The sequence below is a fragment of the Oncorhynchus clarkii genome, chromosome 12 (assembly GCF_045791955.1).
Source record: "Oncorhynchus clarkii lewisi isolate Uvic-CL-2024 chromosome 12, UVic_Ocla_1.0, whole genome shotgun sequence".
Lineage (NCBI taxonomy): Eukaryota > Metazoa > Chordata > Actinopteri > Salmoniformes > Salmonidae > Oncorhynchus > Oncorhynchus clarkii.
In genome coordinates, this window is record NC_092158.1 from 25,144,923 (window position 1) to 25,217,011 (window position 72,089).

Here is a 72,089-nt window from a genome sequence, read left to right on the forward strand (position 1 = left end):
TCACACATCGGTTACATGTTGAGCTATATGTTCTCAATTTAAAATGATACCAGTAGACAATATATACGAGACAAACCATATACCAAATTGTTTTGCATGCAATTTAAGTGCTGGCATATAGAATTGTTTAGTGAAAATCCAAACATTGTAATTTAGGTACGGTATGAGAATAAGGAGATGTCAGTTAGGCTTCAGGAGATGAGGGTAACAGGCAACATTTTATGACGTTCATTTTATTTTATTCCTTTAGCAATGTTGTTTGCAGAACTGTTGTTCCCATAGATAGACACGACATGGTTGCTCTATGTATCACTGAACCTGGATAAGCTAGCGACAGGGCTAACACAGCTAATCTTTAAATTACATTTGGTTGGTTTTTAATCATGAGATAATTTAACTAGCTAGTTAGTTATACCTAGGCAGCTTACAAGGTCAGCTGACTTTTCTCAAAACAAACTTCAATCTGGCTAGCTACTAATTGTCCCTCATGCTAACCTTTACAGCCAAATATATATAATATTGATATGGCCAGCATTGTAGATAATTTCTCCCCTCTTGCTGCAGCTTTAGCTCATCTCGAAATAACAGTGCAGTGACATGCAGTGAAAACCAGCATGCTGCAAACGTTTTTAATTGGTGAGCACCTTTGTAGTTCTGCCCCAAGCAAATCATTTGATTGGTTAGACGTGTTGCGAGGCGTTACTGACCGGGTTCCGACAAGTCTTTAGCTGATTTCTGCCATGGAACCTCCCCAGGCTTCCCGTTTTAGGCTACGGCTGGATAGGCTGTGCGACGAGGCTAATATTATAATAATTGATGTAGTGTTTTTGTGGATTGTCTTAAGCTAATGTGTACTGTTAGCTAGCTAGCTAACGTTAGCTGCCTCCCTAGCCAACCTTATTATTTGTATCCCAGAGCCGTTTGCTTTTCTAGTTAGAGCTTAATGTTAGCTAGCTAACATTGAACCTGGTTGATTAGCTCCCAGCACTGTGGCATTGTTGGCACTGTTCATTGTTGTTAAACTAGCTAACGTTAGCTGGCTGGCTCGTTAGCTAACGTTACGTGATGTGTGTTTAACACCCGTTGAAAATGGCCGGTGTCAGTAAACGTCTGCAAAAAAGCTTAATGAAATTGTTGCCATCAGAGCTGGTTTGGCTGTTTTCATGTTATCCATAGGTAAACAAATGCTCAGTTGTGTACTGGGGCCTCCCACTCCTCTTTCTATTCTGGTTAGGGCCAGTTTCTGCTGTTCTGTGAAGTGAGTAGTACACAGCGTTGTACAAGATCTTCAGTTTCTTGGCAATATCTCGCATTTTAATAGCCTTCATTTCTCAGAACAAGAATAGACTAACAAGTTTCAGAAGAAAGGTCTTGGTTTCTGGCCATTTTGAGCCTGTATTCGAACCCACAAATGCTGATGCTCCAGATACTCAACTAGTCTTAAGATGGCCCAGTTTTCAGCTGTGCTAACATAATTGCAAAAGGATTTTCTAATGATCAATTAGCCTTTTAAAACGATAAACTTGGATTAGCTAACACAACGTGCCATTGGAACACAGGAGTGATGGTTGCTGATAATGGGCCTCTCTACGCCTATGTAGACATTCCATAAAAAATCTACGTTTCCAGCTACAATAGTCACTTTAAACATTAACAGTGTCTACACTGTATTTCTGATCAATTTGATGTTATTTTAATGGAATTAAAAATCTTCTTTCAAAAACAAGGACATTTCTAAGTGACCCCAAACTTTTGAACACTGCAAAAAAATAAAGGGAACACTAAAATAACACATCCTAAATCTGAATGAATGAAATATTATTATTAATCTTATTAAATACTTTTTTCTTTACATAGTTGAATGTGCTGACAACAAAATCACACAAAAATTATCAATGGAAATCAAATTTATCAACCCATGGAGGTCTGGATTTGGAGTCACACTCAAAATTCAAGTGGAAAACCACACTACAGGCTGATCCAACTTTGATGTAATGTCCTTAAAACAAGTCAAAATGAGGCTGAGTAGTGTGTGTGGCCTCCACGTGCCAGTATGACCTCCCTACAATGCTTGGGCATGCTCCTGATGAGGTGGCAGATGGTCTCCTGAGGGATCTCCTCCCAGACCTGGACTAAAGCATCCGCCAACTCCTGGACTGTCTGTGGTGCAATTGCCCTCCTACGTTGGTGGATGGAGCGAGACATGATGTCCCAGATGTGCTCAATTGGATTCAGGTCTGGGGAACGGGCGGGCCAGTCCATAGCATCAATGCCTTACTCTTGCAGGAACTGCTGACAAACTCCAGCCACATGAGGTCTAGCATTGTCTTGCATTAGGAGGAACCCAGGGCAAACCGCACCAGCAATGGTCTCACAAGGGGTCTGAGGATCTCATCTCGGTACCTAATGGCAGTCAGGCTACCTCTGGCGAGCACATGGAGGGCTGTGTGGCCCCCAAAAGAAATGCCACCCAAAACCATGACTGACCCATCTCCCAACCGGTCATGCTGGAGGATATTGCAGGCAGTAGAACGTTCTCCACGGCGTCTCTAAGACTCTGTCACGTCTGTCACATGTGCTCAGTGTGAACCTGCTTTCATCTGTGAAGAGCACAGGGCACCAGTGGCGAATTTGCCAATCTTGGTGTTCTCTGGCAAATGCCAAACATCCTGCACGGTGTTGGGCTGTAAGCACAACCCCCACCTGTGGACGTCGGGCCCTCATACCACCCTCGTGGAGTCTGTTTCTGACCGTTTGAGCAGACACATGCACATTTGTGGCCTGCTGGAGGTCATTTTGCAGGGCTCCTCCTGCTCCTCCTGCTCCTCCTTGCACAAAGGCGGAGGTAGCGGTCCTGCTGCTGGGTTGTTGCCCTCCTACGTCCTCCTCCACGTCTCCTGATGTACTGGCCTGTCTCCTGGTAGCGCCTCCATGCTCTGGACACTACGCTGACAGACACAGCAAACCTTCTTGCCACAGCTCGCATTGATGTGCCATCCTGGATGAGCTGCACTATCTGAGCCACTTGTGTGGGTTGTAGATTCCGTCTCATGCTACCACTAGAGTGAAAGCACCGCCAGCATTCAAAAGGGACCAAAACATCAGCCAGGAAGCATAGGAACTGAGAAGTGGTCTGTGGTCACCACCTGCAGAACCACTCCTTTATTGGGGGTGTCTTGCTAATTGCCTATAATTTCCACCTGTTGTCTATTCCATTTGCACAACAGCATGTGAAATGTATTGTCAATCAGTGTTGCTTCCTAAGTGGACAGTTTGATTTCACAGAAGTGTGATTGACTTGGAGTTACATTGTGTTGTTTAAGTGTTCCCTTTATTTTTGTGAGCAGTGTATATACAGTGGAGCAAAAAAGTATTTAGTCAGCCACCAATTGTTAGCCACCAATTGTCAATAACAAAAGTTTATCTCAATACTTTGTTATATACCCTTTGTTGGCAATGACAGAGGTCAAACTTTTTCTGTATGTCTTCACAAGGTTTTCACACACTGTTGCTGGTATTTTGGCCCATTCCTCCATGCAGATCTCCTCTAGAGCAGTGATGTTTTGGGGCTGTTGCTGGGCAACACGGACTTTCAACTCCCTCCAAAGATTTTCTATGGGGTTGAGATCTGGAGACTGGCTAGGCCACTCCAGGACCTTGAAATGCTTCTTACGAAGCCACTCCTTCGTTGCCCGGGTGGCGTGTTTAGGATCAAGCCACTTTTCATCTTCAATGCCCTTGCTGATGGAAGCAGGTTTTCACTCAAAATCTCACGATACATGGCCCCATTCATTCTTTCCTATACACGGATCAGCCGTCCTGGTCCCTTTGCAGAAAAACAGCCCCAAAGCATGATGTTTCCAACCCCATGCTTCACAGTAGGTATGATGTTCTTTGGATGCAACTCAGCATTCTTTGTCCTCCAAACACGACAAGTTGAGTTTTTACCAAAAAGTTATATTTTTGTTTCATCTGACCATATGACATTCTCCCAATCTTCTTCTGGATCATTCAAATGCTCTCCAGCAAACTTCAGACGGGCCTGGACATGTACTGGCTTAAGCAGGGGGACACGTCTGGCACTGCAGGATTTGAGTCCCTGGTGGCATAGGCTTTGTTACTTTGGTCCCAGCTCATTCACTAGGTCCCCCCGTGTGGTTCTGGGATTTTTGCTCACCGTTCTTGTGATCATTTTGACCCCACGGGGTGAGATCTTGCGTGGAGGCCCAAATCGAGGGAGATTATCAGTAGTCTTGTATGTCTTCCATTGCCTAATAATTGCTCCCACAGTTGATTTCTTCAAACCAAGCTGCTTACCTATTGCAGATTCAGTCTTCCCAGCCTGGTGCAGGTCTACAATTTTGTTTCTGGTGTCCTTTGACAGCTCTTTGGTCTTGGCCATAGTGGAGTTTGGAGTGTGACTGTTTGAGGTTGTGGACAGGTGTCTTTTATACTGATAACAAGTTCAAACAGGTGCCATTAATACAGGTAACGAGTGGAGGACAGAGGAGCCACTTAAAGAAGAATTTACAGGTCTGTGCTAGCCAGAAATCTTGCTTGTTTGTAGGTGACCAAATACTTATTTTCCACCATAATTTGCAAATAAATTCATTAAAAATCCTACAATGTGATTTCCTGGATTTTTTTCCTTCTCATTTTGTCTGTCATTGTTGAAGTGTACCTATGATAAAATTACAGGCCTCTCTCATATTTTTAAGTGGGAGAACTTGCACAATTGGTGGCTGACTAAATACTTTTTTGCCCCACTGTATATATATTATATATATATATGTGTGTGTGTGTGTGTGTGTATATATGTGTGTATATATGAATATTATGCTTTTAAAAGTTATTTATGTGTAAGATACTAAAGTTACCATAGATTACCTGTTAATTACCAAAATTACAGACAATTCCGGTAACTTTGGTAAATTACCGGTAGAGTTGCAACCCTAACTTCAGTATTTATACCATATTATACTATAGTATTTTTCTATGTGGATTAGTTACATTGCTTTTTATATTTTGGGTTATTGCTACATTTTCGATAGCAATTGTGATAACCCGTTTTCACCACCACCAACGTGGCCACGGCCATGACTATCTCGGTGTTAGTTTGATGTTCCCACGCTCAAAATTATTAGCTTTTCTCTCTGTAGGCCAACTTCAGCCGCTTATTCACAAAACTGTCGTGGTTCAAGTAGCCTACTAGAAATATGCCTACACATGGGTTACTATCACTATAGAGCCACCAGTTGTTTTACTATAGCCTACAGTTAGCCTACAGCAGCGTTTCCCATACTCGACCCTGGCGACCCCAAAGAATGCACTTTGGTTTTTGCCCTAGCACTACATGGCTGATATAAATAATCGAAGCTTGATGATCAGTTGATTATTTGAATCAGCTGTACCACAAGGGAGCTTTTTTTTTCACCACTTGGGGTTCCCAGGACCGAGTTTGGGAAACGCTGGCCTACAGTGTGTGCGTGTGCCTAAATGTGTGTTTGTGTGTCTTTGATGAATTAGCTCAGCAGAGCTCCATACTCAGTTGTTGCAGTGGGATGGTAAAATTGATCACTCATGACAGTGGTTTCCCCCCTCTGGGCTTAGTGGGGTCACAGGGGTCAATATGTCTGCCAGTTAATCGGCACAGGAGCCAATCTCCAGCCACTGACTAACTTGGCTGCCACTTAAGACCCGTAATAGGTTTAGATGAACACACTTATTTTAATGGCTTCTGCCCTAATTGTCCCCAGGACACAATACATTGTCTGTCTTGCCCAAACTTGGTGTAATACTGTATCTGTCTGGTTGACCCAAGAGGATCACTGTCTCTGTGTGATGTGTATCTCTATCCTTACTCTTTCTCTTTTGGTCCAGTTGTGCCTGCATGGTGGTGGCGGGGGTCTATGATGATGGTCCATCCCCGGATGCTGCCCAGCCTTCGTGTCTGAATGGATTGGGGGGGGGGGAAATTACGGCCACACAAAGGGGATGCCGCCGGGAAATTTGAGGCATTATCAAGTGCTTGTCAAATTGTGAATGGGAGACTGATGAAGTGTGTGCAGCCTGCGCAAAAAACAAAGCAGAGTTCATTCCTCTCATACAACTTTTTTCAAATCTTCATTAGTCGTATCATGCAGCCTTAGAATAAAAAATCTAAACATATATCCCAACGTTTGTATTACAACTAAAGTTGCATAAATAACTCTAAATTAAGCATATAGGAGGACCTGCTAATTTGTTAACCGCTCAAAACTCCCTCATTGTTTTGGAGAAAATATTCTTTCTATTTTATTCAGCTATGTTCAATTGCATTCTTCATACTATAAAATAATATAAAACAATGCCATGGAATTCTAAGCAAATCTTGCCTGCTAAATGAACTAGTGTAGCCCACAGCCATATGGCATAGCCAGGTCAGGGCCTAACATAAGGACTCAGAGTATGCTATTCTGTTCTTCTGAAATAGACTACATTTTCTTTGTGTCATGTTTCTCTAGACCTGTCTAAAATAAATAATAGCTGTACGCTATATTACATGGATTTATTATTCTTTTTTAAATGTAGATGTTCCAAAGGTCTGCATCAGTGGCTTGTAGGCTATTGGTGGAAACCAGGAGATGCTAAATGTGTTTATGTTAATTAACGGTCAATTACCTTGAGACCGGTTATTTGCTTGTCAATCACCGGCTGACAAAATTTCATGACCGCCACAGCCCTAGTCACAACTTAGCTTTTTCACCATTGAGTAGTGGTTCTTTTCTCCTCCCTACAGATCAGATACTCTCGCAGATATTGATATCCAGATATTAGAGTACAGGAGGCCTTTAGCCTACTCTTAAGATCTATATGGGTAGAATGTCAGGCTACCTGACCTTTAATATCTAACTCTTCAGGAGGGTCAGGAACAGCGGTGTCCTGTAACTTAACATGTCTTACTGTACAACACTTTATTCTTCTGTGTGTGGATGAATCAGCATCACTGTGCTTCCCATATGGTTCCAGTCTTCTCTCAGCCTCTCAAGCATTATCAATGATTTATTAAGGCTATGTCTATATCCCCCTGCCACTCCATGGCCCCCTAATGAGCTCCCAACAGCTTGTGCGAGGCAGGGGCCATTAGCCTTAATGGTGGCCCAGATCAAAGAGGCCTCGTGGAGATGGAGGTGAACGGAGAAAACAAAGTTAGAGGGACTAAGCGTGCAGACTGCCCGTCTGCAGCACAGCGCAGTAATTCATAATGATGCCCCCGAGGTGAGCCTCAGCCTCAGCCTCCCCCTCCTAACTCACACTCTCTCTTGCTCTCTCTTGCTCTCTCTTGCTCTCTCGTGCTCTCTCGGCTCTCTCTTGCTCTCTCTTGCTCTCTCGTGCTCTCTTGCGCTCTCTCGCGCTCTCTCGTGCTCTCTCGTGCTCTCTCTTGCTCTCTCTTGCTCTCTCTTGCTCTCTCGTGCTCTCTCTTGCTCTCTCGTGCTCTCTCTTGCTCTCTTGTGCTCTCTCCTGCTCTCTCTTTCTCTTTCCAACTGTAGGAGACCAACACAGTTATAATCAGACTACTCAAAATAATTGGAAATCTGTACTTTTACATTGCAATTGCTTTTAACCAATGTAAGTTATCCTATATAGATTAGTGATTTATCCATCTTGATACTTTACTGATGCAGTTCAGGATAAATACTGAATCAGGGGGACTCTTGGCAGTATATTTGACAAAGTGGTCAATATGGCATGGCGCCTGTGTTTGGCCGGCCTTGGCAGGGCTCTCTGTCTGTGAAGCCTCTAACCACACTGACTGTTTGTAAATCGTCCGTCATCAATTATTCAGAGCAGCATTAACCCCTGGATTGATCAACTGTAGTGTGTTTTCTAATCACTGCACCTACAAGTGTTTAGTGCTAATCAGAGTAGTCAGTAGTATTGATGAGCGGTCTGGAGCCAGACTAGGGCCTAGGCTTGGAGCTGCCTAGCTCTCTCATCATCCATCACTCCCATCATGTCACTGTCTCACTGCTGCCCAGTCGGCGCCAGGGTGACTGACAGCAAGTCACTCACTGTCTTATGTGGTACCTCTTCACCTCATCTAACTATTGGTAGAAGATAGGCTCTAACCTGGGTCATCATATGCTGTCAATGTGACCAAATACAGTCCCGTATAAATAGATGATTGGAATTTTACATTTGAAGATATGGTGTCTTTGGCAATGTGGCATGCATTTATAACATTGTCAGGTTACATACTGTAGTATACTGTCTATTCTAATCCTTACTTCAGTGATCTTTTGGTTTGAATTCGTATTTGGTATTGAGGCATCTCTCTTTACTTTCTGCTTGAAAACAGTATTTTTTATATAAATTTCTCAAAAAATAAAGAGAACACTAAAATAACACATCCTAGATCTGAATGAATGAAATATTCTTATTAAATACTTGTTTCTTTACATAGTTGAATGTGCTGACAACAAAATTTATCAATGGAAATCAAATTTATCAACCCATGGAGGTCTGGATTTGGAGTCACACTCAAAATTCAAGTGGAAAACCACACTACAGGCTGATCCAACTTTGATGTAATGTCCTTAAAACAAGTCAAAATGAGGCTCAGTAGTGTGTGTGGCCTCCACGTGCCTGTATGACCTCCCTACAACGCCTGGGCATGCTCCTGATGAGGTGGCGGATGGTCTCCTGAGGGATCTTCTCCCAGACCTGGACTAAAGCATCCGCCAACTCCTGGACAGTCTGTGGTGTGGTGTGGTGGATGGGGCGAGACATGATGTCCCAGATGTGCTCAATTGGATTCAGGTCTGGGGAACGGGCGGGCCAGTCCATAGCATCAATGCCTTCCTCTTGCAGGAACTGCTGTCACACTCCAGCCACATGAGGTCTAGCATTGTCTTGCATTAGGAGGAACCCAGGGCCAACCGCACCAGCATATGGTCTCACAAGGGGTCTGAGGATCTCATCTCGGTACCTAATGGCAGTCAGGCTACCTCTGGCGAGCACATGGAGGGCTGTGCGGCCCCCCAAATAAATGCCACCTCACACCATGACTGACCCACCGCCAAACCGGTCATGCTGGAGGATGTTGCAGGCAGCAGAACGTTCTCCACGGCGTCTCCAGACTCTGTCACGTCTGTCACATGTGCTCAGTGTGAACCTGCTTTCATCTGTGAAGAGCACACGGCGCCAGTGGCGAATTTGCCAATCTTGGTGTTCTCTGACAAATGCCAAACGTCCTGCACGGTGTTGGGCTGTAAGCACAACCCCCACATGTGGACGTCGGGCCCTCATACCACCCTCATGGAGTCTGTCTCTGACCGTTTGAGCAGACACATGCACATTTGAGGCCTGCTGGAGGTCATTTTGCAGGGCTCTGGCAGTGCTCCTCCTGCTCCTCCTTGCACAAAGGCGGAGGTAGCGGTCCTGCTGCTGGGTTGTTGCCCTCCTACGTCCTCCTCCACATCTCCTGATGTACTGGCCTGTCTCCTGGTAGCGTCTCCATGCTCTGGACACTACGCTGACAGACACAGCAAACCTTCTTGCCACAGCTCGCATTGATGTGCCATCCTGGATAAGCTGCACTACTTGAGCCACTTGTGTGGGTTGTAGACTCCGTCTCATGCTACCACTAGAGTGAAAGCACCGCCAGCATTCAAAAGTGACCAAAACCAGAAGTGGTCTGTGGTCACCACCTGCAGAACCACACCTTTATTGGGGGTGTCTTGCTAATTGTCTATAATTTCCACCTGTTGTCTATTCCATTTGCACAACAGCATGTGAAATTTATTGTCAATCAGTGTTGCTTCCTAAGTGGACAGTTTGATTTCACAGAAGTGTGATTGACTTGGAGTTATATTGTGTTGTTTAAGTGTTCCCTTTATTTTTTTGAGCAGTGTTTATACTTCAATGGTGGTGAGTCAGGTGATATTGTGACAATTTGTAGAGACTTTCCATGTTCAGTCCACTTAGTTTGCACCTTGTATTAAATCAGACTGTGCGTCTGTCCTGTTCAGTGGAGATTACATCTCTGCGTTCTCTCTGTGCGGCAAGGACTGTCATCACCTTGTCATGAGGAGACTCTCTCTACCAATCCCCCAGATAAACACACACTGTACTGTACATGCTCGTTAGTCATCTCAGCACAGGCTGACAATCTCCTCCAGGTATGGTCACGCATGTCATCTTTCACTATGCTGAATGAAGGCTGGCAGTGAGTCATCAGAAGATTAAAAATATGTTATTTTCAGAGAGGTTTGTCCTGCTGTTTGGACTGGAAACTGTAAAAAAAATGTCTTGCAATGTTTGTAACTTGTGCAAAAAAATTACAGACCACAAAATATCCCACCACCACCACCACCACCTGAAACACCCTACACCACACCCTACGAAAATGAACTCTAACATAGAGCTCCTTTGACTGTGTGCTGTTTAAATGTTTGCTGCGCTCACACACGGCTAATTGAGTAAGAACAGAGCCTTTCTCCCTTCTCCAGTGGTGAAGCTACATGACCCCAGGAACACAGACCTCTGGTCCGAGGGTTGTTAAAAGCTGGTGTGAGCTGAGCTTTTTATTTGCTCGGGAGAATTGAGTTATACCCCTAATGCAAACACCACCAGACCACACACACCTTTTCGCCAGTAGAAAAGCCTCTTTTAAAATGTTTCATATATAGACTGTGATGCATGCTTAGTGAAAATAAAACTGAATTCAGAATCAAGAATGTTATATTTCAAAATGGAGTGTTATGTCCTGGTAGTGACTTAATTTTCCTCCCCTTTAAAACGTAGTTTTGTGTGGCCAATGCCCATGTTAGAGGTTAGAGCAGGAATAGTCTTTTTGGCTCCCCTGTAGGTTTGGCAGCTGGGGCGGATGTCTGTGTTGTCTCTACCTACATCATGGTGGACCACTGCCATTCAAACACCCAGTTCAGCCTCAGCCCTGCCAGTGGTGCCAGCACTCACAGACTTGCTCAGTCAAGGTGCAGGCCTGGGTTCTGTCAGGATCAACAGCCTTCTGCTGCTGTGAAAGGAGAGATGGGAGGGGGCCTTCAGCATCAGCCGTTTAGGTCACATCAGCAGTGCCTTCTCCCAGGCCTCTTAGCGCCATTCCTCATCCCTTTGTCCCCACAGGGGCGGCATCTGCAGAGGAGAGTACTGACCCTCTGATTGAGCGCAGTGAGCCCCCTGTCTCCTGTGTAATTGGATTACCCCACAGACTTGGGCCGCCGCTAATTCTCTTTCAAAGGGAACGACAGGATTCCCGACAGAACAACATAGTCTTACCATCTGTAATAAAGGGATCTGTTTTCATCTGGAATAAACCTCTGTGTTTTAGCATCTGGTGGTGCTTTTGCTGTTATTTTGAGTGGATCCTGTTATAAGACGCTTGGACCGTAATTGCAGTGTGGCCACAAATGTATTACCTGTTCACCTCAAATTGTAGATGTTTGAATTTAGTTGCTTTGGATCAACTTTTCAAAGAATACCTTGGACTTTTGTTATTGAAAACTGTAGTGTAACTTACCATAGGTTAATTTATTCATACACAGGCTAAATTGCCTAGTTAAGACACAAAGATTATAGGAGCCATATCTACTCACTGTTGTATAGATGGATATAGGGCATGGCACCCCAGTCTTTTTAGAGGTATTCAACAGAGAACACTTTGAGAACACCAGAGCTGGGAGTCGATTCATTTAAAATGGAAAGACAAAAGCTTTTACACAAACACACTTGTACCAACGACAGGCAGACTGTAGTCCTAGTCATTTAATCTCATCCACACCTCTTCTCCCTGGTCTTTCTGTCTTCAAGAGGCTGCTCTTTGGTGCACTTAAGGCTAAGTATGCCTCTCCCACACATCTCTGTGGGTTTCTTAAGTGGATCGGTGCCTGCTCTGAGCCGTTAGCCCATAGACCGGGTGTCCATTAGGAGCAGACAGAGCTGGCTCCTCACTACTGTCAGAGGGGGGTTATCTCTCCCCCAGCGCACCGCACCATGTCCCTCTCCTCTCCACTGGGTCTGGAAGGCAGGGGGAGGCAGGGGCAGCCATGCTCCGATGAGTCTTGTCTGTGGGCAGACACACAGACAGACACAGAACGAGAGAGGTGTGGGGCTTGTAGGCGCACAGCTGAGACAGTGATCTGATTGGTAATGGGTGAGAAGATGGCCGAGTGCCGTTTGACGTGGTGGACAGGCCTCTGCAGGTGTGAGGCTGTGTGCTGAGTGTTTGTTGGGATGTTGTCACGAACAGAGGAGAGGAGGATGAAGGGGGAGAGGAAAAGAGAGGAGGTGAGAAGAGAGGCTGGGGTCACCTGCTGCAGCTTTTGCTGTAGAGAAATAAAGTTATGTTTTTCATTTTATTTTTTTATTTCACCTTTATTTAACCAGGTAGGCTAGTTGAGAACAAGTTCTCATTTACAACTGCGACCTGGCCAAGATAAAGCATAGCAGTGTGAACAGACAACACATTCGTTCCAGTCACAGGTAGCAGAGAACTGGAACGAAAGGCGGCCAAATGAGGTGTTGGCTTTAGGGATGATCAGTGAGATATACCTGCTGGAGCGCGTGCTATGGGTGGGTGTTGCCAACGTGACCAGTGAACTGAGATAAGGCGGAGCTTTACCTAGCATGGACTTGTAGATGACCTGGAGCCAGTGGGTCTGGCGACGAAAATGTAGCGAGGGCCAGCCGACTAGAGCATACAGGTCGCAGTGGTGGGTGGTATAAGGTGCTTTAGTAACAAAACGGATGGCACTGTGATAAACTGCATCCAGTTTGCTGAGTAGAGTATTAGAAGCTATTTTGTAGATGACATCGCCGAAGTCGAGGATCGGTAGGATAGTCAGTTTTACTAGGGTAAGTTTGGCGGCGTGAGTGAAGGAGGCTTTGTTGCGGAATAGAACGCCGACTCTAGATTTGATTGTTATGTAACATTGGTAAGGCAACCACTTGCCGCTTAACATTCAACAGACTTTATGGTGCAATTATATTTCCAACGGAAATGTATTGCAAAGTGAATGAATCTATTATTTACAGTATTAGGGTCGGGACGATACCAGTATCGCGATACTCACAAGGAAACAAAACACAAAGTGGATTTAACTTCTTTGTTGAAAACAAACATTTTTATGTTTTTTATTTTTTATTGAACCTTCATTTAACAAGGCACCGTCATTATGTTGTCATCCAGTGTCAAATGTATTTATTTTCCAAGCTACTGTATAGCACACAATATTTTACATACTGAAGGTTTTTAAAGGAACCAAGATTGAGGTTTGCCTTGTGTTTTCATATTTGCCACGGAAAAATATCGCAATTCTGGTATTGTCACAGATCTATTATGTATAAAAATTATTTTATTGATTATATTGTGGTTTGCTGTTGGGTTTGTTTGGATGGGTTTGTTGCTACGAACCCAGATATTAACTGGCTCTGTCATCCTTATTAGGGCATATTAATATTACAGTAATTCATCTCTTGTGGACAGATTCTCGAGGACATGAAACAGCGAGAACCTGTCAAGGCTCACATACAATTATGTGATAACGAGCAGCTGTAGTTCCTGGTTTTGGGTTTTCGACATAGATTTTTTGAACAAATAAGGATGGGGCGAAGGCAATGCTTAAACTGGTGCAGTAATTTTCAAGCGGAGTGCACTGCAAGATGGCGTAGCAGTGCAGACGTGTTTTGTTCGTCCTCTTGTGTACTTTTGTATTTTTCGTCTTTTTTTGTACATATTTCAATTTTATTTTCAATCTCTTTTCCATTTTAATTCAATTATACCTTCCGGTAACCTGTCTCACCCAATGTGAAACGGAACCGCTATTATTTTAAATTTTTAGAACCACCTAGCCATCAGAAGCTAGCCAGATAATTAGCTACAAGCTATTTAGTCATTGTTATTTAGTCATTGTTAGCCACTGCTTGCGGCCTTTACCTTCTGCACAGATACCAGTCCTTTTTTTTAGCCTGGATAATACTCGGCAGCCTACCAGTATCGGACTGTCTCTCCACTACAACGGCGGATTCCTATCGTAATCCCTGGACCATTACTCCTGATATTCACAGCTAGCTAACACCCACCGAGTTACCCTGTACCGAAGCTATCCCTGAGGCCCACCTCCCGGCCTACTCAATTGTTCACCCGGACTCCACCCAAATACGGCTGGAACCCACTACTCCACCGGATCCTTGCCGTAAGCTCTGGACCTTGGAACCGGATCCCCGCTGCTACCGAGTGGCTATAGTGGCTAATGCCCCTGCCCCGAAGCTAGCACCAGTTAGCCGTGAGCCAGGCACATCTCCTGGCTAGCAAGCTAAATTACTACAACTACAGTACCTCTTTCGCCATCTGGCTTGGATCCTTTGTCGACATGGCGCCCCGCAGCACCACCACGACTGGTCTGCCGACGGATACTCCATCCGCTGTGCCTTCAACCGCCTTCAACCGCCTTCAACCGGTTGTTAACCGACCCTCTCTGCCCATTCATCGCCATTTTACCTGTTGTTGTCGTTTTAGCTGATTAGCTGTTGTTGTCTTTGCTAGCTCTCCCAATCAACACCTGTGATTACTTTATGCCTCACTGTATGTCTCTCTCAAATGTCAATATGCCTTGTATACTGTTGTTTAGGTTAGTTATCATTGTTTTAGTTTACAATGGAGCCCCTAGTTCCACTCATCATACCTCTGATACCTCCTTTGTCCCACCTCCCGCACATGCGGTGACCTCACCCATTATAACCAGCATGTCCAGAGATACAACCTCTCTTATCATCACTCAGTGCCTGGGCTTACCTCCGCTGTACCTGTACCTGCACCCCACCATACCCCTGTCTGCACTTTATGCCCTGAATCTATTCTACCACGCCCAGAAATATGCTCCTTTTATTCTTTGTCCCCAACGCTCTAGGCGACCAGTTTTGATAGCCTTTAGCCATACCCTCATCCTACTCCTCCTCTTTTCCTCGGGTGATGTGACTAAGGTGGGCATTCTATGTTCATTTTCTATGTTTTGGATTTCTGTGTTTGGCCTAGGTGTGGTTCTCAATCAGAGGCAGCTGTATATCATTGTCTCTGATTGAGAACCATACTTAGGTATCCTTTTCCCACCTGTGTGGTGTGGGTAGTTATTTTCTGTTTTGTGTGTTTCGCACCTGACGGAGCTGTTTCGGTTGTTCCATTGTTGTTTTGGTTATTCAGTGTTCAGTTAAATAAAAATTATGAATACGTACCACGCTGTGCTTTGGTCCTCACCTTCTTCCACCAACGGCCGTTACAATGTGGAGGTAAACACAGGCCCTGCGTGTCCCCAGGCACCCTCATTTGTTGACTTCTGTGATTGAAAAAGCCTTGGTTTCATGCACGTTAACATCAGAAGCCTTCTCCCTAAGTTTGATTTACTCACTGCTTTAGCACACTCCACCAACCCTGATGTCCTTGCCGTGTCTGCATCCTGGCTTAGGAAGGCCACCAAAAATTCTGAGATTTCCATACCCAACTACAACATTTTCCGTCAAGATAGAACTGCCAAAGGGGAGGAGTTGCAATCTACTGCAGAGATAGCCTGCAAAGTTCTGTCATACTTTCAAGGTCTATACCCAAACAGTTCGAACTTCTAATTTTAAAAATGAATCTCTCCAGAAATAAGTCTCTCACTGTTGCCGCCTGCTATCAACCCCCCTCCGCTCCCAGCTGTGCCCTGGACACCATTTGTGAATTGATCGCCCCCCATCTAGCTTCAGAGTTGGTTCTGTAAGGTGACCTAAACTGGGATATGCTTAACACCCCGGCAGTCCTACAATCTAAGCTAGATGCCCTCAATCTCACACAAATCATCAAGAAACCCACCAGGTGCAACCCTAAATCTGTAAACATGGGCACCCTTATAGACATTATCCTGACCAACTTGCCCTCCAAATACACCTCCGCTGTTTTCAATCAGGATCTCAGCGATCACTGCCTCATCCTGTGGCGGACTGCTATACCATCGAATAGTCCACGCGATATGCAACTGTTCAGGGAAGTCAAGAACCAATACACACAGTCAGTCAGGAAAGCAAAGGCTAGCTTTTTCAAGCAGAAATTTGCATCCTGTAGCACTAACTGCAAAAAGTTTTGGGACACTGTAAAGTCCATAGAGAACAAGAACACCTCCTCACAGCTACCCACTGCACTGATGCTAGGTAATACGGTCACCACCGATAAATCCATGATAATCGAACATTTCAATAAGCATTTCTCAACGGCTGGCCATGCCTTCCTCCTGGCTACTCCAACCCCGGCCATCAGCTCCGTCCCCCCGGAAGCTACTCGTCCAAGCCTCCCCAGCTTCTCCTTCACCCAAATCCAGATAGCAGATGTTCTGAAAGAGCTGCAAAACCTGGACCCGTACAAATCAGCTGGGCTAGACAATCCCTATTACCAGCCTGTTCAACCTCTCTTTCGTATCATCTGAGATCTCTAAAGATTGGAAAGCCCCTCTTCAAAGGGGGATGACCAAACTGTTACATACCTATATCCATCCTGCCCTGCCTATCTAAAGTCTTCGAAAGCCAAGTTAATAAACAGATCACTGACCATTTCGAATCCCACCGTACCTTCTCCGCTGTGCAATCCGGTTTCCGAGCCGGTCATGGGTGCACCTCAGCCACGCTCAAGGTACTAAACGATATCATAACCGCCATCGATTAAAGACAGTACTGTGCAGCCGTCTTCATCGACCTGGCCAAGGCTTTCGACTCTGTCAGTCACCGTATTCTTATCAGCAGACTCAATAGCCTTGGTTTTTCTAATGACTGCCTCGCCTGGTTCACCAACTACTTTGCAGACAGAGTTCAGTGTGTCAAATCGGAGGGCATGTTGTCCGGACCTCTGGCAGTCTCTATGGGGGTACCACAGGGTTCAATTCTCGGGCTGACTCTTTTCTCTGTATATATCAATGATGTCGCTCTTGCTGCGGGCAATTCACTGATCCACCTCTACGCAGATGACACCATTCTGTATACTTCTGGCCCTCCTTGGATACTGTGCTAACTAACCTCCAAACGAGCTTCAATGCCATACAACACTCCTTCCGTGGCCTCCTGCTCTTAAACGCTAGTAAAACCAAATGCATGCATTTCAACCGATCACTGCCTGCACCCGCCCCCCTGACTAGCATCACGACCCTGGACGGTTCCGACCTAGAATATGTGAACAACTATAAATACCTATGTGTCTGGTTAGACTGAAAACTATCCTTCCAGACTCATATGACACATCTCCAATCCAAAATAAAATCTAGATTCGGCTTTCTATTTCGCAACAAAGCCTCCTTCACTCACGCCGCCAAACTTACCCTAGTAAAACTGACTATCCTACCGATCCTTGACTTCGGCGATGTCATCTACAAAATAGCTTCCATTACTATACTCAGCAAACTGGATGCAGTCTATCACAGTGCCATCCGTTTTGTTACCAAATCACCTTATACCACCCACCACTGCGACCTGTATGCTCTAGTCGGCTGGCCCTCGCTACATATTCGTCGCCAGACCCACTGGCTCCAGGTCATCTATAAGTCTATGCTAGGTAAAGGTCTGCCTTATCTCAGTTCACTGATCACGATAACAACACCCACCCGTAGCACACGTTCCAGCAGGTATATCTCACTGATCATCCCCAAAGCCAACACCTCATTTGGCCGCCTTTCCTTCCAATTCTCTGCTGCCAGGATTTTGTTTGGAATGAATTGCAAAAATTGCTGAAGTTGTAGACTTTTATCTCCCTCACCAACCTTAAACATCTATCTGAGCAGCTAAACGATCGCTGCAGCTGTACATAGTCCATCTGTAAATAGCCCACCCAATCTACCTACCTCATCCCCATACTGTTTTTTACTTTTCTGCTCTTTTGCACACCAGTATCTCTACTTGCACATCATCATCTGCTCATTTACCACTCCAGGGTTAATCTGCTACATTGTAATTGTTCGCTCCTATGGCCTATTTATTGCCTAACTCCTCATGCCTTTTGCACACACTGTATATAGACTTTTTTTCCTACTGTGTCATTGACTTGTTTATTGTGTTATTTGCTTGTTTCTTGTTTATTCCATGTGTAACTGTGTTGTTGTCTGTGTCACACTGCTTTGCTTTATCTTGGCCAGGTCGCAGTTGTAAATGAGAACTTGTTCTCAACTGGCTTACCTGGTTAAATAAAGGTGAAATAAAAAATAAAAAATAATAAATGGTTTCCACAAAATTCCACAGCCACAAAATCAAAATTGTCTATATCTTAAGAAATTAGCTTTTTGGCCATGATACACATAGGTGCAATTAGCGTAAGGGAGCGGTTTGGCCAAGAGTTTCCATTTGCGAGGGAGGAGACTTTGCTTCCTTCCTTTGCAAAAAGGTAACCGCAATTGTTAACGGTATCAGAGATCTGTATATAATGACGTGATGCTCATGTCTCCGCCCAAAAACTGGGAGTCATCCCAAAGGCGGGAAGGCAGGCGACAAGTTTAGGTTGCATATTAACCCATAGAAACACATTGGGCTCATTCTGGACCGATTTTACCGAGATTGAGCCCTCATGCTTTGGGACAGAATTTTATTTCTTGGTAACCAAGATTAATATTACCTCCAGGAAAAGATAGGCCTGGAAACATTGTGCATTGTGAGCACAAAGCCCTTTGAGACTTCCGAGAGTTTATTCCACTGCAAGGCACACTTTATAACACAATACAAAATGCTTCAAATCATTAAACACGTTCTAGTCTGTTGCTACTGTATAAAGTGATTCATCTCAGTTGATTCTTGATATGTTATCAGTCATTTATTTGCTAAATAATGTAGTATATGTGTTTTGATTCGAACTAGTCCCACATCCTTTGTGATGTTGTATCATCACATCTGTTGTCAGTGCAGCATGTTAATCCAGGTTAATGAGGTGAGAGCAGACCTTCTACTTTAAACCTGCTGCCTTGCTTTCTCTAAGCACTCATGTCATGTTGGAAATTAATGTTGTTCTGAAAAAAGAAAGCATCGCTTTCATTCTTTGATCTTGGTCTTCATTGATGTTCTCTATACAGACAGACAGGAAGTCTTATAGAGGGATATTAAGAATTTGAATGGGAGAAGCAAAACTGCACAGATAAACTGTGGCTCTCAGCCATTGTTGCGTGATAATGATGTTGTTGAAGCTAAAGGTCACATATTTAATGCAGCTCTGCTGACAAGGAATTTGATTTGAAACATTTAGCCTAGCGGTTAATTAGTCCGATTGTTCCTTTAAGATATCCCCTTTTATCATGTGAGCATTGAAGAATATCAATATTAATATTATTATTATTATATCAGCTTACAAATCAGCATCACAACTAGGGCTATTGTTTCTGGATCAAAGCATTGTTTATACACCATATATACAAAAGTATGTGGACACCTCTTCAAATGAGTGGATTCGGATATTTCAGGCACACCTGTTGCTGACAGGTGTATAAAATTGGGCACACAGCCATGCAATCTCAATAGACAAACATTGGTAGTAGAATGGCCCATACTGAAGCGCTCAGTGACTTTCAACGTGTATACAATGACGACATTCTAGATGATTCTGTGCTCCAACTTTGTGGCAACAGTTTGGGGAAGGCCCTTTCCAGTTTCAGTATGACAATGCCCCCGTGCACAAAGCGAGGTCCATATAGAAGTGGTTTGTCGAGATCGGTGTGGAAGAACTTGACTGGCCTGCACAGAGCCCTGACCTCAACTCCATCAAACACCTTTGGGATGAATTAGAAACGCTGACTGCGAGCCAGGCCTAATCGCCCAACATCAGTGCCCGACCTCACTAGCGTCTCAGTGCTAGAGGTGTCACTACAGACCCTGGTTCAATACCAGGCTGTATCACGACCGGCCATGATTGGGAGTCCCATAGGGCGGCACACAATTGGCCCAGCGTCGTCCTGGTTAGGGTTTTGCCGGGGTAGGCCATCATTGTAAATAACTGACTTGCCTAGTTAAATAAAGATAATTTAAAAGAATGGGATTATATAGAGAGACTCAGCCTAAGACATTGTTGCATTATCTCCAGGGAGCGCTATTGGTCAATCTTTGGTCCTTCCACAAGCAGCCCCTGGGCCAAAATCGTCCAGAAAGTTAAAAATATATATATATTCCTACATTTTATTTATTTATTTATTTTGTGAAAAAAGACTGAAAAATCACGAGGAATTCAGCAAAAAATGTGCTTAATTTTCTAAATCTGTTCCCAAGAATTCACACGAATAAAAAAGAGACTTAATGTCTCTTAATAGTGTCTTAATTTAACCAGGGTATGAAATTATCATTTTCACGTACAATCTCTTATTTGGCTTAGTTGTGGTCAATTTGCAGCCAATCAGTTGTGTTGTGACAAGGTAAAGGGGGGGGAGGATATACAGAAGATAGCCCTATTTGGTAAAATACCAAGTCCATATTATAACAAGAACAGCTCAAATAAGCAAAGAGAAACAACAGTCCATCATTACTTTATGACATGAAGGTCAGTCAATACGGAACATTTAAAGTTTCTTCAAGTGCAGTCGCACAAACCATCAAGCGCTATAATGAAACTGGCTCTCATGAGGACCGCCACAGGAAAGGAAGACCCAGAGTTACCTCTGCTGCAGAGGATAAGTTCATTATAGTTACCAGCCTCAGAAATTGCAGCCGCAGTAAATGTTTCACAGAGTTCAAGTAACAGACACATCTCAACATCAACTGTTCAGAGGAGACTGTGTGAATCAGGCCTTCCTGGTAGAATTGCTGCAAAGAAACCACTACTAAAGGACACCAATAATAATAAGAGACTTGCTTGGGCCAAGAAACACGAACAATGGACATTAGACCGGTGGAAATTTGTCCTTTGGTCTGGAATCCAAATTGGAGATTTTCGGTACTTGTGCTGCAATTAGTTGTCACCTTTTTAATAGTCAAAATGAAGCATTTGAGCTATTTATTTTTTGACTATGCAATTATAACACATGGCTATATTTTTTTAGGCTATAGTTTCTGGCACCAATTTTATTTACAGTGGCGAGCACTTTCTATGACTTACCTTTCTTAACTGCGTTAATCTCTGTGAAAGGCCTGAAAAACAGTGGGGTAAGCTCAGTGCCGCCAACACAGATGCCCCATGGTGAGAGGTCTGCAGGCGGCTAGTTTCAGATAACAGCAGGACGAGGAGGACTTCAAACGCTCCCAGCCTCCACTGTCAGCTCTGATTAGAAATAATGAGACGTGTCTGTTATCACCTCATTTGCTTCAGCATAAATCTAAAAACCTTCCCAATAATTGTTTTGAGTTATGAAATAGTTTGGCACCAAAAGAACAAAGAAAAAGAGGAGGCCAGACATGAGTTATACCTGTGCTTGTGAGCCTAACAAGGCTATGGAGGATGCAAATTGACTTGCATGCCATGCATGGTGTGGTTTAGCCTCCCTCATTCTTAATACTTATACTATGATCAAAAAGGTCTCGTAGGAGGAGTGGTCAGAGGGTTAGAGATGATAGGGAAAAGCCTGAACTGAATTAGTTGTAAATCCATGGAGCCTGGTGGTGGTGGAGGGGGTGGTGGCGGTGTGGACAGATCCTTGCTGCCCAGGAGACTCTGACACTCTAATTCCCCTCAATTACCTCTCCGATAAGAATCATGGAATTTTCTCCTCCACAGAAGAGCAATCAGACAGAAACTGGCTTGCTTTTGGACTGTTTGGCCATGGTCTCTTAAAAAGAAATAGGTGCTTTTCCTGTGGCCTAGATGGTAATGTCCCTTGACAATGTTTAAGTTCCAAGCCCCTTTTCTTTTCTGGTGTCTCCATTAAAGATCGTAAAAGTGTTGTCTTTGGATGTCACTTTGTCACTCAACCCAGCACGGTTTGATGCAACATACACACCACATCTGGCTCAGTAAAAATACATTTTCATCAAGTTAACTTCCTCACAAACTGCTGAGTGTGTTTGGTTGTTTGGAGTTGTTTATACATGAGGTGTGGACTATTTTATCTGTGATTGCATCTTTGGCGACAGTTTCTCTCTACAACAGGATTTGGCTCTGCCACTTGCCTTGTCACTTGTGTTTGCCAGAATTGTGGCATACATTTGCATATGTCATCAAAACGAATGAAGTTCTATGGAAACTATGCAGTGTTAAACAGGAGAATGGTAAGGACTGTGAAATTGTCCCTGTGTTTTGAGCATGCTTGGGAGTATGAATTAGTTAACGGAACACGCTGATACATAAAGGAGAGTTTAGATGTGAAGAGATTACCACACCCTGCCTGATTGTCAACTGGATTTCTATGTTCAGATATTTAATATAATCTGGGATATAGAGGGTTGGTGATATGCTAGGGATCTGTGGGAAGTAAAAAGTTACACACTCTCTAAAGCCTTTTGAAATTGTGTTATTTTTACTAGAAATGCAGAAAACATCTGTGAGAATCTTAAGATGACCCACTTTGGTTTTAGACACATTTGGGTGGCCTTGTTGAGTGATGTTTATTTAACAGTGGAAAATATGCTGGTGGTCTTCAGTGTGCCTCAAGGAAACTATAAGTGCTATTTTTCTATTCTCTCTCTCTGTTTGTCCTCAAAGGGAACTTGGGTGTGGTTTTCATAAATCGCTGTAGCTGGTGTCATGGTGTTGAGGATGTATCATGGCCCTCAATTACCACTGAACCATGCTTAACAATGCTCCACTTCGCCATGACTTGGGCCTATCTGGCATGCTGCGGCCCGGCCCGACTAGTCACTGTGAGAGCCCCGAGGTGGTGTGTGTGCCACCCTGCTGTGGATCATCCAGACTTGTCCCCTGGTTCTCACTCATGATGGTTCTCACTACTGGGATTAATTTAGGCTCCAGCCGCCCACAGTAGCATGTGCAGGTCCAGTCATCATCACTGTTCTACTGTGTTCCCTGTGAGTCACTGTGGAGTCACTGAGAGAGAATGGGTGTTTAGGCATCTGTCAGTTAATGCGTGGAAACCATTTGTTAAGACTAACAAATAAACAAACAAACAGTAGAATAGCATGCAACTCCTTGTTTAGAAAATTATGTGAAGTGACGGAACTGTGAGTCAGGTTTGTCGGTAAACCATTAACAACTAACAGTCCCTGCTCTATGATAAGTCTGTCTGGGGTCCCAGACTAGGGTGACCAAGGGATAGATTGGTTGTAATAAGGTGTGGGTGAGTCAGTATCAACACTGGTTGTGGTACCTCTCTGGTGTCCTGCATGGTCTCTCTCCTGGTCTCTAACTACATTCCTGGGCCCGTATCAACAAAGCCACTTGGAGTAGGAGTTCTGATCTGGGATCATTTTAGCTTTTTAGATCATAATGAATATGATTATATAGACAGATCCTAGATCAGCACTCCTACTCAGAGACGCTTTGTGGATACGGGCCCAGGTCGTTGTATCTCCACATTGTGTGTTTACAGCACACTCCACAGTGTGACATAGAGTGGAGACAATTGGCCTGAATGACAAAACTGGGTGAATCCAGCAAAGTGCTCCGACCTCTGAGAGACTACTTTTTTTCCTAGACTCCTTTTTTCTCTTCAAAATGTCTGTCAACAGTCAACACTTCAATGTAAAATGCTGTCACTGCTGCCTATAAGACATAGGTTATTCTTTCAGCTGCTGTTTCTAATCGGTTTAGTCTAGCAGAGAGAGAGAGAGAGAGAGAGAGGCTGTGGAAACATTTCTTTATCTGAAACATCCTGCAACTATTTATTAGATTCATCAAATGTTTTAGAATATTGGAACCATGTGACTATAAGAAATCATGATAATGAAAGTTGTTCCTCACCCCAGGACTTTATACTTGGAAATGTATAACATCAAAGGAGCTATATGTAATATGTTTGCGTTGTAATTTTAGAAAATGTCCTTAATATATTTACGGTAATAGTGGAACGATATCGTTTCACAATATTGTTTCCCAATTTTTTTTATTGTGCCCACACACAATTGCATTCTAATGGTGCAGCCTTCTTATTGGTCAACAAAGGACGGATGGTCTCTTGTTGTCAAATTGACTGGGGCCAGCAAATCTCTTGTTGTCAATTCAACAACGCCCCAGTCAATTTGAAAACAAGAGATTTGCGGGGCCCCAGTTAATTTGACAACAAGAGACAGTTAATTGTTGAATTGTTACATGTAGTACCTTTTAATGAGGTTGTCACTACCCACAAAGTCATAAACCCCGGCCATTACTTCAATTTATCTTCTTAAAATGTGATTTAACCCTAACCTTAACCCTAACCTTAATCAAACTGTTAACCTTGTGCGTTACCCTAACCTCCATTTAAGACCATAAAGCACATTTTTGGGCTGTGGAATCTGACTTTGTGGCTATAAAAGCAGGGCTGGCTCCAGGTATAAGCTACATGAGACATCGCTTAGCGCCCCAGGCCGCTAGGGGGCCCCCAACCCCAAAATTATTATTATTATTGACTCAGCCGGGATCTCAATTTACTGTTGAGAGTTAGAATAGTAGAATACACAAGATGAAAATTAGAAATTTGTTTGTGCATCAGTCATTTTTATTTTGTTATGTCAGTCACTGACAGTTAGCCATGTCAGCTAAGAATTTTTTTGATTGGTAAGTTAGTCTGGCGAGCTATCTAAACGTGTAGTAATCATGGCTGAATACCAACCAGGCACATAGGGCATGTGCCCAGGGGCCCTGACCTCCAGGAGGCCCCCATTGATTTTGTTAGTCACTCTTACTAAGATATCCTTAACATGGGCATAAGCCGTGTCAACATTTTTAGAATAGCAGGAGATTCACTTTAAAACTTAAATATTTCTCTCTGTTATCAAGGGGGAGGGCCACTAAATGTTTGGGCCCCTAAAAGTCTGTATAGAAACTAGTGGAAACCCTTGAATGGCTCACATCCCCACAGACACACTGGTATATTGACTTCCTGTAGTCTGCATGGTAGCTCAGTCTTATAAATACACAATATCAATAACACCTAAGTCTATTTTAGACGTTGTTTTTCCAAAACCCCACTCAAATCTTGAAGTCACTTTGGTTGACCAACCATTGCAAGGAATCCTACTTGCACCACCAAAGTACAACATATTTTTCAGTGGAGGTCATTCCCATCACATTTTCTTTAATTTCTCTGAAATAGAAACAAACACAGAGTAATGCATTTGAGATGGGTCTGTGTGTAGGAGGTACAGAAGATCTTGGAACAATGTTAAGAAACCCTACTCTCAGGTTTTGTAACAGTGCTTGGGTACAGGAGAAATGTTCTATTGCAGGGTTTCTCTGTGAGTTTAGGTTATGGTAGGGCCACCCAGCAGTGCAGTGTTTACGGCATTTCTGTGTCTCAACGATAACTGAAAATCACTGTTCACACAATGCCTTTCATCCTCCACTGTATCTCCCTGTGTTTTTTAAATACTGCCAAGAGACATGACTCCAAGACACACTTGAGAATCACCGTATCTGTACTAGAGCAGAATAAACATCAAATACACACACATACACACTTGTGCATCACACGCTCACATGTACACGTACATGAAATACGTACAGTAGACACACAGACACACAGACACACACACACACACACACACACACACACACACACACACACACACACACACACACACACACACACACACACACACACACACACACACACACACACAGGCTCATTGCCCAGATGGCGGGCGGTGTTGTTTAACATTCTCTCGCTGGACTGCCATGAAGATATCCATAGAGATGAAAATAATCCCAGAGCTTTTTCTCCAAAGAAAGAGTTGGATTGATTTGTAGGAGTCATAATTTAGACCTAGAGACGGCTTTTTACATAGAATTTTGTGTGAGACCAAATGTCTTGCAGCTGTGGAGCATTGTACCGAATCAAGTCATTGCCAACCAAAGCAAACTTATTTCAAAGCCGAAACAATTAGTGTGATGACTAGAAATTGGTGATGAGTGGCTGATTGTGTGTCAGTTCATTCAGAAGACGCCACCCGAGTTTCTCCTCTTTATGTTCTCTCTCTATTGTGCTTTCAGAGCTTCAACAAGGAACATGAAATACTGAGCAATACTCTCTGTCCCATAGTGCCTGAGACCAGAACTCGAGACAGCCCAGTACTTTGGGTTATTCCTGAGTCTCTCCCTAGGACATACTTAAGCCATTGTCAGTGCTGACCAGGTAAAGTGTCTAGGGACCTGATGTGCCATCTGTAATGCTCCCATATAAACTGAATAAAGCATAGGTAAACCAGGTCCCACTCAGGCCACTGGACAGTGAGGTGACAGTAGGAGGCAGGTCGGCGGACAGTTGAGATTCCCCAGGTGATTGTGTGAGGGAGATAAGAGGACCTGGGGCTGCACTGTGGCAGAAGCAAAGTTAGAGATAAGGACATGGTCCTGACTGTAATTGTATCAATATTCATACTATTAATGACCTATTTATTTGTTTCTTGTTTTTAAAATTTAATTGCAGCCCTCCCATATCGGCAAACTCAATGATGGTGTTGGAGTCGTGGGGGGCCAAAAAGTAATGGGTGAACAGGGAGTACAGGAGGGAAATAAGCACACACCTCTGAGGGGCTCCCGTGTTGAGGGTCAGCGTGGAGGATGTTTTGCCTACACTCTCAGAAAAAAGGATTCCAAAAGTGTTCTTTGCAGAGTGATAGGGTTCTACCAACAACTGATTTGATCAGAATAACACTTTTTAGAACTGGGTTCTTTGAATGGCAAAGGGTTCTACCTAGAACCTTTAACATCCTAAGAAATTATTTTTGATGAAGGCTAGAATAATTATTTGGAAGACAAGAAGGGTTCTACATAGAACCGTTTATAATATTACCTAGCATGCTTTATTGCAGGGAGATTTTCAGATTGGTTTGTTTTATTGTAATATGTGTGTTTTGGCATGTACATTGATGGTTGATTCATTTTATGTTACACAAACATAAATAACATGCAGTTTTCTAAATTAATCCAATCTGTTAGTAATTGGGTTTATAGCACCCATTACTGAGATGGTTGTTCCAGTTTAGATGATTGAGGTAGTCTAAGTATTCAAACAGCTAGATTTATATTATCCATGTCCTTGTTCAGCCACGACTCTGTGAAGCATAGATATTGGAGTTCTTCAGGTCCCATTGATAGGATACTCTCGAACGGATCTCGTCCAGTTTGTTTTCCAGTGATTGTACATTCACCAATAGAACAGAGAGTAGAGGCGGTTTATTTACTCGCCTCCAAGGTTTAATTAGCTATTTATTGTATTGAAATACATGGATTTGTTCTGCATGTACTCACTCACCCCAAGTGGTACTTTGTCCTGCTTTAATTGATATGGCATGGCAGCAGTGAGACATATTTAGTATATCTGGCCTCTATTAAGCATGGTTTACAATGACAGTAAATAGTTGACTGTCTCTCTGTAGGAAATGAATGGTAAATAGGAAGTAGATGGTGAATAGGACATGGTAAGTAAGAAGTCTTGGTCATTGTCCCAGAAACAATTGACCTGAAAAATGTTTGCTTGGTGAGACGATCTTGGAGACTATGTTTAGATTTAGTTTAGATAGAGTCGCTATTTCAAACAAGTAACAATAAGTCTTATTGTTATGTTGCAGAAATGTAGACTATTGGTCGCTTCACAATCACGCACTCTGTAACCTGTATTTTGTGACTTCACTAACCTATGAGTTTATGTTTGTCTCAGCAGAACAAATATTTACTCCCAAAGGGCCATGGATGTTTGTATGGTAGTCTTATATTATACACACACACGTGCATACACTCATGCTCACACAGAAAAACAAGCTCTGTAGCTGGCACAGGCAGATGTTCCGGTGGAGATACTGCCGTTTACAGTTCATTGACTTGATCAGCATTATTTAGTTGTATAAAATCTGCATCTGAGAGGTGACTGAGTGGGAAGCTGTTGTATTTTCCCTGACCAGAGATGTTTTGTGCTAGACCTATAGAGCAAGGTACAGAGCACAGGGAGAGTGTGTGGGTGGGCTGTCCACATAGCTGCAGGCTTATGCCACAATGCTCACACCTCTGCTGTTTGCATCAACTTTACGACCCTCCTGTAGTTTACAACCTGGTGTAGTGTGGGCTGTCATTAGCCAAGAGTAATTACTGTGTAAAACACCTCAATGCCCCGTCAGGGAGCTGGACTGCTTGTGTACAAAGCCCTTGGAGAGGATAGAATGGAAGGGGCCGACCAGGGGAGGGCAGATCTCAGTCCAGATGAGTGCTGGTTAATTTGTCAGTGACGAAACAGCAGAGGTTTGCAGGCTGCTCATGCGTCAGGCTTTGATCCTGGGCCCAGTAAATAGTAGAAACAGCGAGAAGATAGAAAGTGTCCTGAAAGCTGCGTTATCTATCCTACAGCAAACTGATAATGGTGGCCGGCAGATGGCTGGGACCGTGCCTTATCTTTCTGGAAACCGTGCCTTATCTTTCTTGTTTTGTTTCAGAGAGGGTACTCTCTGGAGGGAAATGGCCTGGGCCCTGCTGACAACCATGGGAGCGGGGGTGGGGGTAATGTAGAGCTAGGGTGGTAACTCTGTGTAAACCTTTTTAAAATGCTGTAAACTTACTTACCAAGTGGGTCAGGCTAGTGGTTGCCATTATATGCTGTACTCTCTGTTCTAGACCCTGGAATGACTTCATGTCCTTGAGTTGGAATAGTCCCAGTCCTTTGAAGATAGGGATTGGAAGATGCTGGAGTCTATGAACTGATTGATAGTAGCTTTATTATGCAAAGGATGCCTCTGGCCATAATGTACAGTACATTCGGAAAGTATTCAGACCCCTTGACTTTTTCCACATTTTGTTACATTACAGCCTTGTTCTAATTGATTAAATAATGTTTTCCCTCATCAATCTACACATAATACTCCATTATGACAAAGCAAAAACAGTTTTGTATACATTTTTGCTAATGTATTGTAAATAAAAAACTTAAATATCACATTTACATAAATATTCAGACCCTTTACTCAGTATTTTGTTGACGCACATTTGGCAGCGATTACAGCATCAAGTCTTCTTGGGTATGACCCTACAAGCTTGGCACACCTGTATTTGGGGAGTTTCGCCCATTCTTCTCTGCAGATCATCTCAAGCTCTCTTAGGTTGGATGGGGAGCATTGCTGAACAGCTATTTTCAGGTCTCTCAAGAGATGTTAGATCGGGTTCAAGTCTGGGCTCTGGCAGGGCCACTCAAGGACATTCAGAGACTGACTTGTCCCGAAGCCACTCCTGCATTGTCTTGGCTGTGTGCTTAGGGTCATTGTCCTGTTGGCAGGTGAACCTTAGCCCCAGTCTGAGGTCCTGAGCGCTCTGGAGCAGGTTCTGATCAAGGATCTTTCTGTACTTTGCTCTGTTTATCTTCCCCTCATACCTGACTAGTCTCCCAGTCCCTGCCGCTTAAAACATCCCCAAAGCATGATGCTGCCACCACCATATTTTACCATAGGGATAGTGGCAGGTTCCCTCCAGATCTGACGCTTGGCATTCAGGTCTAAGAGTTCAATCTTGGTCAGAGAATCTTGTTTCTCATGGTCTGAGTCCTTTTGGTGCCTTTTGGCAAACTCCAAGCGGGCTGTCATGTGCCTTTTACTTAGGAGTGGCTTCGGTCTGGCAACTTTACGATAAAGGCTTGATTGGTGGAGTGCTGCAGAGATAGTTGTCCTTCTGGAAGGTTCTCCCATCTCCACAGAGGAACTCTGGAGCTCTGTCAAAGTGACCATTGGGTTCTTGGTCACCTTTCTGACCAAGGCCCTATTCCCCGGATTGCTCAGTTTGGCCGGGCAGCCAGCTTTAGGAAGAGTCTTGGTGGTTCCAAACTTCTTCCATTTAAGAATGATAGAGGCCACCGTATTTTTGGAGACCTTCAATAATGCAGAAATTGTTTGGTACCCTTCCCCAGATCTGTGCCTCGACATAATCCTGTCTCTGAGCACTACGGACAATTTCTTCGACCTCATGGCTTGGTTTTTGCTCTGACATGCACTGTCAACTGTGGGACCTTATATAGACAGGTGTGTGCCATTCCAAATCATGTCCAATCAATTGAATTTACCACATGTGGACCCCAATCAAGTTGTAGAAACATCTAAAGCATGACTTCTAGTCTGAATATTTATGTAAATAAGGTATTTCTGTTTTTATTTTTAATACATTGGCAAACATTTCTATAAACCTGTTTTCGCTTTGTCATTATGGGGTATTGTGTGTAGGTTGATGAGGAAATGTTTTTATTTAAGAAATTGTATAATAAGGCTGTAATTGTATAATTAGGCTGTAATTGTATAATAAGGCTGTAACGTAACAATGTATGCGGGTCCGAATACATTACGAATGCACTGTATATCAAAATGTCCCACTTATATGAAACAGCATCCCTTAATACTCACATAGTAATTGTACATGTAGAGTATCGTGTATCACTCTGTTCAGGAGTATCAACTCTATGATGGGGACGTTTGGGGAGAAACTAGGGGCCACACTATTAAGACTGCTCAGCGTATTCAAACCTGTCCAATGTAACAGCTACCTTTTTAAAAGGGAGAAAGCCAATCCTTGTGGAATGTGATTGTAGGGATAGAGCCATTATTTGTCACTGCCCAGGCAATTATTTCCTCATCGTCTGAGGCCGGCCCACATGAAAAGCACAGGTTCACATCTGACTTTGTCTCGCCAGGGCCAGGGATTGGCCGGGTTGACTGAAGCCACTCATTTTTCTGCAAAAAGAAATGCTCTGTCTGAGATGGTCTGGTCACCCCCACCCTTTCTCACCTTTGTGTCTGCTGCATGTCTGGAATATTTGGAGAGATTTTATCTGCTGTGTTTTGTTAGTTGAGAAGTCCGGCTGTCCTGGTAGACAGTCTAAAGACTGTTGAGTGGCAGCCTCGGCAGCCATTACAAACACAGGATTATGGAGGTCAAAGACAACCTTACACCATGGACACAGTATGTCTTACTATATAATACTATTCATGTCTCAACATCTGTTTTTTTGAGAAACTTGTAGAAGAGAGATATATTAGATACGGGGATGGACATTTATTGTGGTGGATATTAGTGTTGTGTTTTCCTGACCTGCTAGTTTTAGTTTTGTCCTCATCTTTTCTTGCCCCTGTGTCAGTCTGAATGGGCAACTATTGGGTTTGCTATATCACAGCAATGAGGCCATAACATTACAACTAGGCAATATTAGTGTCATTTTCCAATCAAAGCTTCATATATGCCATTAATTTGAACCCCCAAAGAAGTGATGTGCTTCATTATCAATGTCTGTCCTCTACATCTCATTTCCTGACGCGCACACTTTTTCCTGCAGGTAAAGTATTTTTAATAGATCTGTGAACATTATTTTTATTGATAGATGATATGTGATTACTATGACGCTCACTATCAACGACGAGGCAGCAATGTATCATTTTGAGAGTGGAGAACCTGAACAGGCAGAGGTTTAGGATTTGTCAATGTCCAGTATACAGAGCAGGTGAATAGACAGATAAATGTCCCCATAATTCCCAGAAACAGCATCTTCTATCTCTCCTCTGTTTTCCTTAGCTAAATGAATGACCAGAGTGGACGTAACATGTGGAATGGGCCTGAGTGTCATCATGGCAGTGGAACGCTGTGTGTCTCCTAGCAACGTTTTGTGTCCCTGTGTGTTGTAAATCAGATTCTGTTTCAAAGAGATGCCGGAAGGTTCACCTGTCAACAACGGAAAAATGGAAAAGCCTCTGTGTTGACAATCACTTCTCCCCTATGCCACACTGAAACGGAGTGGAGGAATGCTTTGTAACCATTAGAAATTATCAATATCATAATTTCACGTAATATTTGGAGCTTTGTCTTTTGTTATAGAATATATTCACAATCATAATTTTTTATAAAATATTAATTTAAATACAATAATAACTTAGTTATAACTTAATTCCCAAAGTACTTATTTGATAGATCATTATTGTCACGCCCTGATCTGTTTCACCTGTCCCTGTGATTGTCTCCACCCCCTCCAGGTTTCGCTTATTTCCCCTGTGTATTTATTCCTGTGTTTCCTGTCTCTCTGTGCCAGTTCATCTTGTATGTTTAGTCAAGTCAACCAGCGTGTTTTTCCCCGTACTCCTTTTCTATTCTCTTTTGCTAGTCCTCACGGTTTTGACCACTGCCTGACTCTGGACTACTTTCCTGCCTGCCTGATCATCCTGCCTGGTTTTGACCTTTTGCCTGTACATGACAATTCTCTTGCCTACCCCTTTTTGGATTAATAAACATTGTAAGACTCCAACCATCTGCCTCCTGTGTCTGAATCTGCGTCTCGCCTTGATAGTACAAACTGGCCATGACAGACCCAGCAGACTTGGACCAGCTCCACCACGCTGTCTCCCTGCAGGGAGCCACCATTAGGAGACATGAGGAGTTGCTCCAGGGCCTTTTGGAAGGGCTCAGTTTTTTGACGGAACGCCACAACCATGGAATAAAGGCTATTATGGAGAAAATCAGGGAGTTAGCTCAGAGGCTGCCTGCCACCTCTGAAAAACCCAAATCACCCAGTAATTTTTTCCATATCTGTGGTGAGTTTGTACATCCTATCCCGGGTCCCCGAGAACCCTGCTTACCTCGCCCGGAGCAATATTCTGTGTTTTCTTTCTCAGTGCTCGCTTATATTTGAGCTACGGCCATCTTTTGTTTCCTTCAGATCGATCGAAGATAGCGTATATTATTACGCTAATGTCGGGAAGGGCGCTCTCCTGGGCTACGGCAGTTTGGGAGCAACAATCGGCCATTTGTAGTCATCTTGAAGAATTTATGGCAGAGGTGAGAAAGGTATTTGAGTCTCCGGTATCCGGGAGAAAGGCGGCCAGTAAACTGCTTGACTTACGTCAAAACTCCCATAGTGTGGCAGACTACGCAGTTGATTTTTGCACGTTGGGCACCGAGAGTGCCTGGAATCCGGAGTCTCTTTTCGATACTTTTCTGCACGGATTATCTGTGGAGGTAAAGGGTGAGCTAGCTTCTCGGGAATTTCCGGTGGAGCTCAACTCCCTTATCGCCCTAACCATTAAAATCGATGGACGCCTAAGGGAACGCAGGAGTGAGAGGAGGTCTGGTCTCGGGCACACTCGTGCACCCGATATGGCTCGTTCACCTTCGAGGGAATCCGCAAGTTTCCAAAGGATTCGAAGAGGAGAGGATTTGAAGCCACCCAGCCCTCTCATGAATCTACGAAGGGTGAGTTGGATACTCCTGAGCCTATGCAGATTGGAAGAGCTAGGTTATCAGTTGGGGAATGCTAATGGAGGATGAATAGTAACTGTTGTCTGTACTGTGGAGGGGCAGGACATTTTATAGCTACCTGCCCTATTAGGAAAGCCTTGTCTCTAGTGGGTACCAGTACTATGGTGAGTCAGACTGGGAGGTCCCTAATTCCCATCACCCGCACACCTGCACACCCTTTTCTGTGCTTGTGCTGTGGGGAGACCAATCTAAGTCTCTCTGAGTGCTCATTGACTCTGGGGCTGATGAAAGTTTTATGGATGCTACTATTGCTTCAGAGCTTGGTATTCCCACTCAGCCTCTCTCTGTTCCCATAGATTCTAGGGCACTGGATGGCCGCTCTATAGCAGAAGTCACCCATAGTACTGTGCCCGTTCAATTACGGGTTTCTGGTATCCACAGCGAGTCCATACAGTTCCTCTTCATTGCATCTCCCCATGTTCTGGTTGTTTTGGGATTTTCCTGGCTTCAAAAGCACAATCTTGTGATTGACTGGACCACAAGCTCCATCCTGGGTTGGAGCCCATTTTGCCATTCCCACTGCCTTCAAGCAGCACAGCCTTCCCCAAGTTGTCTTCCTCAGGATGTTAGCAAGACTGTGGATGTCATTGCTATTCCCACTGAATACCATGACCTCCTGGAAGTGTTCATCCTTATGATTGTGCCATTGATCTTCTCCCAGGCACTACACCACCTCCGGGTCAGTTGTATTTTCTGTCCGGATAAGAGACCAAAGCTATGGAGGAGTACATAGAGGAGTCTCTGGCCACTGGGGCCATCCATCCATCTGCATCTCCTGCTGGCGCAGGGTTTTTCTTTGTGGAGAAGAAGGACAAGACCCTGCGTCCATGCATTGACTACCAGGGACTTAACGACATTGCTGTTAAAAATATTCACCCCCTACCTCTCCTCTCCTCAGCGTTTGAACCTCTCCAGGGGGCCACCATGTTTTCCAAGTTGGACCTTCGGAATGCCTACCACCTGGTTCGGATACACGAGGGGGATGAGTGGAAGACAGCCTTCAACACAGCCAGTGGACATTATGAGAAGCGGGTCATGCCATTTGGACTCACCCCGCTGTTTTCCAGGCTTTGGTCAACGATGTGCTCCGGAATATGCTAAACCGTTTTGTGTTCGTTTACCTTGATGACATCCTGTTTTTCTCCCGATCTACCCAATAACATGTACTTCATGTCAGACAGGTCCTTCAACGCCTCCTGGAGAAGCAATTGTTTGTGAAAGCAGAGAAGTGTGAGTTCCACCGCTCTACAATCACCTTTCTGTGATATGTCATCGCTGAGGGCAATGTTCAGATATATCCTGGAAAGGTGAAAGCAGTGGTGGATTGGCCTCATCCAAAGTCCAGGGTGCAGTTGCAACGGTTTCTTGGTTTTGCTAACTTCTACCGCCGTTTCATTCGGGATTACAGCACCCTGGCGCCCAACCTCTCGGCACTCACCTCTCCCAAGGTACCATACAAATGGTCTCCAGCTGTCGAGAAAGCCATTGTGGACCTGAAACATCGGTCCACAACAGCACCCATCCTCATCCATCCAGACCCCTCACATCAATTTCTGGTGGAAGTTGGTGCTTCTGATGTTGGAGTGAGGGCCATCCTGTCCCAGCGATCTTCCCAGGACCAAAAGCTTCATCCCCGTGCCTTCCTGTCCCATCGTCTCAATCCTGCAGAGAGGAACTACGATGTAGGCAACCAAGAACTCCTGGCAGTTAAGATGGCGTTGGAAGAGTGAAGGCACTGGCTGGAAGGAGCAGAACAGCCATTTGTGGTCTGGACCGACCATAAAAAAGTGGAATATCTCCGTACAGCCAAGCGCCTCAACTCCAGGCAGGGCCGGTGGGCCCTCTTGTTTACTAGATTGAAATTCAACATTTCCTTCCGCCCAGCGTAAAACATGTGAGGCCTGATGCTCTCTCCAGCATATACAGTTCCTCTGCCTCACCCTCAACCTGCGAAACCATTCTGCCTAACTCATGCCTTGCTGCCACTGTGGATTGGGGTATTGAGAACCTGGTAGGCGAGGCGTATTGCTCCCAGCCTAGACCTGAAGGGGGTCCGGCTAACCGGCTGTTTGTCCCTAACCCAGTCCGGCCCCGGGTCCTGGAATGGGCTCATTCCTCCAGGCTGACCTGTCATCCAGGGTCCCGTCGTACCCTAGCCTTCCTCCGACAATGTTTCTGGTGGCCCACAATGGTTCCTGACGTTTCTGCCTTTGTCGCCGCATGCACAGTGTGTGCTCAGAACAAGACTCAACGGCAAGCTACTTCTGGCCTCCTTCAGCCACTACCGGTCCCTCATCGTCCCTGATATCATATATCTCTCGACTTTGTCACTGGGCTTTCTCCGTTTGATGGCAACACTGTCATTCTGATGGTAGTCAATCGGTTCTCCAAGGACACACATTTCATCCCTCTCCCCAAACTACCTTCTGCCAAGGAGACGGCCCAGCCTATGGTGTAGCATGTCTTCCGTATCCTTGGATTCCCGATAGACATGGTCTCCGATCGGGGTCCTCAGTTCTCGTCTCAGTTCTGGAAGGCATTCTGCACCCTTATTGGGTCGTCGGCCAGCCTGCCATCTGGATTCCATCCCCAAACCAGTCGGAGCGAGTCAACCCAGACCTGGAAACCACCTTGAGATGCCTGGTCTCAACCAACTCCACTACCTGGAGCTGTCAACTGGTCTGGGTGGAGTATGCTTGGAACACCCTTCCCTGTTCTGCCAAGGACTCTCCCCTTTCGAGTGCTCCATGGGGTATAAGCCTCCCCTCTTCCTGGAACAAGAGCAGGAGGTCAGCGTACCCTTGGTCCAGATGTTTGTCCGCCACTGTCGACGTACCTGGAGAAGAGCCAGGGCGGCCAATTCCAGGTATCGTTGACAAGCGGACCGCCGCGTAACCCCGGCTCCCCGCTACCGCATTGGGCAGAGGGTATGGCTTTCCACTCGGGACCTGCAAACTGTCTCTCAGTTTCATTGGTCCTTTTCCCATTGCTAAAGTCCTTAGTTCCACTGCTGTCCATCTTGTGTTACCCCGTACCCTCCGTATCCACCCTACTTTCCATGTGTCCAGAATTAAGCCCGTGTTTCACTGTCCTTTGTCTTCTGTTTCCAGGCCCATCTCTACCCCGGGTAATCGATGGCCAGCCAGCGTACACGGTGAGACACCTCCTGAGGGTTCGACCATGGGGCACGGGTTTCCTGTACTTGGTTGACTGGGAGGGTTATGGCCCAGAGGAGAGGTGCTGGGTTCCTGCTAAAGACGTCTTGGACCCGGCCCTCATCGCCGAATTCCACCGCTGACACCCCGGTCAGCCAGGTATGTACCCAGGTAGGATGCCAGGTGGCGACTCTATGCAGGGGTGGGGGGTACTGTCACGCCCTGATCTGTTTCACCTGTCCCTGTGATTGTCTCCACCCCCTCCAGGTGTCGCTAACTTTCCCCTGTGTATTTATCCCTGTTTCCTGTCTTTCTGTGCCAGTTCGTCTTGTATGTTTAGTCAAGTCAACCAGCGTGTTTTTCCCCGTACTCCTTTTCTATTCTCTTTTGCTAGTCCTCCCGGTTTTGACCACTGCCTGACTCTGGACTACTTTCCTGCCTGCCTGATCATCCTGCCTGCCCTTCAGTACCTATTGGACTCTGAACTGGTTTTGACCTTTTGCCTGTACGCGACCATTCTCTTGCCTACCCCTTTTTGGATTAATAAGCATTGTAAGACTCCAACCATCTGCCTCCTGTGTCTGCCTCTGCGTCTCACCTTGTGCCTTGATAATTATAGCTGTTATCCTCCTAAATGTGTCTGTCTAAAATATTTCTAAAATACATATTCCTGCGAAAATGGCATTTGTGCTGCATGCACTTCTATAAACACCACATGAATAGAAGTACATTTTTTGGTTTGAAAAATACCTCCCTATCCACCAGCCGCTAGGAGAGGATGTGATGGTTAGATAATTCAAACATTGTGTGTACTTGTTTATTATTAATTACTTTCCAAAATAAAACCTGACGCTTCTCACAAATCATCAGCCAAAATGTGAGGTTTGTGTGAGCATCAGCTTTGATGCTAAAAATGAAGAAAAAAAGAGGACAGTTAAAGTTTCATGTGACGAACACACAATCTGTGAACCTATTTTGGAGTTAAAGCCCTAGATTATTCCATAAATCACTAAACGTTCACAGTTTTTACATGGTCACAAACTCCAGAAAACAACATCAGAATTTACATCTACATTTTGCCTGTGTGCTGTTTTGTTGATGTAAATTGGGTGGCAGAATGGAAATAGCATGTGTGTACGGGGCAGAATATTTCTGGACTTTGCCAGGTAAGTTGTCCCAAATGCAACATTATTGTTCTAGCTGAGTCCACGCTCAAAATTTAAAAACTTTCCTATTAAAAGCTGCCTTTTTTTTACCAGATATGTATGATTAAATGAACAATTTAGTTGTGCTTATGAAGAATGTATTAACTATTCCATTATACAGGAAATCTGACTAAATACTCAATGAGAAACCAGCTCTACTGAATATTACACATGCAGTACAAGTCAAAAGGTTGGACACACCTACTCATTCCAGGGTTTTTCTTTCTTTATTTTTTACTATTTTCTACATTGCAGAATAATAGTGAAGACATCACAACTATGAACACATATGGAATCTTGTGGTAAACAAAAAAGTGTTAAAATAATCTAAATATATTTGAGATTCTTTAAAGAAGCCACCCTTTGCCTTGATGACAGCTTCATACACTTATGGCATTCTCTCCACCAGCTTCATGCGGTATTCACCTGGAATGCAGGTGTATATTTTTTCATCCTTTATTCAACTAGGCAAGTCAGTTAAGAACAAATACTTATTTACAGTATTGTCCGAATCCAGCGACGCTGGGCCAATTGTGTGCTGCCCTATGGGACTCCCAATCACTGCCAGATGTGATATAGCCTGGATTTGAACCAGGTACGATAGGGACACTTCATGCAGTGCCTTAGACCACTGCACCACAGGTGTACCTTGTTAAAAGTTCATTTGTGGAATTTCTTTCCTTCTTAATGCTTTTGAGCCAATCAGTTGTGGTGTGATGAGGTAGGGGTGGTATACAGAAGATATCCCTATTTAGTAAAATAACAACTCCATATTATGTCAAAAACAGCTCATATAAGCAAAGAGAAAAGACAGTCCATCATTACTTTAAGACATGAAGGTCAGTCAATCTGCACTATGATGAAACTGGCTCTCATGAGGACCGCCACAAGAAAGGAACACCCAGAGTTACCTCTGCTGCAGAGGATAAGTTCATTAGAGTTAACTGCACCTTAGATTGCAGCCTAAATACATTTTTCACAGAGTTCAGGTAACAGACACATCTTAACATCAACTGTTCAGAGGAGACTGCGTGAATCAGGCCTTCATAGTCGAATTACTGCAGAAAAAACACTACTAAAGTACAAGAAGAAGAAGAGACTTGCTTGGGCTAAGAAACACGAGCAATGGACATTAGACCAATGGAAATTTTGAGATTTTAATTCCAACCGCCGTGTCATTGTGAGATGCAGAGTAGGTGAAAGGACACCAATATATCAGCCATGCTGGTTAAGTGTGCCTTAAATTCTAAATAAATCACAGACAGTGTCACCAGCGAAGCACCCCACACAATCGCATGATCTCTTCATGTGTGGTTCCCACCGTGAAGCATGGAGGAGGAGGTGTGATTGTGTGGGGGTGCCTTGCTGGTGACACTGTCTGTGATTTATTTAGAATTTAAGGCACACTTAACCAGCATGGCTACCACAGCATTCTGCAGCGACACACCAGCTCATCTGGTTTGCGCTTAGTGGGACTATCATTTGTTTTTCTACAGGACAATGACGCAACACACCTCCAGGCTGTGTACGGGCTATTTGACCAAGAAGGAGAGTAATGGAGTGCTGCATCAGATGACCTGGCCTCCACCCAATTGAGATGGTTTGGGATGAGTTGGACCGTAGAGTGAAGGAATAGCATCCAACAAGTGCTCAGAATTTGTGGAAATTCCTTCAAGACTGTTGGAAAAGCATTCCAGGTGAAGCTGGTTGAGAGAATTACAAGAGTGTGCAATGCTGTCATCTTGGCAAAGGTTGTCTACTTTGAAGAATCTAAAATATATGTCAAACACTTTTTTGGTTACTACATGATTCCATATGTGTTCTTTCATAGTTTTGATGTCTTCCCTTTTATTCTACAATCTAGAAAATAGTAAAAATAAAGAATAAACATTAGGTGTGTCCATACTTTTGACTGGTACTGTATATGTGCATACATATTATAGGCTGTACTTCTAAAATAATATATAGGTAATTATAATATTGACCACTTCTCAATGTCAATAACATACACTGAGTGTACAAAACATTAGGAACACCTTCCTAATATTGAATTGTACCCCCTTTTGCCCTCAGAAGAGCCTCAATTTGTCAGGTCATGGACTACAAGGTGTTGAAAGTGTTCCACAGGGATGCTGTTGACTAATGCTTACCACAGTTGTGTCAAGTTGGCTGGATGGCCTTTGGGTAGTGGACCATTCTTGATACACTATTGAAACTGCTGAGCATGTAGAACCCAGCAGAATTGCAGTTCTTGACACACTCAAACTGGTGTACCTGGCACTTACTACCATAACCCGTTTAAAGACACTTAAATATGTTGTCTTGCCCATTCAAGACAAAATCCATGTGTCAAGTCTATCTTTTTTTAACCGTTATTTACCTAGGCAAGTCAGTCAGTTAAGAACAAATTCTTATTTTCAATAACAGCAGGTTAACTGCCTTGTTCAGGGGCAGAATGACAGATTGTTACCTTGTCAGCTCAGGGATTTGATCTTGCAACCTTTCGATTACGAGTCCAACACACTAACCACTAGGCTTCCTGCCACCCCCAGGGCATAAAAGTCCTTCTTTAACCTGTCTTCTCCCCTTTATCTACGGCAGGAAGCCTAGTGGTTAGAGTGCTGGGCCAGTAACGGAAAGATTGCTGGATTGAATCCCTGAGCTGACAAGATACAAATCTGCCGTTCTGCCTCTGAACAAGGCAGTTAACACACTGTTCCCCGGTAGGCCGTCATTGTAAATAAGAATTTGTTATTAACTGACTTGCCTAGTTAAATAAAAAAATATATATATATATCTACACTGATTGTGGATTTAACAGGTGACATCCAATAAGGCATCATAGCTTACACCTGGTCAGTGTATCTCATAGAAAGAGCACTTCCTGATTGTTAAGAACCTTATTTTTTTTCACAAGGTTTCTGTTTGGAAGAGCCATAATCTTTGTCCAAACTGACAATCTAATTGGTTTGAATTCCATTTATCACTTTCAACATTTAGAAATAGAGATTTTTCTCTTTAATGTATACTACTTATCTAATCAATATGTCAAATCATTCTCTTCACACAGTTTCAGATCAAAACTTTAGCCTCCGGCTTGCATTACTTGTGAAGTCCTCTGTGTGGCGCTGTAGATTTACCCAGCAGAGAGAGAGATAATGTTGTCAGCAATGGCTGGTACTGCCTCCACCTTCTTTGAAGGTAGCAGCATAGGTTTGCGAGGTTTTAACAGTGCTATTAACTTTCCCTTGAAACAAATCTAATTCAGAAACTCTGATAACCTTCACAATAATTTAAAGTGGGGTTTATAGACAGCATTTGTCTTGCCTGAAGTATTCTGTGGTTTTTAGAGGCTCTCATGGACTTTTTTAATAAAAATTTTGACACAAATTTATACCGTACCAGTCAAGAGAATGGACGCACCTACTCATTCAAGAGTTTTTCTTTATTTTGACTATTTTCTAGATTGTAGAATAATAGTGAAGACATCAAAACTATGAAATACCACATATTGTAGTGGTGTAGTAAACATGTAGTAAACAAAAAGGTGTTAAACAAATCAAAACATATTTTATGTTTGAGATTCTTCAAAGTAGCCACCCTTTACCTTGATGACAGCTTTGTACACTCTTGGCATTCTCTCAACCAGCTTTACCTGGAATGATTTTCCAATAGTCTTGAAGTTCCCACATATATTTCCCGAGCACTTGTTGGCATCTTTTCCTTCGCTCTGCAGTCCAACTATATTCAAACCATCTCAATTTGGTTGAGGTTGGGTGATTGTTGTAGTCAGGTCATCTGAGGCAGCACTTCATCACTCCTTCTTGGTCAAATAGCCCTTACAAAGCCTGGAGGTGTGTTGGGTCATTGTCCTATTGAATAACAAATGATTGTCCCACTAAGCGCAAATCAGACGGGATGGCGCTTTGCTGCAGAACGCTGTGGTAGCCATGCTGGTGAAGTGTGCATTGAATTCTAAATAAATCACTGAAAGTGTCACCAGCAAGGCACCCCCACAACATCACACCTTCTCCTCCATGCTTCACGGTGGAAACTACACATGAGGAGATCATCCGTTTACCTACTCTGAGTCTCGCAAAGACATGGCGGTTGGAACCAAAAATCTCAAATTTGGACTCATCAGACCAAAGGACAGGAAGGATGGAAATTCTGCAAATTAACTTTTAACATGGCACGTCTGTTAATTGAAATTAATTCAGGTGACTGCCTCATGAAGCTGGTTGAGAGAATGCCAAGAGTGATCAAAGCTCTCATCAAGGGAAATTATGGCTTGTTTGAAGAATCTGAAATGTAAAATTGATTTGGATTTGTTTAACACTTTTTTTGGTTACTACATTATTCCATACCTGTTATTTCATAGTTTTGATGTCTTCACTATTACTCTACAATGTAGAAAATAGTAAAAATAAAGAAAAACCCCTTAAATGAGTAGGTGTTCCACAACTTCTGACTGGTACTGTATATATATATATATATATACTGTATATTTTTATATTAATTCCTATATCATCATTACAAGTGTTATACATGTATGAACATTATGTTCTGAAATGATTAACTATTGAATACTGCACTGTTGGGGAGGACTTATAAATGAAGGATTTCACTGTACTTTTGAATATGACAAATAAAACTTCACTATTCAGATATAATTCAAAATACGAAAAAATGTAAATGCGTTGTGTGATAAAACTAATTTAGTTCATGTAAATTGTGTGTGTGTGCATCTGTGTGTGTGTGCGTATGTCTGTGTCTGTGTCTGTGTGTATACGTGTATTTGTCTGTGCGGGCATCTAGAGTGTGTGGGTTGTATAGATTATAATATTGTCCTTTTCCACCGCAAGGAAGTGCATTTTTGACAGTTGTTATGACCTGAGTCACTAACACATCATGTACTCTCATCATTGTTACAGCATGACGGATTCCGTCAGCATTCTCACTGAAATATTTGCAGTATATTCTCTTTTTACGTGAAAACTAAAGCTATCCGTTTACAGATTAATTACTAGTTAATGACTCTGTGGATACTGTAGAAATGTACATTATTTCCACCCTACTGACAAGTAATTATAAACCTTTGAATGTTCCAGAAAGGAAGTTGTGATTATTTACTAAGGGCTTTCCTTCAGTTCTAATGGAGCCGGTTCCTTCCATGAAGTAAAGGTCAAATTTATGGTTTGTAGAAACCTGTCTTTTTTTTCTTTGCGCAGACACAAATGTAAGTAAATGTGGCCTGCCAGGCACTTTACTATACCAGTTGTGGTTAAGTGAAGTAGTCCTCACTATCAGCAGACTCTCATTAGATAAAACTGGAGGATATGGAATTGGCTTCCTTTTATTGTTCTTCATTAATGGGGGCCATGTCTTCTGAGTGGAGAAACTTTATTCTGTGAGTTATGTAAATACTGTCTGCTCATTCTGGCTGTTTGTAGCCAATTTCACTATCATAGAACTGTTTTAACAGCTGCTTGTCTTTGTAAGGGACGTCCTGGAGTTTTCCTCTGTTTTTGTCTCTTTGAATACCTTTCTGGGAATCATTAAAGTAGATTACAGGTCTGTGTTGGATCCACAGTCAGGAACTCACTGTGCACATTGGTCCAGTATTATTTGTTTCCTTTCATCTTCCATTACTGAGAGATCATAAATGTGCCATTTGAACAACAGAGATTGTTTGAACCCAGCCAGCTGGTTATTTCTCTCCAGTTATCTATTTGTTGTCAGTGGGAATGATTTTTACAGGTCGTGTTGACTTTCCTCTCCCTCTGGTTTTGGCACATGGTGTGTGCTTATGTTCATGTTGTCTTTATGACTGTATTATTAACATGTTTGTACCAGTGTCTGCCCCCTCTTTCCCAGAGGGACAGGTCCTCTATCAGTGCTGGTCATCTGTGTGCTTGTGCCGATCCCTCAGCAGGACCCAGTGGCTTTCTCCTTCGGACTACGCTGTGGGACTACAATGCAACCACAGGAGGATGCCCCCGATGAAATTCTTCATGCCTTTAGTATTGTTACCACTTTTGCCTAAGTAAGTTGACATGATCAGATTACTGTCTGTTAATCAGAGCCACATGCTGAGCCCACTGATTATGTCTATGCTTTGCATTTATGCCTCTAGGCTCTGGGCGTGCTCGGTGGAGCTCGGACTGGAGCCCTGGTCTACGGTGTGATGAGTCTAATGCGCTAGGCCTGTATTCTCATCTCTGTCGCCTTTTTATTTATTTGTATGAATTAAAGTGTTTCTTTTCTGTACATGTGTGTCTGGCATACTTATGCTATCTCGGTATCTGGAAACAATTGATGATAACTCACTGTACAAGTGCCATCTAATATTATCTAGCCTAAATAAAACAAATGATATAAAACAAGGAGTATTGCTGTGGTGCCTGTCTGTATCAATCCCTGGTGATTACAAGACTGGCTGCTTGCCACTTTCACATAATCTGGCTTGACCCCAGTCAGAGTTTGAAAAAGAAAGGGAACTGACACAAAACAAAGCTGTGACGGAGCTAAGCAGAGGCCTTGGTCTGGTATTATCTGTTGTTGCTAATGTCTTTAGCACAGATAGCTTAGGTCTTTAGAAACACAGTAAATCTTGTGAAGCTTATTTTCTTTGCTGCATCTGAGTTTTATAATGGCCCTTTTAATTTGTTTTAACTGTGTCCAAAGGGAGCGCTCTTTTTTTTTCCAGCACAATGTTGCCTCCTTTTTAGCTGTGGAACTGAGTCATTTTGTAATGGTGCTTGTGGGAATTCACACGGGTCAGTATGACACGATAGTGATTTCCCCATGGCAACCCAGCGGTCCCACTGCTCTTCCACCCCCACATATTGAGAGTCTCTCAAACATAAACCCCACCACACTGCATTTTGTTTCTCTCCATTCTGTGGTATTTGGAGAAGAAAATGAATGCAAGAAATGCCAAGTTTGTAATTGCTGTCAGAACAACTTGAGTGAAACTATGCTTGCAATTGAAATCTTCTTTTCATGTGCCTTCATTCACTGCAGAAACAAAATAGTTAGTCATGTGTTGTAATGTGTTGTATGTTTCTACAGTGCATGTGAATCATGTAACTTATGGAAACTGTAAAAAGAGCCTGAGGAGTAGAGGAGTAGAGTGATCTGCAGACAGACAGACGTGGCAGTGCATATAATGCCACAAAGGGTGTGCTTGGCCTGCCGGGGCTCTGGCTGGACGGTCAGGTGACAAAAGTGTGAACCTGCCTGCCAGAGTTCCTGGTGACAGAGCCAGCTACAAACTCATATGTCACCCACAGCATTTATTACAATGGCCGGCCGCCCTAGAAGTTCTCTTTTACATGGTCTGAGACCGTATTTCACCGCTGAGTGCGTTTCTCTCTCGTGATTTGTTTTGCATGGTTTACACAGCTATTAAAAGTGTTTTATGAAGGGCACATCAGCCTGTTATTTCAGTTGGAATGACATAGAGCTTTTGGTGTTTCATTCCCAGATGAAGGTGATGAGCCAGTGAGATGCTGTGTAACAGACCTGTGTTGAGTTGGCTGGCAGACTGCAGTGTGTGTACTGTGTACTGGCCTGGGACCAGTCTGGGTGACATAGGGTTAAGGCCTTGCACTGAGGGGAGGAGGGTGAAGTGTCTCTTCAGAGGGGATGCTATATTCATTAAGATTGTTCCTTCCTCCCCTCTTACTTTCTGTCCATCTGAGGCACCATTATGGCTTTTCAGTCTGCTTCCTGCTCGGATTCCTTTCTCTGTTCCTCTTCCATACAAAAGGTGGCTCCGCTGAGGAATGGCTGGGGCTTGGATGGAGGGCTAGTTTGACGTAAAGGACCCTCTGAGGCCAAGGCCGCTGTGTGTGTGTGTGTGTGTGTGCGTGTCTGTCTGTGTGTGTGTGCATCCCCTTTAGTTTTTGAAGGCTAGGGTTTCTTAATAGGCACTCTCTGATTAATGACAACGCTGGCATTTCACTGTAATAATGGAGGCCAGTACAGCGAGTTAGCGATCTAAACCCTCAAGACGGCCAGGGCCTGTGAGCTCTCACTGCTTTCATTGCCGCATAAACAGAGCAGTCACTTTTGTTATTAGTTTCCTTCTTATTTGTTGTTTCTTTCTTTCAGTCTCTGTTTTCTCCTCTACAGTTTTTGGCCTTCATAATCTTTTCCAGCAACAAAAGGGAACAAAATGTGTCCTTCTACTAGTAATTGTGTCTGTGTGGAGGATATTCTGCCCAGTATGTTCTGATGTTGAGTGAAATGGGTAAGTGGTATTGATTGTCTGTCATACAGTAGTTAATAGACAGCCTTGTTTAGTAGAGCTAGCTGTCTGTCTGTTTGTCTCATAGGCTCAGGGTCTTCCATCCACAGAGAAGATGCCCTGAAACGCTGTGTTGCCCTAGCAACAACAGACACCTATTCCCTTCCTGTCCTCATATTTTACAGCTTAGGATGTTTTTCTTGGAGAGATGCATGGTAATTGGCCTTGACAGGCATCTCCCAGAGGATTATTCTAATGGTTTAAGTAAGAACACAATGATATGGAGGGGAAGAGCACAAAGAGCCTTGTTGTAAGGCCATGTAGCGGATCATGAGTGGAGCTTTTCCCATGATGCTCCTACCCACCGTCCCTCTGCTATGAGACACTGTTTTCCTCCAATGCTGTTGCCTTCCTCCATTCACATCAATTAGGTTCTGTCTGGGCGCCAGCAAGGTCGAGATGCACACAGGTGTCCACACAAATACTGTCTGTTTTCTCGCCAGACATGTTGTGCTGGTCAACATGGCCTGTAAATTGTGCAACGGGAATGGGAATATTCAGTTTGTCAACATTTTGCTCTTTATATTTCACCCTCCCGCCCCGTGGAATGGAGGCTATAGTCGGTATAAAGTCTGCCTTCTTTTCAGCAGTGCTACCTGTTAAGAATGATTTAGCCTTCCGCTATTCACTGCTGTAGTCTCTCACTAAGCTTTTAGTATTGTGAGAGAGAGTACCAGGTTGGGGGCTGCAAAGGACACTTTTTTTTCTAGTTTCCCCTCCAGTTAACACTAACAGCCAGGGGTCTGGCTTCTCCAAACCACAGAGGAAACCTGAACTTTATTTCTTTACTCTTTGGCGTAGTTTAGTGCCATGGTTGGCACACATCCACTAGCTCCAAACCAAATACCTGGAACAGGGTGGGCAGTGGGCACCGTGCCCTGTGCCCCCAGCCTTACGCACACACGCACACACCAACACACAACGCACACACGCACACACGCACGCACGCACGCACACACGCACACACACACACACACGCACACACACACACACACACACACACACACACACACACACACACACACACACACACACACACACACACACACACACACACACACACACACACACACACACACACACACACACAGGCCAGGGCAAACCCTAATCACATTATCACTGAGCCGTCCAAAACCTGGGTGAAATCTAGACCTGTAACTAATGAATAATGCTCATTCCATATTTCTAACCATCTGGAGACCCCCTGCATCTAATGTTAAGTGTTCTGCTTTTTCCTGCGTTCTGCTGATCTATATGGCATAGTGCAGAACAGACAGTTTGTGAGCAGTCCCTACCTCTGCTCATCACACTTTTGTGTCATTCTGCTTTCACCATTCCTGTTGCCTTGCCCTATCAATCTGGCAGTGGTAGTGGATCAGCTGGTCTTTTTGTCAGTACATGCATTTCTATGCATTTTGGGACAGGTGCACTGTGAACAATTATATATTATGCCCTATGTATCGCCAATAGTCATCAGATGGTGTGTGACTGGCAACAGTTTTCACAGTGACCTCTGCAACATTCAGGCCCTGGTGTGGTTTTGACCCTGTGTTGAGGGACATTTCAACAGAACACAAGACAACACACCATCCAGCTGCCACGTCCTCTGTAGAAACATCCTGGTCCTTTGTGGCTCCACGTTGTTCTGGTCTCTGTGGAGACAGTAGAGTGCTTTTCCCCTCCTACTCTGCTCTGTTCTGTGCTCCTATTCTGTGCTGATAGCTCTGTTCCGGATGATCCAGGCCATTCGGATGTTTAATAATCAGGGTTTTGACATGCTTACTTCCTGCTCACACATCAGGGCTTGTGTAACACTTCCAGAAGCCTTCCCCTCGGCGGCCCAAGAAGAACCAGAGCTGATGGAATGTGTATACCCCCCCCCCCCCCCCCCGTAGCCCCAGCCCCGTAGCCCCCCAGCCGTGCTCTGGCTCATCCCGAAGGTTAAAGCCTCACACTCTTCCTCCCCCACAATCCCCCCACTACTGCGGGACTGAGTCCAGCACATCTGGAACCGGGCTCAGGCCATGGCTGAGCTGGGCAGGGCTGGGGTAGGCCAGAGTGGAGAGGAAAAGAGAGGAGAGCCGCTGCTGTGTTAAGCCATCTGCTCCTCTGGATGTGCCTCAGCTCATCTCATCAACAGCCGACTGACAGTGTGCTCACAGCACTTAGAGTAGAGCAACACTGCACTTTTCATTTACTCCAGTACCACTAAACCCAGAACTGTGAAAGATGCAAGTCTGGAGGGGACCTGTGTCAAAAGCAAACATCCAGCATACTGACTGGCTGCCTCAGCTAATCTGTGTCCATTGGGAAAGATGGCAGTGTTGGATACACTGAGAAAATTGAGGGATGGAGAGTTGCTTTAACTCTCAGTACATGATATCATGTGGGTTTTCACTGTAGTGTGTGTGTGTGTGTGTGTGTGTGTGTGTGTGTGTGTGTGTGTGTGTGTGTGTGTGTGTGTGTGTGTGTGTGTGTGTGTGTGTGTGTGTGTGTGTGTGTGTGTGTGTGTGTGTGTGCGTGTGTGTGTGTGTGTGTGTGTGTGTGTGTGAGTGTGTGTGTGTGTGTGCACGTCCAACTGGAGCAAACGTGCTGGGCGCTAGACACATAGACAACTGTTTCTACCTGTTTAAGTAGATTCAGGCAGGCAGGAGAGCAGCTGCCACACACCATTTAGCCTGTTTATGTGTGTGTGTTTATGTTTGTGTCTTTGTGTTTGCATACACGCTGCCAAGGTCCAACAGAATAAAACACTATGCACCTTTCTGATAATGGACATATTTAAAATGAAGAAAAACAGAAAGAACCAGTCCAAAGGCATATTTAGGACACATCTGAGATCCGTAGAGCAGGGCTGGCAGCATCAGGCAATCGCTCTGGCCTCACAGATGTGCCCAGATTATTATAATACAGGAAGCAATCAGCTTTTAAGCCATGACTATTGTATCATGATAGGATAATAAGTGGTTTAAAAATCCAGGGCAGTAAGAGGGAGCGGGGTTAGGGCTTGTATGTGTATTGCATGTGCCTGTTTGTTTGTGTGCGTGTGTCTCTGCCTAGAGATTGAAATTGTCAAAGCCTAATGGATTCATAAGAGCAAATGAGTTTGCGCCCATGCTTTGCAGAATTGGATCATTTGACGTAAATATTGCTATATTTACTTAAAAGAATGAAAGCATCTCATAATCATTGTGCAAGGACAGCGACACTTATTAAAGGGATCAGATTGCAGTAGATATATGTATTGCCCTAACCCTGGGATCCCCGCTAAGGCGCTCTAACGTTATACCTTATTTTCCTGAGCACATGAAAATTCATCATGGAGGACTGATCCCTACCTAAAGGATCCTCTTTCATGACTTGTGTTGGCCATGCTGTCTTTTCAAATGGATGTATATAGCTTTTAGAAGTAATGCCCATGATGACTGTATCACTTATGTATAAATGATAGATCACCTTTCTCTGTTAGATAAACTTTCCCCCATCTCTTCTCTCACATTGCCACATAAAAAAATGAATCACATGATGTCCCTGTTGACGGAGGAAATCCAAGTCTCGAGTCTCTTTTGGATGAAGGATCGAAGCTCTCTTTTTGACACGTGGTGGCCTTAGTAGCTCAATAATTAAGTCTGTGCAAAGGTCAGTTATGCTATTGCCAAATCACACGGTGTCATAACATTAACACTGTTTTGATTGGTCTTGAAGAACATCTCCCAACCTTTGTCTATGCTGGTGTTAAGGATATTGTTATATGAGGTGTATGAGGTTTAGGTTAGTGTGTGGCTAGCTATGCTAGCTGATGGTCAAGATCCCAGAGAGGACCACCAGAGGCTGTTGACTACTGCTGAGAGGAGGCTGGCTGGTTCTGCTCTACTATGCTCTGTTCTAAGCTTCAGCGGTCCTTTCCTCTCATAGTTTTTTAATAGGTCTTGTTATACTCTAAGTGGTTGGGAATACTAGTTTGTAGTTGTACTTACTTTATGTATTCCAATAAAACATAATATTTAAACTATATTGTTTTTGGATTTATTTCTTAGAGGGCTCAATCCAAAAACAACAAATGACTTGGAGGAAAACCTATTTTTACACTGCTCGGATTGCTGCCTAGTGCCTAGGGTTCCATGTCACTGCAAGACAGTATTGACACTAATGCTGACCCATTCTGCTATAATAATTTCTCCCTATTATTGAAAACAGCCCACCACAAACTTTTGTGGGTAAATATGATAAAGCTGGTTTCCATCAGTAATTTGAAGATTGAATCAAACCCCTGAAAATGTCCCACATTTGACCCACCCTGAGTAGAGCTGGTAATCTCATTCAATTTCCCTGAAGCCTCAGTCTTGCACAGGGAGCAGTGCAGAGGGAAGTTTTATAGTCCATCTTGAATCCCGATACTTTCTATTTTTTTTATCCTGCGGGCTAGTGGGGGAGTTTATTATTCAAAGAGTGATTTCCTCACATCAAGGATACTCAAGACCCCCTATCTGCTCTATGTCTACAGCGCTTTGATATGAGAATGTCATTTTAGGAAATTGGAAGAGAGGAGGAAGCAGTGTGCTGCACTTTGTGAACCCTCCACATCCTGTCATAGGGCCGAGTGTTTGATTAGTATCTCCAGCTGGAGGAGAGGCTGGAAACAGCTAACAGCTAGCACTAAATGCTAACAGTTGAGAGTCTAGGACTGGCCTCATTCTCCACTCTCACCCCGCTCATCATCATCACCACCGTGTTACCGAGATGCAGTCAGTCTGTTCTCTTTCACTCCAATGCTAATGAATGCATTGGCCTCTAATTTTGCTCTCTGGCTTTTCACTTAAGCCAGTCTGGCTGAATGAGTGTGTGGCGAGGGTCATTTGTGACTTGCTGACAGGTTGAAGGGACATAGCACAGCGATTGTTCTTAGCAGTGGCAGGTCAGGCAGAATGTGCACAAATGTGTAGAAAGCTCAGATACTGGACTAGTACAACACACTGGCTTGGTTGAATCATGTATGGATTTGGCAGTATGCAACATTATTTTACTCTCGTGTGGCCAGTGGGCAAAACGTGAGGCTGCCTTGATAAGTGATAAGTAGAGTTGCAAATGTGGGTATATGACTTTATACTTTCAAAGTTTACCAGTAAACTACCAGGTTTTTTTTCTTTTATGGTTTTGTGCCTGACAAATATATTGGCACACTTGTACTTTTCTTCAATTATTCCCTATTTCTTCTAAAATAATTGTACATAAAAAAATATATAATATTGGTCACCATACCTTATTTGATTTTCAGTATTGCAGAACCAATTTTATTTGAATAAACGTAAGTTTACAATTCTTATTGAGAAAACAAAGACAAATCGCATAGACAAAATTATTGTCATCCTGGAGCTAGTACATGGTTGCACAGCCTTTAGCCAAGATAACTGCAGACAACCGCTTCTTGTAGCCACTAGTGAGCTTGCTGCACCTTTCTACTGGAAGGTTGGCCCACTTTTCAGCAGCAAACTACTCTAATTCTTCAATGTTTGAAGGGTTCCCTCCACCAACTACTGTTTTCAGCTCTCGCCATAGGTTTTTGAATGTGATTCAAATCTGGACCCTTCGCTGGCCATTCTAGAACAGTCCAGCATCTCTTCCTGAACCATTCCTGGGTGCTTTTTGATGTGTTTTTGGGGTAGTTGTCCTGCTGGACGACCCACAACCTTCAATGGAGACCCAGTTTTTGGACACTGGGTTGAACATTGGTCTCCAAAACACCTGATAATCAGTTTATTTCATGATGCCTTGCATATATATGTCTGTTATATCTGGTGTAATTATCCTGTCTTATCTGGTGTCCTGTATGAATTTAAGTATGCTCCCTCTAATTCTCTCACTCTCCCTCCCCTCCCAGAGGATCTGAGCCCTAGGACCATGCCTTAGGACTACCTGGCCTGATGACTCCTGGGTGTCCCCAGTCCACCTGGTTGTGCTGCAGCTCCAGTGTCATCTGTCCTGCCTGTGGCTATGGAACCCTGACCTGTTCACCGGACGTGCTACCTTGTCCCGGACCTGCTGTTTTTGTTTCTGTCTCTCTCTCACTCTCTCTCACACTCTCTCACTCTCTCTCACTCTCTCTCACTCTCTCTCACTCACTCTCACTCTCACTCTCACTCACCTGCTGTCTCAAACTCTGAATGACCCTGCTGGTCATCTATGAACATCTTGAAGAACAATCTGGCCTTAATGGCCATGTACTGTACTATCTCTACCCGGCACAGCCAGAAGAGGACTGGCCACCCCTCAGTGCCTGGTTCCTCTCTAGGTTACTTCCTAGGTTCCCGCCTTTCTAGGGAGTTTTTCCTTGCCACTGTGCTTCTACATCTGCATTGCTTGCTGTTTGGGGTTTTAGGCTGGGTTTCTGTACAGAACTTTATAACGTCTACTGATGTAAAAAGAGCTTTATAAATACATTGGATTGATTGATTGATACGTTCAAGGCACCCAGTATCAGAGGCAGCAAAGCAACCCCACAGCATTATCAAACCTTCCCCATCTTTAATACATGACATAAGACCACACTGCTTCAGCATGAAATATCCTTTAATTATATTTTTTACAAAATGTTATTATTTTACAATGTCAGTATGTTCTTATAGTCAATGTTTTGACACCAAACTGGTGAAAGTTGCAGAGTTTATTGATTAAACACCTTTTCCTCGAGTTGGTCCACATAAATGGTCTCTCAGCTCCCTTCATCTTAGCAGCCGACTTGATGTCGGACCACTTCTTTTTACGGCATCACTGTCCCTTGCCATACTCTGATGGCAGAGACAGGCTTGGCCACTCTCGCCCATCCTTTCTTTTTGGTCTCAGCAATGACCCCGCAGTTATCAAGTCTCCACTGTCACTTCAAGGGCTTGTTTGCTGAAGTTTTTATTGTGCTTTCCTTGGTTATCCATTTTTCATTTTGATATAGCTAGTCTGATGGTTATAATGTGTGAAAAATAATGGATTAACCAATTGCTATCATCCCTGTCATGTAAGCTTATTTATTGGTTTCAAGCACGTCACTAATGTCAATGACACATAAGAAGATATCTACGAAGTTCGTAAGAAAACTATGAATTCCTAAGAACATTTTGAGGAATTCCAGGTGATTACCTCATGGAGCTGGTTGAGAGAATGCCAAGAGTGTGCAAAGCTGTCATTAAGGCAAAGGGTGGCTACTTTGAAGATTATCAACTATAAAACATATGTTTACATTTGTTTAACACTTTTTTGGTTACTACATGATTCCATGTGTTATTTCATGGTTTTGATGTCTTCACTATAATTTAAAATGTAGAAAATAGTAAAATGAAAGAAAAACCCTTGAATGAGTAGGTGTGTCCAAACCTTTTACTGGTACTGTATATTTTTAATGTATAAATTATCAACGTTACCATAGTTGCCATACATTACCTGTTAATTACCAAAATTACCGAAGATTCCCAGGAACTTGGGTAAGTTACCGGTAGCTTAGCAAACCCTACTCATAATACATTTGGAAAAGTTACATTTATGGCAGTAATGGGATGGGTTTTTTTCAGGGCGTTGAACATGAACTCCATACCGCTACTGTTCTCTGATCAGTTCCATATGGTGCCCTATCACAGCATAGAATCTTTCCCATATCTGGTTTCACAAGGAAGGATTCTGGCATGCGTAATAACACAACATCATGTAGTACATTTTCAGGAGCAGAAAAATGGCAGTAGGCCTGCATGAGGGACCAACTTGTTGAACATCCAGGGAACTTTTTAGATTGCTAAAACATAACATTTCCATCACAGATAGGCTAACTAGTTCTGACAGTGTAATTGAGAGAAAGGCAGTCCAAGCTCTTGCTTTGGAGTGTTAATGTTTTGATCTAAGCTCTTCAGAAAGTATCATACCCTTTCACTTATTCCCTAAAAATGTGTCTTACAGCCTGAATTCAATTTTTTTTCTCCCACACATCTACACACAATACCCCATAATGACGACAGTGTACATTTTTTGTTGTTCAAATGTTTGCTAATTTATTGAAAATTAAATAAGAAATATCACATTTACATAAGTATTCACATCCCTGAGCCAATACTTTGTAGAATCACATTAGGCAGTAATTAGAGCTGTGAGTCTTTCTTTTACACAACTAAATTGTACAGTATTTTCACTTTATTTTTAAATTCTTCAAGTTCTGTCAAGATGGTTGATAATCATTGCTAGACAGCCATTTTCAAGTCTTGCCATAGATTTTGAGGTAGATTTATGTAAAAACTGTAACTAGGCCACTCAGGAACATTCACTGTCTTCTTGGTAAGCAACTCCAGTGTATATTTGGACTTGTGTTTTAGGTTATTGTCCTGCTGAAAGGTGTATTCATCTCAAAGTGTCTGGTGAAAAGCAGACTGAACCAGGTTTCCTCTAGGATTTTGCCTATGCTTAGCTCCATTCTGTATTTTTTTTTCCTGAAAAACTCCCCAGTCCTTAACTATATTTTATTAAGCACTTAATTTAAACTTTATTTTTTATTTTTAGATGGCCGTGGGGTGTTTTGGGATTTTGAGTTCCTCCTGTGTGCATTTTGTTTTTAGACTTAATGATGCATAATGATGCAGCCACCCCTATGCTTAAAAATATGGAGAGTGGTACTCAGTCCTGGATTTGCCCCAAACAACATTTTGTCCTTTGTATTCTGTACAAAAAGTAAATTGCTTTGCCACATTTTTTGCAGTGTTACTTAAGTGCCTTGTTGCAAACAGGATGCATGTTTAGAAATATTATTTATTCTGTACAGGCTTCCTTCTTTTCACTCTGTCAATTAGGTTAGTATTGTGGAGTAACTACAATATTGTTGATCGATTCTCAGTCTTCTCCTATCACAGCCATTAAACTCTGTAACTGTTTTAAAGTCACCATTGGCCTCCTGGTGAAATCCCTGTGCAGTTTTCTTCCTATCCGGCAACTGGCAAATCTTTGTAGTGACTAGTTATATTGATACAGTGCATTTGGAAAGTATTCAAACCTCTTGACTTTTTCACATTTTGTTTCGTTACAGCCTTATTCTAAAATTGAGTAAATTAAAACAAATCGTCATCAATCTACACACAATACCCCATAATGACAAAATGAAAACATTTTGTGTAAAGTTTTAGAAAATGTATTATACATTTAAAAAAAAATATACATAAAAAAAAAAAAATCCTTATTTACATAAGAATTCAGACCCTTTGTTATGAGACTCGAAATTGAGCTCAGGCGCATCCTGTTTCCATTGATCATCTTTGAAATGTTTCTACAAGTGGTAAATTCAATTGATTTGGACATGATTTGGAATGGCACACACCTGTTTATATAAGGTTCTACAGTTGACAGTGTATGTCAGACCAAAAACCAAGCCATGAGGTTGAAGGAATTGTCCGTAGAGCTCAGAGAAGAGGATTGTGTCGAGGCACAGATCTGGGGAAGGGTACCAAAAAATGTCTGCAACATTGAGCAATCGGGGGAGAAGGGCCTTGGTCAGGGATGTGACCAAGAACTCGATGGTCACTCTGACAGAGCTCCAGAGTTCCTCTGTGGAGATGTGAGAACCTTCCAGAAGGAAAACCATCTCTGCAGCACTCCACCAATCAGGCCTTTATGGTAGAGTGGCCAGCCGGAAGCCCCTACTCAGTAAAATGCACATGACAGCCCTCTTGGAGATTTCCAAAAGGCACCTAAAGACTCTCAGACCATGAGAAACAATATTCTTTGGTCTGATGAAACCAAGATTGAACTCTTTGGCCTGAATGCCAAGGGTCACGTCTGGAGGAAACCTGTTACCATACCTGAGGTGAAGTATGGTGGTGGCAACATCATGATGTGGGGATGTTTTTCAGAGGCAGGGACTGGGAGACTAGTCAGGATCGAGGGAAAGATAAACAGAGTAAAGTACAGAGAGAGATCCTTGATGAAAACCTGCTTCAGAGCGCTCAGGATCTCAGACTGGGGCAAAGGTTCACCTTCCAACAGGACAACGACCCTAAGCACACAGCCAAGACAATGCGGGAGTGGCTTCGGAACAAGTCTCTGAATGTCCTTGAGTGGCCCAGCCAGAGCCTGGACTTGAACCCAATCTAACATCTCTTGAGAGATCTGAAAAAAGCTGTGCAGCAACGCTCCCCATCCAACCTGACAGAATTTGAGAGGATCTGCAGAGAAGATTGGGAGAAGACAGGTGTATCAAGCTTGCAGCGTCATACCCAAGAAGACTTAAGGTTGTAATCGCTGTCAAAGGTGCTTCAGCAAAGTACTGAGTAAAAGGTCTGAATACTAATGTAAATAATATTGCAATTATTTCAAAAAAACTGTTTTTGCTATGCCATTATGGGATATTGTGTGTTGATTGGTGAGGGCGAAAAATCAATTTAATACATTTTCATGAATAATGCTGTAACATAACAAAATGTGGAAAAGGTCAAGGGGTCTGAATACTTTCCGTATGAACTGTACACCATCCAAAGTGTAATTAATAACTTCACCATGCTCAAAGGGATATTTTATGTTTTTACCATCTACCAATAGGTGCCAATGAGAGGCATTGGAAAACCTCCTTCGTCTTTGTGGCTGAATCTGTGTTTGAAATGTACTGCTTGACTGAGGGACCTTACAGATCATTCTATGTGTGGGATACAGAGATGAGATTGTCATTCAAGATTTTCATTTTTAATTAATTTGTAAAAAATAAATTCTATTTTTTTTTCTTCCAGTTTGATATTATTGGGCCAGTGACAAAAACATCGACATTTAGTCAAATTTTTGTTCAGGTTGTAAGACAACAAAATGTAGAAAAGGGGTGTTAATACTTTTTGAAGCACTGTATCTGAGGTATACTTCAAACAAAACTGAGGAAGAAATCAAAGGCGAGAGACACTTTATCGTCTCTGAATGCTTCATAGACCTTAAATAGACTTAAAGCTTACTTGCTTCTTATACAGCATCTTAATGATTACAGCAGGACCAATTCAACTGTAGCTTACGCCAGAGAGACAAGCGGTCACGTCACGCTGGGAGTATATTTCCAGCTCTATTAACTACTCTTTACTCCTTGCAGCGAAGAACAATATATGTGCGGGTTTTTTGTTGTTCTTTTTTGTTTCCCCAACCCCACCCAGCCAACTTGTCTCCATACAACCCTCCAACCACCCATTTCCGGAAACCATGTTTTCCACCCCTCTCACCCCCCTAGCAACTAGAGTTGCTTGTCAGTCACCCATGTGACAGTGGTGCCTGCCAGCAGTAATTGTCTCTGATTTATTGAGGGATTCAAAAAGCTATAATTGTTAAGTAATATAATAGATGCAAAGCATTGAATATTTACATTCATGCCCTTCAAAATTAATTGTGTAACTTTGCCCCAGAAGCATTTAACTACAGGGCACTCCCACATCATATGAAGGAATGTGCCTACCTGATTTAGGGGACACAGTACAGTTAGGAATTGGGACCAGTTTCATTGTAAAACATTTCCATTGGTTTCAAATGCAGTCTGTGAACAAACTTTAAAGTATATGTGTGTTCTGAAATGTTCTGATATTGTCAGAATACATTTTTTTACGCACATACAGTATATGGTTACTAGTTTGTAGGTTTAATTTGTTTATTTTTTTATGGCACTCTTTCTTCTGCCACTCTCTTCTAACCGATAACAGCGTTAATTAGCTGCCATTCAAAGCGTTAATCTCATTCTCAATTAGGCCCTCAATAAGGTCCTTATCCACTTCATGACACTGTGTGACTGAGTTAACTCAGCCTTTCAACGTAAGCTAATTAGCGCGGCTTTGCCATGGTGTAATGCAAAGAGAGGAGAGGACTGGGGTACCCTGAGGTGGACAGCTGAGTGGATTGGGGCATTGCAGACCAGCATGCATATGGATGCTCTGATCTCTACTAAGTCTTCAGTAGATGCTGTTCTCTATTGCATACAGCCTCCGATGGTAAACATGGATGTGTAATAGCTACTCCAGCCCCTGCAGGCTGCACAGTGTATTCCTCCTTCTATGCAGGCCCCAGCTGCTGGGGTGCTAGCGGGTAGGAGACTCTAGTGAATTATCCATAATGTCCCTGTATGTGTCAGATCTGTGAAGTATCTCCCTGTGATGGGAGGCAGCTGTATGCACACAGAGCAAACGTGTTAATAAGGCCAATCACATCAGCACGCCGACCAGCTACATTTGGGTTCAATAAGGACCTGTGAAGCATCATCATCACTGCGGTGGGTTTGGATCTCTATTAGTGCTACTGCGGCACCAATATGGAGTGGGAAAAGCAGACATGATCATAGAGCTGTAGTCCTAGAGCTGTAAACACAGATACTGTATGTCAATGTTACAGTAGCTGTGCCTCAGACAGACTGAAACAATACAGATGATTTAAATCTAACACTGTACTCTATTGTTTGTATTCTAGACAGAGAAGGCAGGAGAGGATGATCTTCAAGGCAAAGCCAGCAAGCATCATCAGACCATCTTCTGGATATGATGGGACCATCAGGTAATGGAACAGCCTTTAACACTCATGTAAAGTGTTCTGCAAGGCCACTGACCATCAACTTACTTCAATTATTCATCAGTGGAAACACTATTATACTGCACACACAGAGGTTACGGGTTAAGGGGCTTGACTGATAACAGGACAGACTTGGCTTGTGTCTACTCCATCACCCCTTACATTACAAGTACCTTGATCACAGCGTGTGCTATGTTTTTGATTGTATTATGGATAAGTACTGTAAATGTTGCTATGTCTACAAAAGGGGAAAGATAGCAACTGGCCCAACCTGACCACGGACATGGTAGCCTTTTGACTTGCTCTGGTCTGATGATGGGACTTGATTAACATTACACAATGGCTGTCGTGTGGGGATGTTCAGTGTGAATAAAAAAACTACATAAGAAATAATACAGTTGGGAAATGGGATTTCCATGGTTTTATGATTATTTTAGTGGGTTTTGTACGATTGTATTAGCATTAAATCCATTTCCAGAGATTTGGTTGGTTCCCAGTCTTATAGCGGCACACAGCAGTGCCAGTGTGACCTATTTCTTGCTCTGCTCTTTTCTCTGCATGTGACTTTAGTCTCTCATAAAAGCCTATGTGTTAAATCTTTTCTGGTAATAGAGTGAATATGTGACATTACCAACAAAACCTCAGGGACTTGATTTAAATATAATCTGTCTTCTGCTTTTAATGAAATCTAAAGGGAGATTGTGTTGTGAAACGTGAGACCTTATTGTGCCTCACATAAAGAGCCGTCAATTACATTATGTGCAGTGTACTGTAAGCAGTCAGCATGGGACAACATGTCAGAGCACTACGGGACGGAACAACGGAGGGGAGCGGACTGACGGCCAACCAACATCTGGCCCCAAAGCCACAGTGACAAAACTGCAGTGACATCTGTTTATCTGCAGGGCAATGTGACACTGATGGTGTTAACGGCAAAAAAAGACTGAGAAAAATCCCTCTATCAACTGCTCTCTCTCTATGTCACACTCTCTCTTTCCCTTTCTCTCTCTCTGGCCTAATTTGCACATCTGCTGAGGATGCATTGTACATATACAAAGTCAGAAATCCGTAAGCTGCCATCTTGGTTTCTGATCCAATTGCTGCAGAGACATTAAAGCCTGTGGAGAAAAAAATAACTAAAACACAAGCCGAAGTGATAATTATTTTATAATACTTTTTTCCTGCTGGAAGTCTGTGCTGTGACTCCGGAAGAGCGTGTGTTAATGCACACATTTCCCATTATGACAGTGTTTGTAGAATAGCCCCAGGCCTGGTGTACCCTTTGTATTCCCTCACAGCACAAAACCCTACCATTAAAGGCCCCTGGAGATCACTGTAGATCTGTTTATATCTGTTAACAGCAGAGAACACAACAAATGTTCTCTTTTTACACATCCACGCTTCTGTCTATGGATGACCTATTTATTGTGACATTTAGACAATGTTGGTAGTTCTTGCTCATGTCATTATCTGCTATGTTCTCATCGTACAAGAGGTTTTTGAAATCGAATAATCTCTGATAAAATCAAATCACTTTTGTCTGTTTTTTGTTGTTGTAATCTTTGATCGCTGGTTGTTGGACAGGATATTCTCCATACATGTACACATGTGTACAATACATCAGCAGTACAACATAAGCCCTAGTCTGTGTGTGAATGTGTGAATTAACACGCGTGCCATGCATAATTCTTCATGGCGAATCGGCTGAATCTAAGCGTCCCTAAATTGATGATTGAGATGTCAATAGTGTTAGCAATGGGATCTCCTCTGTTCCCAGGCTACGACCATGGACAGATGCCCTTCAACACACTGGCATCACTTCTATTTTGCTAAAGTAGGCTGTAAACATTTATTACCTGTTTTAAAACAGGGGGCCTCCCCAGCAGGCCTCCCATCCCATTCCAGGCAGATTAGGAGCAGTCCCAGTGGATCCTCTGCTGCCTTTTATGGGTCTTATCAGTCTGAGTGTGATTACTCATCGGCTCAGAGCTCCAACCAGCATGGCGCCGCCTCTTATCATACAGCATCGCAGTAGCAGTGTCTTCCTTACCTCCAGACTGATGGGGCACAGGCACATGTTTGTCCATGCTGCCCAGGGATCGGAATGGTGTCTCTCTCTCTCTCTCTCTTTCTCTCTCTCTCTCTCTCTCTTACTCTCTCTCTCTTTTCTCGCCCATGCCTTTTACAGCCTCCTCTTCCTGTTTAGAGCCAGCTGTCTGGTGTCATTGGCACCGTTGCCTATGCCTTCCTCCCTCCGCCGCCATTGAGGACAAAAGCAGACAAGTTACGATTACAGATCTTCCCTGATCTCACTGTCTAAAGCGAAGTCACATTGCTCCGGTTTGATTGGATTTTGTTTCCAGCTATAGGGGAGCCTCACAGTATTTTCCACCGTACACAGATAACACAGAATAATAATGTCACTGCACAGGACAGAACAGCATGCTATACTCTGTCTGAAGGAAACCATATCTCTATACGTGTCTTATGGAATCAGATATTCCCAGACTTCAGGAGTCGGGCTGGGGTTATGAGTGGGAAGATCCTCTGGTTGACACCACAGTACTGTGTGGGTGGACGGATGCTCACTGCTCAGGCCTGTGGTGGCTCAGTTTCAGCAGATCAATTCAGACCTCTCAGTGTAATACACACCTACGTGCATTTTATACAGTTTTAAATCTAAGTTTCTAGTGGACTTATACACCTTGTTTCAAGACTAACAATTTTGTACTTTCAGAGGACCAGTCGACCTGCCCTTCAAATAGTTCCGATTTAAAAAAAAAAATACCTTAGAAATCCCCATGGAAGTGACTAATACAATGGCTCATTCATGTTATATAAGCAAATGTTTTTGTCCCTCACATACCAGGGACATATATTGGCCAACGGGCATGACTATCATTGTGGATTATCTTGCCCCTCAATGCAAAGGCGGTCAGCTATTGATCAAAGAGGGAGCATGGCTCAAATGACTTTGTGGGCTCTGTGAAGGAGGGGGATCTGTGAAGGAGTGGAGGAGACAAAGCAGCCAGTGTGTGTGAGTGGTGAGGTGTAAAGGTGTGTGTGTGTGGCTCCTTCAGCTGCCTCATTGTGGGCCTGTCAGGTAGCAATGCCCCAGGGCAGCCTGGGACTGGGCTTCTTTTTCCCAGCAGCACTGCCATGGCCTCTCCTCTTCACATGGCTGAGTGCAAGCAGGGCTCTGTGGCTGGGCTGGGTGGCTGGGCTGGACTGGGCTGGGTGGCTGGGCTGGGCTGGGTGGCTGGGCTGGGTGGCTGGACTGGGCTGGGTGGCTTGACTGGGCTGGGTGGCTGGGCTGGGGTGGGTGGGTGGCTGGACTGGGCTGGGCTGGGTGGCTGGGCTGGGGTGGGTGGCTGGGCTGGGCTGGGCTGGGCTGGGCTGGCTGGCTGGGCATTGGCAGAAGCAGCAGTAATAAATATGTTAGGAGCAGCCTGACCTGCGGCCTGTAATTACCTGGCTTGTTGTTGCAGAAAATAAAGATGGCTTGTTGTTGCAGATAGTGGTCACATTCAGGCCCACAGGAGCCCCATTCACAAGAAAGGGATTTTTATCAACACTGATATGAGCCTAATCCTGTAACACCTGCACTGCTCTCTCCCCTACTGAACAGACACAGTTTCACCTGGCCTGCCTCCCCCAGCCTCCCCTGCCGCTCTCACCCATACCCCAGCCTCTGTCACCCATACCCCAGCCTCTGTCACCCATACGCCTAGCCTCTGTCACCCATATCCCCAGCCTCTGTCACCCATACCCTCAGCTCCTCTCACCCATACCCCAGCCTCTCTCACCCATACCCCCAGCCTCTCTCACCCATACCCCCAGCCTCTCTCACCCACAATGTCTCTTTCTTCCCCCGGTGGCCTGGGGGCTCTGATCGGCTGAAAATAAAAGGTATGATTCAGGTGCTAATTTTAACATTATTTTTGTGCTTTCTGCTCCCCTACATACACACTGGCTGTCTGCTATGACAGCCACCATTCTTTGTGTGGCGACTGGGATGGGTCTGAGGGTCTTGACGGCGGTGCACAGCGCTAGCTGGCTTTTCTATCTCCTGTGGACCATCTCCCGGGTCCTCTGCCTTTAGATGACCATCAATGGGTTCAGCACGTCTTGGCAGCCGCCTAGATGTATTGTTTCTCTCTGGTCTTTATGTTTTCACAGCGCCTCTGGGAGGAAGACATTAAATCGCTTTAACACATGTAATGATTCATAGAGACCATGGCACGCATGAAATCGGTCCAAATGATTGCAGATGATCAGACAGGATGTACAGGGATTTTTTACTGCCCAACCACATTGCTTAATGTCATTACTTGATGTCATGTTTCTCTCATACACAGAAACATTATTTGATAGTGTAATTTCAGAATATCTTAGTATCTGTTCCTCATCAGGCTGCACAAAGCTTTATCTGCACATCAATGTATGTGCTCCACAATCATTTACGCAGCCATTTTAGCTCAGCCCACAGATACCAAGGCGATCTGGTAATTAATGATCAGGACAGAAGATATGTTTTTGAGTGAGAAGGGGAGATGCACCTTGTTCGGCATTCAGCATGAAGTATCTCAGTATATACATTTTAGTCAGCATGAAATCGCTATATTTCAGCATAGCTCTACCTCCACTGATGTTACTATGGCGAGTTGTCAGTGTCACCCCTCTATCCTCTATCCGTGATTCTCCATGATGTGAAAGAGACAGTGCAGATATTCCGGACCCCCACCCCTGGCCTATCACACAGCAGGTTGAGAGGCCTGGCAAGTCATTTCCTGTGTGCGTTTATTTTTGCAGATGGGTTTCGGGTTGGGAAGACGATATCAGCTCACCTGGCTGTGAGAGGGACAGAGCATCTCTTTGTTTATTCATTCAACAGGCAGATTGACCTGGACCAATGGGCCCCAGCAGCACCCGGCAGGCATCCACCCGGCCAGGATGACAATGGGGAGGTGAGGAGAGGGGACCCTCTGGGCTGGGGAGCCCCCCTGCTCTTTCCTCTCACTCGGAGATGTCTGTCTGCACTGAAACTGGGAATCCTTCCAGGAACGTGGAATAACAAGTATACGATTCCAATCGTATTTCCCTCCTTGGTGGGTCTGGCTAGATCCCCTTTGTGTTCATGTATAGTTACAAAAAAAAACATCTTTACAGAGTTTATAATGTGACAAAACTTTGTGATACGTTACATCAATGAAATAAAGCACTAATATAGTGCATGTTTCAAGGCAGCAATATGCTGAGTCTGTCCGTACTAGAGGGGAAAGCCAAATAAATGCCCTCATTATCTCACTAATAAATATTGATTAGTGATTAGATTGTTATCATCATTATTAAATAGAGCACCACATCTACAACAATATGGTACAGTAAGGTACGTTCACGAGACAATATAAAGTCTTTATGACTCAATATGTGAAATGTTTTCCTGTTGCTGTTTGGTTGTCCCCCTCCCCCTCCTCTTCTGCTCCAGCTCTCCTGTAAACTGATGCAGACGCTGAATTTCTCCCCAGGCATAGGGGCTGACAGCCAATTGCAACAGAGCTCTCAAATCGCTGTATATAACCCGAAATAAGCAAGGCCGAGAAATGTGTTTATAATAAACTAACAGGATGCACACATGTAGGAATGCTGAAAGACTAATGGTTTGTTGATGGAAGCTCAGATCCTAACACATTTTCATGTTTGTAGTTCTTAAAAAATGCCTCTTTCAGTGTGTGCTTTGACTAGGCTGCCAGTGAGCTCTCTGTTACTCTTTCACTGCTGTTTACAAAGGGAAGTGGCACTTGGCGTGAGTTGCCTTTATGTAGAGGCTGGGGGGAAAAAATCCCTGAGAGAACATATGTTTTTGATAAAGCATGTACAGTATATGTCAGGACAGCAGCCCATATTGCAGCTAATTCATTCAGCTGAACATGTATTAATGTTATTGTATATACATGTACTGTTAGTAAGGGAATGGGAGCAGGGGGAAGGATGTGGGAGGGGGTACTGTAGTAGGGAGGGTTGAACTGAGCCGGTTATATATTTTGTCATTTCTAAAGGAAAACGGTGGTTAACATCATTCAACAGGGGACCATTCCAAGTGAGGTAACACCTGATCTGGTCTGAGGGGAGGGTCATTAGAAAAATACTCTGAGACATATAGGGCCGATGGGAGCTCCTAAACTGAATAACAGCCCTGGATTAAATCACCATCTTCAGAAGCAACATGCATGTAATAAGTGACTCTAGCACAGTTCTACAAATAGGGTGAACAAACAATGGAGTTAAACTGCAGCAGTACTGACAAACATTTGAGGAAAATAGCTCATGATAGTGTCATTAATGATCAGTGGTGCTTGATGCTGAGGGCTTGGCATTTACAGTACATGACATTTGTACAGTACAGCATGCGTCTTCCCTCCCGTGCCTTACAGCACTGTAGAGTCTACCCCCTAATTGGGTACCCTGTAATTAAGATATACGTCTGAGTGTAGGGATACTGGGGGGAGGATGACAAGCATTGATATAACAAGCAACGGCCACCCTAAGAAGCCCCTGGGGATCCCCCATGAACCCCTGCCTCTGTCGCCCCAAACCAGGCCAGATGCCCTGTCAGTCACACTGGTCAGCAGGACATAATCTACTAAATTAGTGACAAACACAAACAAGGGCTGAAACGCAAACAACCATGCCTCCAACTCGCTCCACACACCTCTGACAGCAGTCTTAAATATATTTTTGATAGTTTCCATTTGTGCTCAGCCTCTGGTTGCAATGGCCAGTTTTAGTGGTAGTAGTAGTCAAAATCAGATTTGTTCATTTCATTGATGAGTATTACCACATTTTCAATTAAAACCATGTATCATTGTTGCCCTTGTAGTATTAATTGATATTAGTCAAATGTTATCAAATGTTCATATAAATTAAGCAAAGCGTATTTGCACAGCATTTTAAGAGACAGAGTTTCCTTCATGTGAAATCTAATAAACATAGAGTAAATATCCTGGAGACTGAAAGGCCATGTACTATCATTGTGATAGATCAGAAACACATGCTTCTCCCTAGCTTTATGTCTGCAGGAGCATTATAAATAACACAGATTCATTTTAATATATGTGACACTAGCCACTCAGTCGCTCCTCCTCCTGTTTTCTCTCCGTCTCTCTTTAATGCTTCTCTCTTCCACTGTTCTGTGTGCTAAAACATTATTCATAAACCTGAGTGAGTGAGACCACACAGGGATTAAGTCTCCCCTCATGATGTTTACATAGTCATTGGGTGAAAGAATGCAGAGTCCTTACCACCAGTTTTGAAAATGAAGCCAGGCCAGGAAAATCAGGATACAATTTGGCACTTACGGAGGCTAAATGATTTCCTCCTAGTTGCTGATTTCTACTGAGAAATCTACCCTTAGACTGAAAATCACATCCGGGAAATGATTCAAGTATCTCTTGAATTAATGATTATTCTCCCGACCTTTTAACACACAGAGAACACAATTTACAGTACCAGTCCAAAGTTTGAACACACATAAACTACATTGTTGGTTAAGGGCCTGTAAGTAAGCATTTCACTGTTAGGTTGTATTCGGCGCACCTGTTGTATTCGACGCATGTGACAATTTTGTGAAGACATCAAAACGATGAAATAACACATATGGAATCATATAGTAACCACAAAAGTGTTAAAGAAATCAAAATATATTTGAGATTTGAGATTTTTCAAAGTATCCACCCATTGCCTTGATGACAGCTTTGCACACTCCTGGCATTCTCTCAACCAGCTTAATGAGGTAGTCACCTGGAATGCACTTCAATTAACAGGTGTGTCTTGTTAAAAGTACATTTGTGGAATTTCTTTCCTTCTCAATGCATTTGAGCCAATCAGAAGATAGCCATATATGGTAAAATACCAAGTCCTTATTATGGCAAGAACAGCTCAAATAAGCAAAGAGAAACAACAGTCCATCATTACTTTAAGACATGAAGGTCAGTCAATCTGGAAAATTTCAAGAACTTCGCAAAAACCATCAAGCGCAATGATGAAACTGGCTCTCATGAGGACCGCCACAGGAAAGGAAGACCAAGAGTTACCTATGCTGCAGAGGGTCATTTCATTAGAGTTAACTGCACCTCAGATTGCAGCCCAAATAAATGCTTCGCAGAGTTCAAGTAACAGACACATCTCAACATCAATTGTTCAGAGGAGACGACATGATTCAGGACTTCATGGTCGAATTGCTGCAAAGAAACCACTACTAAAGGACACCAATAATAAGAAGAGACTTGTTTTGGCCAAGAAACACAAACAATGGACAATAGACTGGTGGAAATCTGTCCTTTGGTCTGATGAGTCCAAATATGAGATTTTTGGTTCCAACCGCCATGTTTTTGTGAGACACAGAGTAGGTGAATGGATGATCTCAGCATGTGTGGTTCCCACCGTGAAGCATGGAGGTGTGATTGTGTGGGGGTGCTTTGCTGGTGACGCTGTCTGTGATTTATTTCAAATTCAAGGTGCACTTGACCAGCATGGCTACCAAAGCATTCTGCAGTGATATGCAATCCCGTCTGGTTTTCTCTTAGTGTGACTATCATTTGTTTTTCAGAGCAATGACCCGAAACATATCTCCAGGCTGGACCAAGGAGAGTGATGGAGTGCTGCCTCAGATGACCTGACCTCAACCCAATTGAGATGGCTTGGGATGAGTTGGACTGCAGAGTGAAGGAAAAGCAGCCAACAAGTGCTCAGCATATGTGGGAACTCCTTCAAGACAGTTGGAAAAGCATTCCAGGTGAAGCTGGTTGAGAGAATGCCAAGCGTGTGCAAAGCTGTCATCAAGACAAAGGGTGGCTACTTTGAAGAATCTAAAATATATTTTGATTTGTTTAACACTTTTTTGGTTACTACAGTACATGAATCCATATGTGTTATTTCATAGTTTTGATGTCTTCACTATTATTCTACGTTGTAGAAAATACTAAAAATAAAGAAAAACCCTGGAATGAGTAGGTGTGTCCAAACCTTTCACTGGTGCTGTAGTTGTATTTTTTATTGCTCATTTTACGCCTCCAGTTACTCTGGTGGATGGTACTGTACTGTGTGTTGTTTAAAGGTTGTGGATTACATTTTAAAGGAGGCTTTTGTTGTCTCAAAAGCCTTAAGTAATTATTAATGTGTGATTAAAAATAACATTATCTTACAATGACACAGTTGTAATTTTTTGCCGTAATGAGAATGTAATTTAAATATCAAATAGATCAAATTCGATTACAATAATAAACAATCATGTTTTTTGTTCAGGTCTTGTATTTTTATACAGTATTAATTGTACATGATTTGAGTACATGAACAGCATATCAATTGTGTCATATTATTTACACATGCATTTCATAGCAACAGTATATCAATAAAAAAGCATCCTTTTTATGGTTTAAAATGTTCACATCTATTCAACAAATCTGTGTGCATGAGAACAAGTTGTCTGTGTTTGAGGGTGAACAAAAGCGAGCGTGAAAGACAGTACCTTGGTATGAGAGGGGGAGAGCTTCACAGCTGTAGGTGAGTAATAGCTGTAAATGAGTACCTTCCAATGATTACACTTTATCCAGACAGGATGAAGTCATCACTGTTTTTCCTTGTTTTCCCTCTTTTGTCCCGTTTTCAGCGCTCATCATTTTATAAGTCCGTGCTTTGGTCTTGATCCATTTTACCACGGTTCTCACTAGAGCAAGATGAATGGTCTCTGGATTGATGAGATACACAGTTCCATTCCACTGTGGTTTAGGAGGGGTCGTTTTCTCAGACTTGTGATTTCTCACACTTGTGATTCACTGGTTCTAAGTAATAATTTCAAGAGACACTCAGGCATGGGGTCAGTAAAAGGGATGACAAAGACACCCTCGGAGGGAAAAGCCAGGAGACTGTTTAAGTCTTACTTCACTATGTTTTTCTTAAACATCTTATTCACACATTGAAGCTTGAGTCAGAGACATAAGCAATTTGTTATTTCCTTTTTCCACCTACTCGTCCTTTTTGGGTAGGTCAACATCTGTGTGTGTGTATATGCATATATGAATGACTCAGCATACTAGATAAATGTGTTTGAAGACGTTTGGCTGTGTTTGTGAGTTTACATCTTCTTTTCATATGAACCTTGAGAAATCCTTGGTAGAATCTATTGAAGGCTGAATTTCTGCGTTGTCTCGTCAGACATCTGGAAATGGGAATGTTTGCCGTTCCTCCTCAGCCGCCTTATGCTTTCACTTGATTTTATTATCTGGTTAAAGTTTTCTTTCTCCTGTGAGGAGGAAGAAAACAGAAGTATGAGACCCAGGGTCTGTCAAGGGGTCAAGTGGTGATTGCTGATGTTGTCTCCTCTAAACACATGTATAGTCCCATAAAGCACAAGCTGTTCCCAAAAGTTTGGTAACCATTAAGGGACTTCCTAAGTCAGTTCCGGAGTCAGGTCTCTGTGGACGGGTTGAGGGGGGGGGGGGGCAAGTATGGGGTTTGGCCAGGGAGGTATGGGGTGGTTGGCATTTGGAGGGATGGCAGCAGGGCCATAACTACAAATGAGGACACAAGAGGTCTGGACTGATGTAATACAAATAAAAAATAAAATATACACTATTGTTCAAAGGTTTGGGGTCACTTAGAAATGTCCTTGTTTTAGGAAGAAAAGCGACATTTTTTGTCCATTAAAATAACATCAAATTGATCAGAAATACAGTGTAGAAATTGTTACTGTTGTAAATGACTATGGTGGCTGGTAACGGCTGACTTGTTATGGAATGTCTACATAGGCGTAGAGGCTCATTATCAGCAACCATCAATCCTGTGCTCCAATCCTGTGTTAGCTAATCCAAGTTTATCATTTTAAAAGGCTAATTGATCATTAGAAAACACATTTGCAATTATGTTAGCACAGCTAAAAACTGTTGTTCTGATTAAAGGGAAAATATAACTGGCCTTCTTTAGACTAGTTGAGTATGTGGAGCATCGGCATTTGTGGGTTCGATTACAGACTCAAAATGACCAGAAACAAATTACTTTCTTCTGAAACTTGTTAGTCTATACTTGTTCTGAGAAATGAAGGCTATTCCATGTGAGAAATTGCCAAGAAACTGAAGATCTCGTACAACGCTGTGTACTACTCCCTTCACAGAACAGCACATACTGGCTCTAACCAGAATAGAAAGAGGAGTGGGAGGCCCCAGTGCACAACTGAGCAAGAAAACCTGTTTTTGCAAACGAGTGGAATCATGAACAGTGGTTTGTTCGTTGTATTCGCCAACATCCCCCGGATTTGCCTTTTTAGTAGCACATTCACCACTCTCAAACAAACAACAGCCCTCTCTTGGCAAAGTCCGAGGGCCTAAGATGTGAAATGAACTACCGCAGCTCGGAGTCAGCTCAAGCAGGCAACGAGAGATGCTGCTGACAGTGTGTTTGGGATATGCCAGACAAAAGGCCGTTTTAAAACATCCTGCAACTCGGAGAATGAGTGCACAACTGGTAAATAGTCGCTTTTAGATATGTCAGTCAGTCGGTGGCTAGCTGCCGGCAAATACTTATATTGCAGTAATGTTGAAGGGCTCTGGCAAGTATTACTTAGCCAGCTAGAAGGATGAAGTAAGAAGCTAACGTTAAACGGAACCTACCACAGCAGGGGCAAAAAATAGGCTACTGTTTACTAGGCTAATAAGACAGAGTGGTGTGGCGCTCAGTGGTGAGCCTGAGGCAGGCTGCAATGCTTTTAAGAGGAAGCAGAGGTGACCGAGAGAGGAAGAAAGCAGAGAGAAAGGTTAGTACAGCGGTAACCAAACTTGGGGTCGGGGCCCCATGGGGGGTCCCCTGATTAAAATCTATGTTAATCTTATCAAACAAGTTAGTAACTTTAACAAAAAAATGATGTTTTCAATATGACCTATCTTCCCTATAGGCCACATTAAAACGCAATCAAAAAGCAAACAATAAAGTTATAAATATGTTTTATTTTATATCTGTGGTTTTTCGTCTTATTTCGATCGCCCACTGCAGTTTATAGTTTACCCGTTACCCCCCTTTTTTTACCACTACATCACTGATACTAATACAGATTAATACGATAATCTGTGTGCTCCATTGATGTCTGTTTGTGCGGAGCTTGATTAGCAATGCTAACAAATACAAATGTGAACACTGTAATTTGAGAAAGAGATATCTATGTAAAAAGTTTCCTATTTTATGCAATTCATCATTCTAACTGACTGAACAATTGTTAATGCCTTGTGTCAGTGTGAATCATTTCTCACAATTCCTTCCTTTCAGGGGTATAACATTACAAATACAGTTCCTGGTTTGTCCCGGGGACGTTTTTAGGACGTTCTTGGGGCGTTGTGTCATGGTCCCCTGAAGGTTCCCTGAATATTCTTCAAATCAAATGTTATTTGTCACATGCGCTGAATACAACACCTTACAGTGAAATGCTTACTTACAAGCCCTAAACCAACAATTCAGTTTTATGAACAATACGCGTTAAGTATGAAATGATTAGTAAAAAATAAGAAATAAAAGTAGCAAATAATTAAAGAGCAGCAGTAAAATAAGAATAGCAAGGCTATTTACAGGTGGTACTGGTTAGTCAAGGTAATTGAGGCAATATGTACATGTAGGAAGAGTTAAAGTGACAATGCATTGATAATAACCAGAGAATTGCAGCAGAGTAAAAGGGGGGGCAATGCAAAGAGTCTGGGTAGCCATTTGATTAACTGTTCAGGAGTCTTATAGCTTGGGGGTAGAAGCTGTTGAGAAGCTTTTTGGACCTAGACTTGGCACTCTGGTAGCGCATGCTGTACGTACAGTAGCAGAGAGAACAGTCTATGACTAGGGTGGCTGGAGTCTTTGACAGTTTCTAAGACCTTCCTCTGACACCGCCTGGTATAGATGTACTGGGCCGTACGCACTACACACTGTAGTGCCTTGCGGTCGGAGGCAGAGCAGTTGCCATAACAGGCAGTGATGCAAACCAGTCAGGATGCTCTCGATGGTGCAGCTCTAGAACATTTTGAGGATCTGAGGACCCATGCGAAATCTTTACAGTCTCCTGAGGGGGAATAGGTTTTGTCGTGCCCTCTTCATGACTGTCTTGGTGTGTTTGGACCATGATAGTTTGTTGGTGATGTGGACACCAAGGAACTTGAAGCTCTCAACCTGCTCCACTACAGCCCCGTCGATGAGAATGGGGGCGTCTCATCGTTGTCGGTGATCAGGCCTACCACTGTTGTGTCATTAGCAAGTTGTGCATGGCCATGCAGTCATGAGTGAACAGGGAGTACAGGAGGGGACTGAGTACGCACACCTGAGGGGTCCCCATGTTGAGGATTAGCGTGGCAGATGTGTTGTTACCTACCCTTACCACCTGGGGGTGGCCCGTCATTATGGTGTTGAACGTCAATGAATAGCATTCTCACATGGGTGTTCCTTTTGTCCAGGTGTGAAAGGGCAATGTGGAGTGCAATAGAGATTGCATCATCTGTGGATCTGTTAGGGCGGTATGCAAA